At 45.0% G+C, this 72089-nt stretch overlaps 1 protein-coding gene across 2 annotated transcripts; it reads left to right on the top strand.

Annotated features, from left to right (window-relative positions):
* The first annotated feature begins 26113 nt into the window (after nucleotides 1–26113).
* On the top strand, nucleotides 26114–53446 carry CD8A (CD8 subunit alpha). Of its 2 annotated transcripts, none has more exons than XM_075579048.1 (6): nucleotides 26114–26279; nucleotides 27432–27785; nucleotides 30315–30404; nucleotides 32281–32400; nucleotides 43524–43557; nucleotides 52540–53446. In XM_075579048.1, exons 1-6 carry the CDS (start codon nucleotides 26222–26224, stop codon nucleotides 52589–52591), a joined length of 708 nt encoding a protein of 235 aa, XP_075435163.1. In that variant the 5' UTR covers nucleotides 26114–26221; the 3' UTR covers nucleotides 52592–53446. The 2 variants fall into 2 exon arrangements, with proteins under 2 accessions (XP_075435163.1, XP_075435154.1); XM_075579039.1 differs by having other exon boundaries at nucleotides 30309–30404.
* The last annotated feature ends 18643 nt before the right edge of the window (nucleotides 53447–72089 follow it).

Below are 72089 nucleotides of genomic sequence, written 5' to 3'. Positions count from 1 at the left end.
GATAACCTTTCTACATTTATTTGTATATTGGTTCATCATGTGTGTGTGTATATATATATATATCTCTCTCTGTATATATATATATATATATATATATATATATATATATATATATATATATATATATATATTTGCATGATGAAGCCACTGTACAAATTCATGGGTGAAGGGTGGGTATCGGGCCAGTGTGGCTTAATCCCTTAATTACCTTTGCGGTTATTATCCGATAAGGTGTTTAAGGGGTTAATTGATATCTGAATGTAATTGCAATGTATTGGCTTTGTTTTGGCTATGTATTTTGTGGGCAAGACAAGGATGTTGCTGTCGACGGAGACTTCTTATTGATGAGGTCAGTAGTACTTTATTTATTTGAACATGCTAGTTAATGTTTTTAATAATGGGCAAATAATCTATTATCCCTATCTGGATAATAGTTATTTTGCACATTATTGTACTGTAGGTGTTGGGGGGGGGGGGTGTATGTATTGAATGTATAGGCCAGGTTTATTTGTTTTACATTCAGGGTTTGTTCCGTGGTTCCGCGTGAGACCCCTGGAGACCACCTGCGGGTCTCCTCGGGTATCTCACGGGTATCAGGCTGGTGGTTCCACGGGTGACACATGCGGGGATGAAGCGGTGGCCTCACATCTGTGGGGGCACCGCGGACCCGTAGTCTGCAGGGATGAAGCGGTGGCCTCACATCTGTGGGGGCACCGCCGACCCATAGGTGCGGGGATAAAGCGGTGGTCCCACATCCGTGGGGGCACCGCAGACCCATAGTGAGCACTCGTGAATTCCCCAGACCCCCGTGGGAACCAGCCGAGTCCCCGCAGACACCTGTGGGTCTGACCTGGGGCTCCCAGACATCCTTGGGCCTACCGTGGGGACCCAATTGTGGCCCACGGTGACCCATGGCGACCACCTGGGGGCCATGGCGCTTGTCGGGACCCACCAACAGGCCTCCAGAACCTGTTTGAAACGAGCTGCTGGTATCCTGTATGTCTGTCAGGTGCCCCGCCAGCCCACCGGGGACTCGCATGGGGCTGTGTTATGAACCCTGTTTGTAAAAGGATAAATCTTGTATTTATGGCGGGGCACAGGAGGTGGGTAATGTATTTAATAAATAGAATGATGCCTATTGTGGGGCTGTATATGGTTTTTATTGTGGGTACTGGGTGTGGGGTCGGGGGGTTCCCCAACGGTATGTGGGTAGGCCTCCCTTGTGGGTAGTGGGTGAGGGTGGTTAGGTCTCACGGGGTGGGGGGGTTAGTGGGGGAGGGTATGTAGGCATCCCGAGTGGTAGGTGAGGGTGGGTTAACCCCTTAATGACTGTAGCGGTTAATAACCGCTATGGTGATTAAGGGGTTAGGGGACCTTACTTTGGATGTTTTCATTCTTGTGTCTGTTTTGCAGCAGCGGAGGGGGCATGGGCAGGATGAAGAGGAGGATGGCATTCATCGTGGCAGCCAGAAATGGGTGGTGAGTTCTATATGTATTTAATGTATTTATTGCTAATTATGTATTTTAAATGGGCACATTCACTATTATCCATTTGTGGATAATAGTAATTGTGGCCATTACTATACTGTATGTGTTAAGGGGGGGGGGTTCTTTATAAGTATGTATGTGTTTAGTCATTAATTTGGGGGGGGCACATAATTGGTACTGCAGGCCTGCGGGTAACACCCGAGGGCCCCCGCCGGCCTATAGTATCATTGATGTGCATATATGTGTATGTTAGGGGTTATAGGGGTTGTTGTTTTATTTATATATATATATATTACACCACAGTGGCTCAGTATTTCTACATTTATATTTGTATACTAAATCATTTTCACATTTACATTATTCATATGGGTACCATTGACTTTGCTTGCGTGACCACCATTGGTCTAGTATCCTTCATTATCTAGACATTATCTCATTATATTTTTTTTATTTTTTTTCTCCATTTGTACTTTTATTTTTATGTTTATTTTTATTTTCATTTTTATTTTTAGTTCTATTTGTATTTGTATTTTTTTATTTATTTATTTTTTTTTTGATTTTTTAATTTCAATTTTATGTACTTTTTTTTTTTTTTTTTTTTTTCTTTTACCTACATTATATATATATATGTATACCCCTTTTTTTTTAGATGTTCTGTTAGCCTTTTGGTCTCATGTTTCCTTACCCGGGTCCCTCTGGGTCTCTTTAGCACCTATGTTGTCTCCTCCTATATTTAGTGGTTATATAGCTATCTCTCTATACTTAGGGTATTGTTCACCACATATTGACATCTGTTTACTGAATTATACGTATTATATATATGTTACTATGCAAGTCAACTACCAATGACATTTTACTTAACTCTTCAGGTTAACCTTTTTTGGCTGACTTGTATGTTTAATTTCTGGTCTATAATTGTGATATATATTTTATGCATTGGTTGAAGCGTCTAATACTATATGCTATAACATACTTGGTCTTTAGGATTAAAATTGTGAATCCTTATCTATGTGTGCTCTGGCATATATAGGGGTTAATCCAACCCTAATACTCATCATGTGTATCTCATTACTAATCCTCTGCCTCCTATGATCTTATTGGTCATGTGTACTATATAACTGTATGTAATGCCTATGCTACCATCTCCTGATGAAGTCTCGCTTGAGACGAAACGCGTAGAGATTGCTGTGGAGCCTACTGTCCAGGTTATATATTTTATTTGCACTCATCTACATTATTGCACTCCTGCTGCTTTGCTAGCATTTTGCTACCAGCCATTCAGACATTCAAGTTCCTGTTTACACTGTGAACTCTCCCCGGCTGAAACCTCGCTGACATCATCCAGTTCACGTGAGACTCTATTCAGTGTATGCTCTGTGTAGCACCGGAGAGAGGGGAAGGCGGCGTCCCTCGTGGCTCTCGGTCCCTGCCAGGACCTAGAGGGGCTATTGTGGCAAGACACACCGCGGACATCACACCGAAGTCCTCCTCCTTGGGTTCCTGCATCTGAACGGGCTGAGTTGTACTCAAAAACGCATTTTTTCAGCTTTGTTTGTGAGTGTGTATTTTTATCCCTTACTCCATAAATTTATTGTTATACAATTTTACGCTATGAGTGCGCCTGTTTTTTCTGTGTTTTTGTATATATATATATATATATATATATATATTCATTTATTTATTTTGATTTATTTATTTATTGTGGGGCTGCTGTGTGTGATTTTTTTTTTATTGTGGGTAGCGGGTGTGGGTGAAGGCGGTATTAGCCCCAACGGTGGTTGTTTAGGGCTTGCGGGGTGGTAGCGGGAGGGGTTAACCCCTTCATGACCGTAGCGGTATTAACTGCTACGGTCATGAAGGGGTTAAGTGCACCCGCAACCCCCCCGGAAGTCCTAAACAAACAACAAGGGCCAAATACCCCCTTCACCCACCCCCGCTACCCACAATAAAGCTGGCACGGTGGGTTAACCCCATCATTGCCTTAGCGGTTATCCGCTAAGGTAATGACGTGGGCTGTACATGCATTTTTCCTGCCTCGGATGCATGCCGGGGGGCTCCGGTGCGGGTATCAGCTCCGGAGACCCCCGGCATCAGTCACAGGCTGGAAAAAGGCCTAATTTTTTCTAAGTGTCGCCCGTGCTGATGCTTCTCCTCCACCAACTTGCCAACTTTAGTTGGCGGGAGGAATTCCCGTAAAACTCGCCATTCTGGAGTGCCGATCAGCACCGAACAGCTGATCAGGGCTACCTGAATTCAGCCGGGTTCAAAAAGTGCCGATAAGTGGCTTATCGGCAGCCGGCTGCTGATAAGTTTTTATCTGGAACAAAACTTGCCGATAATTCTCACTTATCAGCGCTTACTGAATCGGGAGGGAAAAAATGGCGAAAAACGGCTTATCGGCGCTTACTGCATAGAGCCCTTAGTTCCTTAAGAGCTCTTGGATGTATGCCATCGGGCTAGATGCCTTATTTACTTTAATTTTATCAAGCATTTCTTCCTCAGTTAGCCACTTGTTTATTAATGTAGGATCTAGAGGTCGTGGCTTCCTCCTGTGGCACTGTTTTTCCAATTGATTTCTCCCTGGTAAATACAGATGCAAATAATGTGTTTAATACCTCTGCTTTTTCCTTATCTCCAATAGTTTGCTTGCCCATCTAACACTGAAAGGGTCCTATATTATATTTTCTAATCTTTTTATTAAGGTGCTTGATGAACTTTTTAGGATTGATCTTACCTTCTAATGCAATCCTTTTTTCATTTTCAATTTTTGCTAATCTGATTGCCCTTTTGCAACTTTTGTTACATTCATTATAATTTTGATATGATGCCTCCGTCCCTTCTGACTTTAAGAGGCACATTTCAGTAGCTTCGATAAAATCACTGTCAAATCGAACGGTTTTGCATGACCCTACCCCGCGGTATGACGTGTGTTATCACGGTATTCATAAGGGCATTCATGGGGTATTCATAAGGGTATTCATGGGGTTTGATGGTGATTTTATCACAGACGTGAGGGGTCTATATCACTCTCCCATGGCCAAGATCATAAATGCGGGACTTCGGTGTAATTCTAGTCAGATCTCAAGAAACACCAGGCAGGGGTGTCCCCTCTCGCTGCTCCTGTTTGCATTATCTATTGAGCCCCTGGCCACTGCCATCAGGACAAACCCTGACATCATGGGTCTGAGAGTAGGCAACATAGCCTATAAGATCTCCCTTTTTGCAGACAATGGTTTTTTGATGATCACCTGCCTATTAACCTCTCTCCCAAACCTATTCCAGGTGCTTGTGGCATAAGGCACCGAATCAGGATTCAAAATTAACCATTCCAAATCCAAGCCCTAGATTTAAACCTACGCAGGGCAATGTCCAAGCTTATAATACTAAACTTTTACTTCTCCTTTCAATCCAACTCCCTCCCTTATAAAAGAGTGTATATGCCAAAAAACTACGCTTCCCTTTACAGCGCAAATTATCCAAAACTGATCAAAGTTCCAAAAAAAGATCTAGAGGCGTGGAGTAAATATAACATCTCATGGATTGGCAAAATGATCTCTGTGAAAATGAACCTCCTGCCTCAGCTCATGTATTTATTCAGAACCCTTCCCATCCAAGTTCCCTTTAAAAACCTGAGAGATCTTCAGACCCACATTTATCAATTTATTTGGAACGGGAAGTGGCCAAGAGTCAAAACGCCATATTATATAGGGTCACAGATGGCAGTGGACTAGCCCTCACGTTGTGCCCAGGACACACTTGAAAACGAGAGGGAACTCTCAATGTATTCATTCCTGTTAAAACATTATATTTATAAATAAATAAATAAAATGTGACATTGAGCCACTGATAATGTGTCCCCTGCCTGTACCCAACCCTGCTTAATTTTTTGTACCCATGTCCTGTTTCCACCTTCTCCCCTCTTATTTTATGTACCCTATACTAAAAAAAAGCATAATAAAATACAAAGATTAAAAAATATCTGCGTTTCGAAAAATGTAACTCTTTGTTGAACCCATATAATATGTTTTTGATCATTTATTTCAAATGAGACCATGTTATGATCACTGTTACCCAAGTGTTCCCAGACTTTAATATTGGTTATTACTTCTACATTGTTTGATATTACCAAATCCAGTATTGCCCTTCTCCTGGTTGGTTACTCAATAATTTGGGTCATGTATTTGTCTTTTAGCACTGCCAAAAACCTGTCACTTTTAGTGTTAATGCCAATCTCATTTCTCCAGTCTATCTCTGGATAATTAAAGTCACCCATTATGAAAACATGACCTACAGTCGTTTTGATGCCTTCTCCATTTGCAAATGTATTTTGGCTTCCACTATCTCATACAGTAGATATTTTCTGGTTTATAGCATATCCCTACAAACATTTTCTTTGTACTCTTACCTCCGCTGCTAATTTCTATCCACAAGGTCTCTACATTTTCATCATTGCCTTTGTATACATCTTCTCTTATAATAGGGTTTAAATCTATCGCCCCAGATTCCCCAAGGGGTGCTACGATGTACTGTAGCATGTCCATGTGATTGGGAGTTAAGGCATGCTAAAGATTAGCACCATTCGGTGAATCTGGGCCTATGAAGTAATTTACTGTAGCTTCTTCACAGCAGATGAGGGCGCCTTGGGGTCCAATTTTTGTCTCCCGAGTGCAATTTGTAGGGGAAAAAAACTTCCCCCAACTTATCAAAGTTAGAAAACCACAGGCTTTAATGGGGGTTACTTTTCTTTAATAAATCTGGTCCTATGTTTTTCTCCAATTTTGCACACGTTTTGCAACCTGGAGACTTTGATGAAAAGATCCCCTATTTCCAGCAAACAAAAGCTCTAGGAAAGCATCCCTGTTTAAAATGGATCAGAAGCTAAAAAGTGACACAAGGTTTGCTTATTTGCAGAAACTTAACAACATTAACAAAGGCAAGAGTAGGGAAAGAGTTCTACAAAGCAGCACACCCCCAGACTGCAAGTTAACTCAGACAAGTTGAATACAACTTGGGGTCTGAGTGCGTGCTTTGTAGAAGTCTTTCCCTCCTCTTGCCTTTGTTACACCTAAACACACAGATACCCAACAAGCTCTGAGAAACCCCAACCATTACCACATAATATATATATATATATATGTATATAAGTGTCACAAGGAGTGCTAGTGGGCGTGGCTAAATGTTTGCAGGTCAGTTTCATTTTGCCAGGTTACGACAGATCCAATGCAGATCATTCTTCCTGTAATTATACAGGTTAATAAGAATTTTAACCCAGGGAGTGTTAGGACCTGCTACAGTTATGCCTTGATGTGGCTCGCAGGCTTACAATGCTTTGGCCAAAGGGTTAAACTAAATGACCCCTTTTCAAGAGAATATATAGGTATTGCACTGTGTATTTTTGTCACATTGGAAGTAGCTTTGGGCATTTTTGTTTGTTTTTGTACTTTGTTACACCTAGTTACCCTGGCCACTATGATTAGTTGTGTCACTATCTTAGCGCTTTAGCAGAAGTACACACTCAGTCTCTCCATCATTTGCATACATTGACCCAGAATAATTTAAGGAAACCAATTACACCTGCAAAATGTTTTTCCGTCTGAGCGTGACTGTAAGTGTGACTGTCACTTTAAATAACCCTGTCACGTATCCTCCCATTGATCTTAATGAGGCTGCACATGTGTTTTACAGGAAAAAGTCAGTCTTAAAATAGGACCCTCAGTGCAACGGAAAAAGCTGCAGATACTCATAAACCCACAAATGTGTTATTTCTCTTATAAACAGATATCAACATCAGGTAGAACGTGTTACATTTTTTAGATACAATTTCACCATTATAATATTTTTTAATAGCTTTTGTAACTGAATTATGCTACATGCAGTACTGCTTTAAAATAGAAATCATTTTTGTTGGCAATAAATAGTGTATTTAACATCCGTGGAGTCCTGTTCTTTACACCTTTCGTTGAATATTGGGTTATAACAGAGAATCCTGAACCAGGAGCACCGGTGTTTGTATCTTACTGTATATTATTTCATATATTTGATGTGCAGCAGTTTCTCTATATTAACCCTTCCAAACAAACCATACTTGTTCAGTCTTTTTCTAATTGTACTGTCATGAACTTTAACATGTAACATGCTAACTGAGGCCCGTAGAATCTGAGATGTAACTCTTGGGTTTTTTGCAATTTCTCTGAGCATTGCACAGTCTGACTTTGGGGTGAATTTGCTGGGACGTCCACTCCTGGGAAGATTGGCAACGGTCTTGAATGTTTTCCACTTTTGAATAATCTTTCTCATTGTAGAATGATGGACTTTAAATTGTTTGGAAATGGCCTTATAACCCTTCCCAGATTGATGGGCAGCAACAATTGCTTCTCTAAGATCATCGCTGATGTCTTTCCTCCTTGGCCTTGTGTTAACACACACCTGAATGCTCCAGACCAGCAAACTGCTAAAACTTCGGCTTTTATAGAGGTGGTCACACTTGCTGATGATCACTTAATCAAGGGCATTTGATTAGCAGCACCTGTCTGCTACTTAGCATCTTAATTCCTATGAAAGCAGTAAGGGTGTACAGGCATACCCCGCATTAACGTACGCAATGGGACCGGAGCATGTATGTAAAGCGAAAATGTGCTTAAAGTGAAGCATTACAATTTTCCACTTATCGATGCATGTACTGTACTGCAATCGTCATATACGTGCATAACTGATGTAAAGAACGCATTTGTAACAGGCTCTATAGTCTCCCCGCTTGCGCACAGCTTCGGTACAGGTAGGGAGTCGGTCTTGCTGTTCAGGACGTGCTGACAGGCGCATGCGCGAGCTGCCGTTTGCCTATTGGACGATATGACCTTACTCGCGAGTGTACTTAAAGTGAGTGTCCTTAAACCGGTGTATGCCTGTACTTAGTTTTTCACACATAGCTTCTCCATTTTGGCTTTCTTTTTGTTAAATAAATCATGACACTGTGTAATATGTCATGTGTTGTTGTTCATCTAAGGTTGTATTTACCTAATTTTAAGACCTGCTAAGGAACAGATTATTGTTATAATGTCCTGATATGTAAAACCATAGAATTCAAAGAGGGTGTACTTTCTTTTTCACACAACTGTAGGTTATGGGAGTTGAGAAAGTGAAGAAAACATAGAGAAGTAATTTTTCCAGAAGTTTAGAAGCAAAAGGCAAGAGGGAGACTGGGCGATAAATAGAAGGGGTGATAGGGTCTAGGGAAAGGGAGTACAACTCCAGTCCTCAAGTGCCACCAACAGGTAAGGTTTTAAGGCTATCCCTGCTTCAGCAGAAGTGGCTCAATCAGTGGCTCAGTCATTTTGATTGAACCCCCTGTCCTTAATAAGTGATATCCTTAAAACCTAGTCAGGTGGTGGCACTTGAGAACTGGAGTTGCCACCCCTGGTCTAGGGTGTTATTTTTAAGGATAGCTTGTTTAAAAAGAGGTGGGAAAGCACCAGAACACAGAGAGGAGTTAAAGATGTGAGTTGGGATGGGGGCCATGGTACACGCTACAGGTTTCAGGAGATGGCAGGGAATGGTGTTGAGGCTGCATGTGCTGGAGGTTGAGGTTTCCCGCAGGGGAGATACTTCTTCCTCTGTAACTGGAGAGGAGTCAAAGGTAGATTGGCACAAATAAGGAATGAGTGGGGTGGAAAGGACTGATGGGATTTCTTTGGGGATAGCTTCCAACTTGCACTTGAAATAATCGGCAAAGTGTTGGAGTATAATGGAAGGAGTGAGCATGGTGTGGCAGGAGGTAGAACAAGGGTGACAAAGACAAAGAAGAGGTGGTGTGGGTTGGATTTGTGCCTGTTTATAAGAGAGGAGCAGCAGTCCTGTTTGTCAAGAAACAGAGCAGAAAAGGTGTCTGTGTATTTAGCCAGGGTTTAAGGTCAGAATACCGTGAGTGTCAGCATACAGGAGGAGCATATTGGTCAAGTGAGGAGACAAGGACAGTGTTGTTAGTTGTGACAAGACTTTTTGGGTCCGTGGTGGGTGGTAGAAAAGAAAACTTAGATTTTAGGCAGGATTCCAATGACTGAAGGACAATGGAGCGCAGGTTGCGAGTATAGCAAGGGGAGGTTAGGTGGGAGGTGTGTGACAGAGACCAAATTAGATGAGCTGACGGTCTGAGAGCGGGAAAAGACGTGCATATAAATATGATAAAGAAAGCTGCTAATAAAGTCGTGAATAATAATCATTGTGGGAGTTATTTACAGAAGTCTTCCAACTGCAAAACTGGAGAGTAACAACAGCAGGAAATGTACCAAAGAAAATAAATCCCATACAATGCAATGGGATCATTTTCCTTTGATAGGTCTTGTGCAATGTTTTGTACTGCTTTTGCAGCTGGAAGACGTAAGTAAATAAGCCCCTAGATCCTGAAAAAAATATTTAAAAAATACAGATAGCTCCTGCTAATTTAATGTAACATCAAAATTCTTTAAATTGTCCAATTTGTCCAGTTTATCAATTGACTTCCCTGTCCCAGTGAGATCATTATATGTCCTATAATTGCACTGTATTTAGTTGTAGATGTAGAATCTACTCTTTAGACACATTCTAGTGAGATACCATCTCTAGTCTCTTCAATACTTGAGATAATATCCTCTACCTCTTATATGTCTGCCATACCTGATGAAGAACCTCAGAGAGGTTTGCAATCTTGTAACATATATTAACTAGGTTGGTCCACCACCCACTCCTTCGCCTATCTTTATTATTTTACTAAATGGATGAAAGGACCAACACAGCTACGCATGCTTTTTTTTGTCTTCCTCCCTCATGACTAACCAGCTTCTTATATTGGATGTTACCACAAGGGGAAAATATAAAAACTAAAGTTTAATGGGCATATGAATGCACTTTGCAGAAGCTCAGTACATTGCCCCTCAAACATAATTCTATGCAACGCTAGATGCTGTCTTTGCTGTCTACAAAAGAAGTTCCCAGCTGTACTGTGCCTGCACTCTGACTGCTTATAATACACAATGTTTTGGAGGGTGGAAGTTAAGTGTGGTTAAGTTCGGAGCTCAACATATGCACAAACACCAAGCAATTGGACCACAGGACCTAGCTGGTGGGTTTTTAAAGACCCTCAAACACTGTACCCTACATCCTCTGCAGGGAGGTGGTAAAAACATGTCTGCAGCTGACTATATACAGCTGCCTTCCACATGCAGAAGGGAAACATCTACTTTACTTAGAACAACATTGTTGTTCTTCACCAATTGTTACCTATATTCAGACAGCAGGGTACTATGGATGTCTACAAGAAAACTAAGCAAACTAATATCGAGCGTACTGAAACATGACTTAATAGACCTATGATTGGCCTGTAGGTTTTGCCGAAATATGTTTACCTTATGAAACACACACACAAACTCAATTTCAATTGTGCTTATGTGCGCATACAGCATGTGCTAACCTCTAATTTCTCCAGCTGCCAAAAAATCTATTAAAAGTGCATCAAAATAGTCTGCCAAGTTGAACTTGAGGGAAACCCTAAAAAGACTCTTAATAGTGTTATCGCGGAATTAAGTTCCTATGAATCAACCCAGAAATATAGTTGATGTCGCATGGATGTTTCATTATATACTGTAGTATTACTTTCACAGTATGGCTATTATTAAAAATATTACACTAATAATTGATATTTACAAATTACGTTTAAAAATATACCTTATTCTGTTTTCACTTAAATTGTATCAATAAGTATTTAACGTGAGACAATGCATCAAAATTTATTTAAAAACAACTAATTATGCATCACATGTATGAAGCCTCCATCACAGGTTTTATGAAGGTTTGTATTACTTTTTAGCACAAACATTTTGCACAAAACGTAAGATTTAAGATTCAATTTTCAATTATTTGTGCATCAAAATATTTGTGCTAAAAAGTAATACAAACCTTCATGAAACGTGTGTAGCCCTGGCTTTTTTGGGGCTATTATTCTGATCCTCCTCCTGGCAGCAATCCCTGGTAAGAGCAGGTTCGCCAGGAGTAATCATGGGTTTTCCCCACACATTGCAGCTCAGTGAGTCGAAGAAGGTAGGCGATCAGGCCTGCTGTCCAATCAGGGACAGGGGGCTGGTTTTTACTGGAACTGACTTAAGAAGCTGCACACCTCAATTTAGGGCGTTGCCTCTACCGTGAGAGAGGCTGGTCTACCCAAGTGCAGTGTGTAGGGCTCTGCACACTGTGTGCCCTCCCTTAGGGGATCGGTGGGATACTGTACCTCTTACTCTACCAGAGAGTAAGTGAAGAGCTGGGACTGCTCCTTGTGCCCTTTGGCTGGGAGTGAGGTCAGGGACATCCTGAGGGTTTAAGCCCTACAAGTGCTGAATACGGAAAGAATAAAGAGATCTGTGTTTTACTATATTCTGGACTGAGAGTGAAGTCTATTGGGAAGAAGGTAAAGAGATTCTCCTGCAGAGACTTCTCCCCATACACCTGGGGGCTGCAAGAGATAGAGGCGCTGCACCCGTGAGTACGAATCGGGCAAGAACCCAGAAGCATATCCTGTCATTCCCCTATAACACCAAGCAGGAGACTCAGGGCCCCCTGTTACCAGCAGATTTGCACCACACTCAAAAAAGTAACCAGAGCAAGTTTTCCCAAGATTGGCCCTATATGAGATTGGGTGGGGAAACAGGGTTACATTTGGAGGCGCTACTGAGATAAATCAGGACAGGCTTTCAGCGAAGCAGAACTGGAAATTTAGGATGTATGCTTCCAGAGCAAGTGCTGAGGAAGGAGGGAGTCTAGGTGTAGTCAGGAGGCCAGTGAACCTCGCAAAGCACTATTAATATGGAACCTCTGCAAGATTTCCTATGGTTTTTAGCCACAAATCTACTCCGCACGTGATCCGGCTCGAGCACGCGCTGCGTGATGACGTAGTGTCTTTGCTTGATGACGTAGTCCTGGTGCGTTTCGTTGCACACGAGAGACTTTCTCAAAGGCAATGTATTGGGGTCCATCAGCTTCCTATTTAAGTCCACTGGTTTACCAAGCAACCACATTATGCCTCTATCATAGGTTGGGCAATTAATTCAACAGCCTATAGATTCACTCGATTAATAAAACTAATATTAAGTATTATAAACAATGGTTGAACTTAATAACAATAAACTTAATAAACGAAACCAAAAATTCATAATAATAAAAGAAAACAAACATTTAACCAAAAAAAAATAATATATATAATTTCGCAAATGTAGTTATTACAGACTCAGACTCAGATTCAAACATTACAACTAAAACTCACTTCAAATCTATTTCTGTAAATAACTACGTACATGCATCCAGCAACCATCATGAACAGTGTCTCAAGAATATCCCGCTAGGGCAGTTCCATCGTCTCAAAAGGAACTGCACTAGTGAGAGGGATTTTCTTTGTCAATCCAAAACCTTGAGTGATAAATTCATAGTCAAGGGCTATTATAGTACACTCATCTCAGACTCCTTCGATAAAGTGAGGGCCATAGATAGGTCCCTTTTGTTAACCAAGTCCAAATCGAATAGGAAGTCACACTATAGTTATGGCACGCCAAGAGATACTGTGGATACCAGTTCTAGTACTGTGAGATTTATAACTACTTACAATCAATCATCTAGGTACATTCGCAACATTTTGAATAATCATTGGAGTGTTCTAAAGTGTGACCCTCATCTGGGACCTATCCTTCCAGGAAAGCTTCCATCATTTACAGAAAGGCCAAAAATATTAAGAGCATCATAACTCCCATCATAACTCCCAGTAAACTCAGGTCAGATGATCCACTGGCCACTTCCGCCCCTGTGAAACAATTTGGTAATCACAGGTGCGGCAGAGGTCGCTACACCACCTGTAAACATTTTGATGATTCGGTCACAATTTGAATCTTTTTACAAAGGTCAAGAGCAGTATTAATTGTCTAAGTTCTTACTTGGTTTATTTGTTACAATGCGGTTGCGGCCAACAATATGTTGGTCGCACCACATGCTCTTTGAGCACTTACTCCCTAGAGCATAGGAGAAACGTAATTAATGGCATTAACACTCATAGTGTCCCTAGACATTTCAAATTGGTACACAACCAGGACTCTAAATCCTTATGGATTATGGGCCTTGAGTACGTTTCTCCTTCTGCTCTAGGAGGTGATCGCTATAAAACCCTTTGTCGTCAAGAAACATTCTGGATCCACCAGTTGGGTGCTCTTACCCCTGGTGGGTTAAACGAGTGTTTAGATGTGAGTACTTTGGTTTAGTATTCTCCTTGGTCCTTTGGAGGCTCCCCTAGCAGAGTGTATATATGCGTTCTCCCTCTGTATCCTATAATGTTTAGCTCTAAATGCACAATGGTTCTTTGAACTGTGCATATTCTCTCTCTCTCTTTTCCTTTGCTTGCCATGATTCTATTAGGTCTATATGGTTGGTCTAATAAATAATAAAAAAAATAATATGGTCATCCTTATACATTTCAAATTTACTTATAGAATATTATAGATTATACTATTGGTTTGGGTTTACACATGTATATGCGTGTTATTCTTTGTGTGCATGTATTTGTCTATTACCCGAGATAGACTGCCAGCTCCCCTCATTCACATTCTGTGCGAGGAGGTTCGAGATCCCCGCAATAAACACTAACAGGTCATAAATATTCCCCCAGTATATACTTTACACTTTTTATATATTTTTATATATTTTTTACACATTTCTTACAAGTGTTTTTTTAGTCGTTATATTAAAATATTATTGAAGTATTGTTTTAGAATTTACGCTTATATGGTTTTAATAACGACATTTGCGAAATTATATATATTATTTTTATTTGGTTAAATGTTTTTTTTGTTTTATTATTATGCATTTTTGGTTTCGTTTATTTAGTTTATTGTTATTGTTGTTCAACCATTGTTTATAATACTTAATATTAGTTTTATTAATCGAGTGAATCTATAGGCTGTTGAATTAATTGCCCAACCTATGAAAGAGGCATAATGTGGTTGCTTGGTAACCCAGTGGACTTAAATAGGAAGCTGATGGACCCAAATACATTGCCTTTGAGAAAGTCTCTCGTGTGCAACGAAACGCATCAGGACTACGTCATCACGCAAAGACACTACGTCATCACACAGCGCGTGCTCGAGCCGGTCACGCGCGGAGCAGATTTGTGGCTACAGACCATAGGAAATCTTGCGGAGGTTCCATACGGATCGGTTTGAGGACTTCCAGCAGTAATCTTTGGCCTTCTGGTTATCGTCGTTCTCCGTTACTGTTAAGTGACATTTGGGCTGCGGATCACAGACGTGGAGACCCCAGCTTGGCGGTGATATATTACAATCACAAATGCCTATATTTTATATACCCTTTTGAGTGATATTCTTCCCCTTCCCTCCCCTTCCCATCATTAAATATACTTTTTTGCGCTATGGGGCGTGCGCTCTCTCTTCTCTTTTTCTCTTTAGGTTTCTAATTGGATTTGGTTAATCCTCCTGAGAGCTGCCGGAGACCCCCTTACCGGATTTAATTATCCAATACCTGATGGACTTTTCTTAAGGACTGGTTCTTATAATTTTTTCTGTTTCTATGTATTTTTATCACTGTTTCTTTGTTATAATCAGTTTGTCATTATTATCTTAGTATTATACTTAATTACACTATTGCACTGAATTAATATTTTTTCACTTCTCCACTATATTACATTTACACATTTTATTTTATTAGTGTGGCGCTACTTTACATGTGTGTATATATATATATATATATATATATATATATATATATATATATATATATATATATATATATATATATATATATATATATAACAAAAGACAGGGGTGCCCAATGCTACATCCAATTGACAAAACATATAAAGTAATACGTATAAAGTTTCAATACTTCAATAATAATAATATTTACTTGGTTATTTAGTTAACCCTTTGGCCAAAGCGTCATAAGCCTGCATACCACGTCAAGGAATAACCAAAATTAATGCAGGTCCTACACTACACTGTTAACTCTTCCCTTTACCTCTGTATGAGGGGAAGCACATATAGTAGATCATGTTCTTTGCAGCAATGTGAAAAGACCTCCCAAGTTAAAAAGGTGAGGAGGAGTTAGCTCTGGGGGGAGGTGCCACCTACCTCCATACAACTGTTACCAGTCAGACATTGATTAACACACACATTCCCAGCTAGCTCAAACTCCCACACTCCCACACCCAAATATATATATATATATATATATATATATATATATATATATATATATATATGTGTGTGTGTGTGTGTATATGTTGGTTTAGTATCAGTTACCATGCCCCTTTTTGCACACTATTCGGGTCTCATTCTATCTGATCCAGCATTTTCTTTGTGAATTTACCTTATCAGTCACCTTGAAAAACGTTTTGCTTACGGCTTTATTTATGGACTTTTAGTACCTGACCATAGGGGTATGTCCAGGACCCTTTTGATTCACGCCCCTTCCAGCTGAGCATTCCACTTGTACTGCTTTCTTGTTACATTTTCCCTGCTGTTGGGGTACTTCTGTTACATGAAGTGCTTCACTCACAGTGCTTCATTTAGTCATTCAGATCGGCCGGCACGACAATCACTGGGAACTTTTGCTCCCATTGTCTGTCACGGTATTCTAACTCATTTTTGTCCATTCACTTTGCTGTTACTTTGTGCTGTTTAGCACTTTACTTAGGGCTCAGCCCCATTCCATAGTAAGGCATGGATTACTATTTTGGGGTAGGCATATAATTATCCAAGTCTACCATAAAGAGAAGACTTCACGAGAGCAAATAAAATGGGTTCACCACAAGGTGCAAACCATTCATAAGCCTCAAGAATAGAAAGGCCAGATTAGACTTTGCCAAACAATATCTAAAAAAGCCAGCCCAGTTCTGGAACAGCATTCTTTCGACAGATGAAACTAAGATCAACCTGTACCAGAATGATGGGAAGAAGAAAGTATGGAGAAGGCTTGGAACGGCTCATGATCCAAAGCATACCACATCATCTGTAAAACACGGTGGAGGCAGTGTGATGGCATGGGCATGCATGGCTTCCAATGGCACTGGGTCAATAGTGTTTATTAATGATGTGACAGTAGACAGAAGCAGTCGGATGAATTCTGAAGTGTATAGGGATATTTTGTCTGCTCAGATTCAGCCAAAGTTGCTGCTCAGATTCAGCGAAGTTGATTGGACGGTGCTTCACTTTACAGATGGACAATGACCCAAAACATACTGCGAAAGCAACCCAGGAGTTTTTTAAGGCAAAGAAGTGGAATATTCTGCAATGGCCGAGTCAATCACCTGATCCCAACCCGATTGAGCATGCATTTCACTTGCTGAAGACAAAACATAAGGCAGAAAGACTCACGAACAAACAACAACTGAAGACAGCTGCAGTAAAGGCCTGGCAAAGCATCACAAAGGAGGAAACCCAGCGTTTGGTGATGTCCATGCGTTCCAGAGTTCAAGCAGTCATTGCCTGCAAAGGATTCTCAACAAAGTATTAAAAATGAACATTTTATTTATGATTGTGTTAATTTGTCCAATTACATTTGAGCCCCTGAAATAAGGGGACTGTGTATGAAACGTTTCATACGATATTTTGGTTCAACCCCTTGAATTAAAGCTGAAAGTCTACACTTCTATTGCATCTCGGTTGTTTCATTTCAAATCCCTTGTGGTGGCGTAAAGACCCAAAATTATGAAAATTGTGTCAGTGTCCAATTATTTCCGGACCTAACTGTATATATATACAATAAGCTCGCACAACTAAAAGCATTTAGTTAACCACAGAACGGTATTGTGTATTAATTTTTTATTTTATTTATAGAGAGAGAGAGACTTACTTAGGGCCTGCACTCTCCTCCATCCGCAGGTTGCCACTCTCCAGCTGCTGTCTCTCACCCTCATTTGCTGCAAGGGCGGCGGCTTGCGCTGCTTGGGCCTCATGTCGCCTCCGGATATTTCCCCCAGCTGCTTCCCTGCCTCTTGCACTTTCCCACGCCGGGCCGCTCTGTGACGTCAGCACAGCGGAAGTTGCGGTGTGCACTTCCAGTGCGCGCCGGCATCAGAGAGGCCTGGCGTGGGACAGGCGAACCGCTCAAGTGACCTGCCCGTCGCGCCGAGAAATCAGTTGCAACTGATTCCTCACACACCGCGTGCCCCCTCCTGCTGTTGCACATGCGCGCCTGCCCGGTCTATGGGCATGATCAATGCTTTATGGAAATGTGATCGCGTGTAGGGGCTGAAAGAGCCGCGCTCTCTGTGCAGACAGCAGGCAGATCGCACGGGCAGAACTTAGAAAAAGACAGAGATAAGGACACTGCTATCCCGAGCGGTATGACATTTTCCTATTGAACGGAATCTGACATGCGATAATTCATCCTGAATACCGCGATAACACAAACGTCAGACCGTGAGATAGGACATGCCAAAACGTTCGATATGGCGGTGATTTTATCGCAGCTGCCTGAAGAGGCCCCACAGACTGGTGGAGAGTGTAATAAGATGTCCAAACTTGATCATCATCTTTTGTCTCTTTTTTTCCTGAGCGAAAATTTCTTGCTGGGTTAAAAGATGGTGTCAAATCTGGAAGGGTTAAATGTCTGCCCCAGATAAACGTGGACTTTTCGCTTGCAGTGTAATGCAGCGTACAGAAGAATATGGTGCAAGGCATCAAACAGATATTTCTGTGCTGATAGGGTTTACCTTGATGTGGTCGCAGGCTTGAAATGTTTTGGCCAAAGAACTGAACTAAATGACCTGTATTTAGGAGAAGAAAGAAATATAGAGAAACACATAGTAATGTTCTGAATAATGTGTCATGTTGGATGTGTACTGGGGCTTTGACCATATTTAGAAATATTTCGCTGTTGATGCCCTCATTCCTTTCTCTCGGCCTCGGATACTGAGATTATCAGGGCGACGGTATTTATCAGAGTTTCCTGGCTGCAAAATAGGAGCAGAAAATGCATCACGTTTGTCAAATAAAAATAAAATGCATTACTTTCAGGGGGACTTTTTCTTATTTCTCTGACTATGCTACACAGATCCCAAAATGGAGAATCTTATCACAGAGACCAAGCACAACTTAAACCAAAATAAGGTAAAATACAATTAAATATATTCACATTAGTATACTTCTATTGCTGATTTTTCTAGGTTACTTCCATTCCAACCCGGTAATATATTTATTTTCCACTAACCATTTTTTGGACATGCAAATATGTGTGTGTGTGTGTGTGTGTGTGTGTGTGTGTGTGTGTGTGTGTGTGTGTGTGTGTGTGTGTGTGTGTGTGTGTGTGTGTGTGTGTGTGTGTGTGTGTGTGTGTGTGTGTGTATAACATAAATTGTAACATCGCCGGAAAAAGAGATAAGTGTATCTCCAAAGCTTGCACAAATAAAAGCATTTTGTTAGCCACAGAATGGTATTGTCTATTCATTATTTATATATATATATATATATATATATATATATATATATATAAATGTAAATACAACTGTAAGCTCATCTGCATGTCTTAGGCAGGTCTGCAACCCCGCCTTTCACCATTATCACCCAGCACACAGCACTTCCACTGCAGCAAGGGATTCTGGGAAATGACATGCAAATGAGCACACAGTGCCACTTTTTGCTTCAAAAACCATTTTTATCATGGTTCCCTATAGGCTTAAGCTTGCTGCATGGTCACAGCTTTGAGCACAGCCAGGGTTAAGGTGTATGCTCAAAGCTGTGACCATGCAGCAAGCTTAAGCCTATAGGGAACCATGTTAAAAATGGTTTTTGAAGCAAAAAGTGGCACTGTGTGCTCATTTGCATGTCATTTCCCAGAATGCCTTGCTGCAGTGGAAGTGCTGTATGCTGGGTGATAATGGGGAAAGGCAGGGTTGCAGACCTGCCTAAGACATGCAGATGAGCATACAGTTGTATTTACATTTGCATATTTGCTTTGCTGTGGAGGTTTTTGTCACTTTTTTTTACTCACCATAACTTAACTCAGTATATATATATATACACATAGACACACACACACACACACACACACACACACACACACACACACACACACACACACACACACACACACACACACACACACACACACACACACACACACACACACACACACACACACACACACACACACACACACACACACACACACACACACACACACACACACACACACACACACACACACACTGGACACCACCACAAAACGCGTAGGAGTGGTGCTGTGTCATTCTTTGAGAGACCCGATCTGTCCAGAAGCAGTCTTTCCAGTCCTCCCAACCAAGGATTACTCCAGGTTACGACGTCACTTCCGCTGCCGTTAGTTCTCTATGCTTTTAATGTAATTCCTTATGGAAGGGCACACCTGTTTTTTATTTCTTGAGTAAAACTTTTTATACATTCTTCACTATGGCAGTTTGTGCTTCTCCTTTGTAAAAAAATATATATATATATATATATATATATGTAGCCCCGAGGTATATTTTCACTTTCTGGCCCCCCTCCGCGAGTGCCGTGCGGTAGCGGGTGCCGCCGGAGGCTGCGACGGACCCGCCGGCACTTCGCGAGGGTGGGGGCCAGAGCAGGGAGCAGCGCGGGGCATAGCGGTGCAGGCCGGTTGCCGGGGACGCGATCGGGCCGTCGCTAGGGCCGCGATCGCGTTGCCACCGGTCCGGCTTGCAAAGGAGAGGGCGCCGCCATTGCGCATAAGCTCGCGCATGCGCAGGAGGCGGAAAGCGCGCGATAGGGTCCTCAGAGGAGGGAGAGATCGCGGAAGAGTAGGGAAGGTAATAGAGAGAGTGAGGCGGCCATTAGGGGTTCGCGCATGCGCAAGGGAAGCGCGCTCACGCGGCCCCAATGCTTTAGGCAGCCCCTGGGAACTACAATTCCCAGGAGGCTTAGGAAGGCAGAGGTCAGGTGCTCCCTAGTGGCCAATAGGGCTGGAGGAAGCTCAGCCCGGGAATATAGATACATTTCCCGGGCTTGGCTGCGTGAGTCAGGAAGAGGCAGAGGAAGGAGTAGGAAGGGTGCAGGGAGCGTGTGGCTCCGGCACCAGGTAAGGGTTCTCCCTAGATCCCCAGGCAGGCCCCAATTCCCGGTAAGGGCATTGGGTTGTTACTGAAGAGGGACGGCCATAGCTAGGGAGGAACCCTTAGGTGTGGAAGGTGCCGGTTTGGCAGTGCCACAGCGGAGAGGGCTGTGGGCACTGGCAAATAGGCACAGTGTGCTAGTAGTGGATTGCTACGGGATCCAGGTGGCTGTGTGTGATTGCAGCTGTCTGTGTGTGTGTCGCTGCATGTGCTGGGCGCAGTGCGTGCAGTGTGTGTGAAGTGTGTGTGGATCCCTGCAGGCTGACAGGGTGAGCTGAGTGTTGGCTGCAGGTGCGTTAGGCTGTTAGGATTAGCCAGATACAGATAGGACTGGGTAGCTAGGGGAAGGGGGGCAGGTTATTGTCCACAGGCCCTAGGAGTTTTCCCCCAAGCCATCCCTGGTTGCGGTTCCTTAGGGACAGGCCCTAGGTTAGGGTTCCTGTCCTGTTAGGGTTGCTGTCACTCTAGAAGTAGTCAGTGATAGAAAGCGAATAGCTGCGTTTGCTGTTCCCATGTGGTTGGTGTTGCCGTGATCCGGTTGCAGTTCCCGTGGAGCGGTGGGACCCTCGTTGGGGTCCACCGGCAGAGTACCTGGAAAGGATCAGACGGACGTCTGACCCTTTGAGAAGTGTGTTGCGGTCCCGAGCATCGGAGTGCTCGGAAGGTACTTCATTATTAAGTGCACCAACAGGCCTATTCACATAGTGACTGCGCAGTCACCCACGACCTTTCGTAGGAGTACGAGACATTGGGTGTGGGGGATCACAGGAAACTGGGTGGGAATACCAGACATTGGGCTGAGGTGATGCGGGTAGAGCATCTGGTTATGTTATGTAATGTGTTATGGTATGTGATATGTGTTCTCAAGTAAAGTGTTAGTATTGTTTCAGCTATGAGAGTTATTGTATTTCTTACTCAGGGCTATCTTTCCTAACGGGGGATCCTGGGTAAGTGGAGGCGCTGCACCAGGTAATGTTAAGGGTTTCCCCAGGCTCCCAGCTAGCGGAGGCTCAGATCTCCTGGAGCCACAGGTGTTATACAGTCACCAGTAGCCCTTTAGAGCAGGTGTGTTGCGGGGAAAGGAACCGGTTAGACCACGAGGGGCCAATGTGAGATTGGGTGGGTGGGCCGGTTCATAAAAAGGGTTACATTTGGAGGCGCTGCTGAGATATATCAGACCTGGGGTGCCCTGTACATGTTTTTCTAAATTTGTGTCCTATTTTTGTTTCGCCATGGGGAAGCCCTCAAGGCGGAGGAAGCCACGTGCTAAGCTCCCGGCCGCGCGGGAAAATGTTGCAACCAGTTATCCAGGACTGGCGGGAAAACCCGAGCCCCGCCCCCACACTGTGAGTGACTCAGTACCGAGTTTGCAACATTCCCCAAAAGACTGTGCTGCCCCTCCTCTAGAGTCCACCAGGGGGAGGGAGTGTCTTGAGCAGAAATGAGAAATTTCTGTTCCCCCTAAGGAAAGCCAGGGATGCCGAGAAAACCACCCTTGGCTGTATAGAATCGTACGGGCCCCCCATTTAGTCTTGCCAATGGTGGTGTGCCCATGTGCGTTGAAAGAATGGAAAGCGATGAGTGGCTGGCTGGACGGAGCATCTGAGTCACCAGTTGCTCTCACGATGACCGTGGTAGACGGGGAAGAATGTCTGCACGGCCGTCTGCATGACTGTGAGTGTGCCGTTGGTGAGCTGACCCAAGGGCCTAAGTGTCCTGACTGTGCGGCGCAGTTCCTGCAACCCAAACCGCCAGCGGAAAAGGACTCTGTTACAGAAATGGAGTGTTCCCTCCCCGAGGATGAGAGAGACTGCCAGGGGTTACACCCTGATGTGTATGAGCCCTGGAATTTGCCAGGAATGGAGGTCACGACGCTAATGTGCCCCTGTCTGAGTGAAGCCCTTAAAGATGGAGTCGGACCATCTCAGTTACAGTTAGGTTTCAGGTCAACTGAGGTGGATGGAGAAACGTTTACCCAGTGTTGGAGCCGCAAATGTGGCTGTAACCGGAGGGAAGCACTGGCGTGGGAGCCCCAATGTGAGTGTTGCGGGGCCTGGTTCCTAAAGCCTATCCTGCCCCAGGCGGCGGAACTAGCCGAGAAAGAAGAGGAGGAGCCGGACATCCCTCCTACAGTAAAGGATACTTGTCCTCAGTTTGTTTTGATTACAGAGGCCTCCGGGGACCCGTGTGTCCAGACCACTGTTGCAGACCCTCTCAAGGGGGACGTGCAAATGGAGGAGCAGGAACCTTTGATGGCGGAACCTGCGGAGGACGAGGCGCCTGATGGTGCTACCGAGGTGGGTGAAGCCGCTCCTGAATTGCCCACTTCAGCGATGGGGGTGGTGGAGGGCCCGTGTGCCCAAATGGACTTTCCAGACGCTGAGGCGGAGCCGCTGAAGGCGGAGCTCCAGATGTCGGAACCCCAGATGTCGGTTCCAGACCCGGTCCCCGAGCAGGAACCCCCGAGGCAAGAACCACAGATTCCGGAAGGCCAGGGTAAGGTGTTTGTACCCCCGCCCATGTGTGGTGATTTCGGCGACCAACCGAGCGTGGTGATGCGCCTGTCGGCGGACCACTCCAGTGAGGTCACCGAGGCAACCACCTCAACTGATGCAGACCATGATGTGGGCCCGTGTGCCCTGCAACGGCCAGTCCGGCCTACCACCGAGGTACCAGCGGTCCCAGGCTTGGGATCAGTACCTGCCGACAACGATAGGGGTAAGTTGACTGCCCCAGGGGTGTCGGGTGTGAGCTCCCCGGTGATCGTGGAGCCTGGTGACTCCAGAGGTAGGGTCACCCGGGCGATGGGCTCACCCCGTCATCGCGTCCTGGTGGAGGTGTCTCCCCCAGAAGATCTCTGCGGATTATGGAACGAATCCGACCTCATCAAGGTATCCGGTGTAGCGGACCGGAGTGACACCTACCCCTGCTCGAGGAGTCTCCAAGCTTGGCCTTCTCAAGACCCGGGCCTACCCGAAGAAGTTGTACAGTCCACAGAAGGTGTCACCGTTAAAGGGATGGTTGGAGCGGACAAAGACTCTGTTGAGAACGCTCTGGTAGTTGTGGCCTCTCCCAGATGCGCGATGGAGCGCTATGTTCGCCATGTGGTGGATCGAGGAAAGAGACTGAGCCTTCCTGTCTCCCGTGAGACGAGACCGGAGGATCCGGCAAGGGTCAACACCCAGGACCCCTTACTATTTTTTCTGCGAGGGGGAGAAGGTGGGTTTTTGCAAGGGGCAGGTCTAGAGTTCCAAAAGACTCACAGGAGTCAAGGAGGGATACCCTCACCCAATCTGTTAGGGGCACTCCACTCTGAGACTCAGCTGGCCTCGGGTATCCATATGAGTATTGATGATGAAATGCATGCTACATGTGATGTGAATTATGCCATGTATTTTTCATTATATAAATCTCTGTGTGGTTGCTACCCAAGCGAGTGCGTTGGGATTCTGCGAAGGGGAGAATGTAGCCCCGAGGTATATTTTCACTTTCTGGCCCCCCTCCGCGAGTGCCGTGCGGTAGCGGGTGCCGCCGGAGGCTGCGACGGACCCGCCGGCACTTCGCGAGGGTGGGGGCCAGAGCAGGGAGCAGCGCGGGGCATAGCGGTGCAGGCCGGTTGCCGGGGACGCGATCGGGCCGTCGCTAGGGCCGCGATCGCGTTGCCACCGGTCCGGCTTGCAAAGGAGAGGGCGCCGCCATTGCGCATAAGCTCGCGCATGCGCAGGAGGCGGAAAGCGCGCGATAGGGTCCTCAGAGGAGGGAGAGATCGCGCGAGAGTAGGGAAGGTAGTAGAGAGAGTGAGGCGGCCATTAGGGGTTCGCGCATGCGCAAGGGAAGCGCGCACGCGGCCCCAATGCTTTAGGCAGCCCCTGGGAACTACAATTCCCAGGAGGCTTAGGGAGGCAGAGGTCAGGTGCTCCCTAGTGGCCAATAGGGCTGGAGGAAGCTCAGCCCGGGAATATAGATACATTTCCCGGGCTTGGCTGCGTGAGTCAGGAAGAGGCAGAGGAAGGAGTAGGAAGGGTGCAGGGAGCGTGTGGCTCCGGCACCAGGTAAGGGTTCTCCCTAGATCCCCAGGCAGGCCCCAATTCCCGGTAAGGGCAGGGGGTAACTGAAGAGGGACGGCCATAGCTAGGGAGGTGACCCTTAGGTGTGGAAGGTGCCGGTTTGGCAGTGCCACAGCGGAGAGGGCTGTGGGCACTGGCAAATAGGCACAGTGTGCTAGTAGTGGATTGCTACGGGATCCAGGTGGCTGTGTGTGATTGCAGCTGTCTGTGTGTGTGTCGCTGCATGTGCTGGGCACAGTGTGTGCAGTGTGTGTGAAGTGTGTGTGGATCCCTGCAGGCTGACAGGGTGAGCTGAGTGTTGGCTGCAGGTGCGTTAGGCTGTTAGGATTAGCCAGATACAGATTGGACTGGGTAGCTAGGGGAAGGGGGGCAGGTTATTGTCCACAGGCCCTAGGAGTTTTCCCCCAAGCCATCCCAGGTTGCGGTTCCTTAGGGACAGGCCCTAGGTTAGGGTTCCTGTCCTGTTAGGGTTGCTGTCACTCTAGAAGTAGTCAGTGATAGAAAGCGAATAGCTGCGTTTGCTGTTCCCATGTGGTTGGTGTTGCCGTGATCCGGTTGCAGTTCCCGTGGAGCGGTGGGACCCTCGTTGGGGTCCACCGGCAGAGTACCTGGAAAGGATCAGATGGACGTCTGACCCTTTGAGAAGTGTGTTGCGGTCCCGAGCATCGGAGTGCTCGGAAGGTACTTCATTATTAAGTGCACCAACAGGCCTATTCACATAGTGACTGCGCAGTCACCCACGACCTTTCGTAGGAGTACGAGACATTGGGTGTGGGGGATCACAGGACACTGGGTGGGAATACCAGACATTGGGCTGAGGTGATGCGGGTAGAGCATCTGGTTATGTTATGTAATGTGTTATGGTATGTGATATGTGTTCTCAAGTAAAGTGTTAGTATTGTTTCAGCTATGAGAGTTATTGTATTTCTTACTCAGGGCTATCTTTCCTAACGGGGGATCCTGGGTAAGTGGAGGCGCTGCACCAGGTAATGTTAAGGGTTTCCCCAGGCTCCCAGCTAGCGGAGGCTCAGATCTCCTGGAGCCACAGGTGTTATACAGTCACCAGTAGCCCTTTAGAGCAGGTGTGTTGCGGGGAAAGGAACCGGTTAGACCACGAGGGGCCAATGTGAGATTGGGTGGGTGGGCCGGTTCACAAAAAGGGTTACATATATATACTGTATATGTATGTGTGTGTGTGTACCTATATATGTTTATATGTACAATATATGTATATATATTTATATGTGTGGGTGTGTATATATATATATATATATATATATATAAAAATAGAATTTACCAGATTGGAGTCCGGAAAAAACGAGACAGCACACAGTCTTAGTGATTCCAATGCAGATGTAATCAAAGTAACATGGCACCACCTCCATATATATAATGTGGGGAGTTTGATATGATTTTCTTTCATTAGAGCTGTGTGAATCTGACATCACATCCTCTCCAAAAACTAAAGACCCTGTAGCCACCCAGAAGCTGCCAGCTCCCTCTACACCTACATTAATCCGTGACTATAACAAGATCACTGATGTGTCACACCATGGCAGGACTCTTTTATGCTCTACTTTTCTTGGACTGGATTTTATGTAAGTAATGTATTATTCTTACACACGTACAAGTAGAGGCAGGTGGAGAGCTATATATTATAAATTGGTGTGCTCTTATTTATGAATGAAGCTATGTATTTAAAATAAATTCTTGCACTTAATATATACATGTCAATATAATGTACATTCTGAGGAGGATCTGCTGATAACTGAATATGAAATACTTAAAAGTACCACTTCAAATGATACTATTATGCAATAATACCATTGGAAATAATACCATTGGAAGTGGTAAGCACACATAATGGGAAGAGTCTGATGATATCTGAAGCTCAATCTATATTATGCTGAGGATGGGTGGTAAATATAGCTGAAATCATGAAATATGTATTAATAGTTACATATGAGAGGCCAAGCCTTGAATGACTTAATCTCTAACCCTTTGATTTGGCCAGTGTGCAACATGGGAAGAATCAGGTGGCACGTGAATATTTAATAACAGTGGAAGCTCACACCCATCCTTTTATTTAGGATACATTTAGTATCCAGTTATTGGGTAACCCTTTATAGTTAGGATGGTGTTACATACATTGGAGCTGAGGATTATTACTACCAGTTATTATAGGGATATGTGACAAAGGTGAAAAGGAAGTGTGCAACTATTAAACAATACCACACACGTGAAGTGATAATACAGTGATAATAAAGATATGTTACGTGACCTATTAATCAGATTGGAGCGTCTGCAGCTGTGGTACCGGGGATGGCTCAGAGCACCCCCTAGAATGTCAGACAAATACACAAAAAACACAGCGCACAACGCTCATAGTGCATTAAAAGTATATTAAAGGACTCCCTACTTACCCATTCGAAATCTGGGACTCACGCACCAGCTCCAGTCCCAGTAGATGACAACTGATCCGGTCCACAGTGTTGGTGCATGGTCCCTGCTGATGACATCTGATCCGGGTCACAGTGTTGGTGGATGGGTAACTTACCCCAAAATGCTTATTTTAATTTTATTGATGTACGCACAATAATTACCTTATTGATTTACTGTCTTAATATACTTTTAATGCACTATGAGCGTTGTGCGCTGTGTTTTTTGTGTATTATAGGGATATGATTGCAGCAAATTACCACTGTATGTTACTTCTGATCTATAATCCATGTTCTGTGGCTCCCTTGCAGGCTCATACCAGCTGAAGCTACTTAGTACCCCTATTACCCTGCAGAGGGGCAGCCCGGGACCTGTGAAGCTGGACTGCCAGCCTGAGGGCAAGGACTCAATGGACCATGGAGTGTTTTGGTTTCGCCAGAGGGAAGGCGGGAGATCTCCAGAGTCTATCCTCTTTGTCACCAACATGGGCAAGCCAATCTTAAGTAATGAAAACGTCTTCAAACATTTTTCAGCTAAGAAATCATATTCTTACAGCCTAGAGATCAATCCCTTTGAGGAGAAGGACCAAGCCATCTATTACTGTATGATTAACCAGAACTCGGTTCTGCACATCAGTCCTGGGAGATCACTCTACTATCCTGCAGGTACAGGGCGAGCACGGGACAGCACTCATACTGTATCAGTGCCACATGTACAGCATTCATATACTGTGACACATGGACAGCATTCATATACTGTGACACATGGACAGCATTCATATACTGTGACACATGGACAGCATTCATATACTGTGACACATGGACAGCATTCATATACTGTGACACATGGACAGCATTCATATACTGTGACACATGGACAGCATTCATATACTGTGACACATGGACAGCATTCATATACTGTGACACATGGACAGCATTCATATATACTGTGACACATGGACAGCATTCATATACTGTGACACATGGACAGCACTCATACTGTATCAGTGACACATGGACAGCATTCATATACTGTGACACATGGACAGCATTCATATACTGTGACACATGGACAACATTCATATCAATGACACATGGACAGCATTCATATCAATGACACATGGACAGCATTCATATCAATGACACATGGACAGCATTCATATCTGTAACACATGCACTGCTTTCATATAAGTGACACATGCACTGCATTCATATCAGTGACACATGCACTGCATTCATATCTGTAACACATGCACTGCTTTCATATAAGTGACACATGCACTGCATTCATATCAGTGACACATGGACAGCATTCATATCTGTAACACATGCACTGCTTTCATATAAGTGACACATGCACTGCTTTCATATAAGTGACACATGCACTGCATTCATATCAGTGTGACACATGGACAGCATTCATATCAATGACACATGGACAGCATTCATATCAATGACACATGGACAGCATTCATATCAATGACACATGGACAGAATTCATATCAACGACACATGGACAGCATTCATATCTGTAACACATGCACTGCATTCATATCAGTGTGACACATGGACAACATTCATATCTGTAACACATGCACTGCATTCATATAAGTGACACATGGACAGCATTCAATATCAGTGACACATGGACAGCATTCATATAAGTGACACGTGAACAGCATTCAACATTATTTGGAAATAGCCAATACTTTGTATCCTGCTCAAGATATTATACATTTATATTATTCTATATTTATTGAATATCTTTTATTGCTACATTTTGGACCTACTGTATCTTCTTACAGACAAGAAGCAGCGTTAACACAAAATGTATAATGTTGACTAACCCATTATAATGTATATATTCCCTGTTTCAACTTAAACCCCCATATCAGACATTTTCCCAATAAGACAGTTTTGATATTATCAACTTTTATATATGTAAAAATATACAAGGTTATACCTTGACGTTTGGTATGCAAGCTTATAACGCTTTGGCCAAAGGGTTTAACTAAACAACCAAGTAATTATTATTATTATTGAAGTATTTGAACTTTGTACTTATTACCATATATGTTTTGTCAATTGGATGTAGCATTGGGCACGCCTGCCTTTTGTTTGATATATATATATATATATATATATATATATATATATATATATATATATATATATATATATATATGTATATGTATATATATATATATATATATATATATATATATATGTATATGTAAAGGCAGAACATTTATAATAAGCTTAGTTAAGACAAAACTAAAGACATCCCATGTACTAAGATTTAATCACAATAAAAAAAATGTAAACGTTAAACCCCAGATTAACCGGACAATAACTCAATCAAAATAATCATCCGCGGTAAAGAAACATCTGTTTTAGAGGCGCATGGGATTTCAGTATTCAAGATTTGATTGAAAATAGCGGGCTGAATTGCCTGAACAATATCAGCCTTCCACCACAAATAATAACATTTCTTATGTTAGAAAAACAAGTGAGAGGGTTTAATACTTCATAATATACAGTATACCACTGGTGTTAAATGCGTACTTCTTTATAACTTTGTTGAAGGCATCTAGCTAATCTGGAAAGGTTTATCAGAACCTGTAATATAATATTATCAAACATATCCAACCAAAGTATTGTGTGTGAGTGTGTGTGAGTGTGTGTGTATATATATACACTAGTTTCTACTAATCATTACAATAGAGGATATATGTTATATTCCCTCTAACTATCAATAAATATGTATAAACGAATAAACGATCTAATATATATATATATATATATATATATATATATATATATATATATATATATATATATATTATACATACAGTAATACTCTCAACAATAAGAAACTAATGATAAAAACAATATAATAATAACATGGAGGAAAAGAACAGATGTACCTGGATCTTTGTTATTAACATCACTTTATATTATCACAGAGACCTTTATTTGCCCAATAGAATGAGTTTATTCCTTTGTGAGAGGGGTCTTATATTTAATTTGGTGGCTCCGCTCTTAGCATATTGAAGGGTTATGCAGCAAACACTGATGCCTGTGACTGTGGCTCTTTCCATACTGAATAACACCGTGGATGGGTACAAGCTGGAGATGGGGGAGATAAGATGTCATATTAAGTGTATGTCATCTGCCTTTCTCTGCAAGTTACAGCTCCACAGCCAACTACCAGCAAAACAGCATCTCCCAGAATCCAGCATCCAACCCCAGGGGGCTCGTGTGACTGTGAGGCAACCCAACCAGGTATCCTAAACAATATTATACTATTATGTTATTATGCTATACTGCAAAGGGACAAACAGAGGGATCTACTGCAGTGTCAGGACTGCAAAACAGCACCATGTTTATCAGAGAAAAGGAATCCCATTGGAAGCAAGAGGGGGTAGTTCCTCCTTTTGGATTGGGTTTTGCCCCACACAGTTTTGCACCTGGAAGTCTTTAATAAATAATCCCTTCATTCTGTATTTTGCTTTGGTTAAACCCTGGCTTTATCCCATCTTTTGTGATCAGATTATTACATGTTATCTGTTGGTAACACAAGCAGAAGTGTCCCAATCTTATAAAGAGATTGTTGATTTAAGATACATTTATCTGTGGACATCAAGGCCTGTTTATGAAATTCTCCCAAATGCAAAGCCGGAGAAAAAACAGTTTCACGTTTAATAACGGTGGTTTATTTTCTTCAATAAATCTGGTGCTGTTTTTTTGCTTTCATTTTGCAGGTCCTAGACTTAGTAAACATGGCCAATTGCAACATGTCATACTTGTTCCACCTAAGTACTGTAGCTCTAATAATAGTGCAATGAATATATAATACAGTATGCATGGGTACATTATGTAAAGTGTATGTAAAGTATGGGAGCTATTTATCAAAGTCTATCAGCTGCAAACATAGTGCAAGAAAAAGGCACCCAATTTCTTCAATTACAAAATCCTATATCTTGCAATGTGATTTTCCTTGTTTTTTTTGTTTGGTACATTTGGTGCAAATAATAACACCACTTAATTCCTCAATTCCGCAGCTGGGAGACGTATACATAACATGAGGGGGGAAAGTGCTGCTTTGTGTAATACTGAAGTTAGACGTAATCTAGAAAAGTGATTGCATTATTGTATAAATGCCCACAGTACATGTGATAGATATGAATATGCAGATTTTTATTACATAGTGTAATGCTTTATTGCAATAATGCTGGTGACTGTGCAAATATACACCATATATATATATATATATATATATATATATATATATATATATATATAGTATTGTTATGAAAATAAAAGCAAACAACACAGATTGTGGGGTCTCTGTGGTGATGTATCAAGGCAAATATGTAGCAAAAATGTACACAAATTGCATAATTTGCTTTTTGCATCTTTTTGTGTCATTGTACCAAGGCCTTTGCTCCATGTGCATCCCCTTGTAATTTGGGGAGTGACCGTGGGAGGAATTACATGAAGCACAGATTATATCATGAGATGCAGCAAACTCTGCGTCTCCGTGCTTCCCTTTCGTATCTTATATTTTCGTCCAAAAAATCAGTTTGGCGCAAGAAGAAAATGGTGTAATGTGTCAAAACAAACTTTTATGTGCACTTTCTTTACGTTGATACATCCCCCCTAATGTATCAAGGAAAAAGTGGTGCAATTCTGGGCAAAACAATGTCCCCATATGTATCAAATAAGCAAAAACTATTGATTTCAATGAGATTTCTTTCTTTGATATATCAGATGCAGTTTGGGTGCCCCAGAATTGTATCACATCTATATATATATATATATATATATATATATATATATATATATATATACACACACACACACACACACACACACACGTCCACCTCTTAACCCTGTCAGTGCTGGGAGGGCCAACAATATATTACAGAGCTCTACAATGGATCAAAATACAGGCATATGTATATATTTATATATATATACACATACATACATAAGCCTGTCGTTTGAATCCTTGTACAGCTCTGTAATATATTGTTGGCCCTCCCAGCACTGACAGGGTTAAGGTGGACGTTTATATTAAATCGTGCCATTTCTGAAGTCTCTCAATGTGGTTTATTAAGTAGTTGGCACTTACCCCTGAGTTTATTTCTTCCGCAAGGACTCAAGCCATCGGGACCTGTGGCGTTTTCCTGTTCCTTCTATATTTTGGCGCCCCTGGCAGGGTTCTGCCTCCTCCTGCTGATTAGTTTGCTGGTAACTTCCATACTGCTCAGCAAAAGTAAGAAACTATCCTACTAAATTCCTTTGAATGTCAAGAGGTATTACTACCGTACGTGGATACAAGTAAATAGGATTATCAGTGTATTTAAAGGGTTATTTATCCAAGTCTAATAACATTTTAAAAATACATTGATTTTAATGAGATTTATTTTTCTCTGCTTAATCTGGTGCTCTGTTTGTACCTGTTTGGTAGCCCAGAGATATATCAAGGAAGAGGATTACCATTGTGACCCATGGAATTTTTGAAGTGAAACTTCTTTGCTGGCACCTGCAGAGTTTTGATAGGAAAAATCCCTTGTGTTGTAGCAAAATTCCATGACGGAAGTAACGTCACTGGTGGCAGAAGAGGCCACCAGTGACCTCGGCGGAGGGAGAGGAAAGACACTGACTGACACTCACACACACACTGACTGACTGACAGACACACATAGACTGACACACACACACACACACTGACAGACTCACAGACTTGACACACACACTGACTGACACACACACACACATACACACACACACACACAGAGACTGGCACACACACTGACTGACTGACACTCACACACACTGACTGACACTCACACACACACACACTGACTGACTGACACACACACACACTGACTGACTGACACTCACACACACTGACTGAGTAACACACACGCTGACTGACACACACACACACACACACACGTGCTGATACACACACACAGACTTACACACACTGACTGACTGACACACACACTGACACACACACACACACTGACTGACTGACACACACACACTGACTGACTGACACACACACACCATGACTGACTGACACACACACACTCTCTCTGACTGACACACTGACACACACACACTGACTGACACACTGACACACACACTAACACACACAAGTAATTCACAGTTACTATAAATATAGAAGTGCAAATAGCTGTAACACATGTTTTACTTCAAACTTCTTTGTGTTTTGGCACTGAAATTGTGTTTTGATTTTTAATTCAAAACATCAGCATCACAAATAGAATTTCTGTGACAAAAGACAAAGAAGTTTCACTTAAAATGCGTGTGCTCGGCACACACTTTTTTTTTACTTCTGTGTTTATTATTTATTTTTATTATTATTATTATTATTTCACTGAATAACTTTATTTTAAAAAATTGTATTTTAAAGTGCTTTTTTTTATTCTGTTTATTTTGTTCAGAAATTTTTTTGGTTGATGCTTGAAAGGGGCCAATTCCTCCTAGTACAAAGTGACCTAAGGACAGCGGCATTTTTAATATGTTAAATGTAGCAGATTTTAAATAAATAGGACAAAAATTATTTGAAATATATTTTTTTATAATATAACATTTCTATGGCACTCAAAACATGCATTATTTTTACAAACTTTGTTTCGTGTTTTTTTGTCAATCTGCAGTCAGAGGATTACTTGTTGTTTTTGTTTTGTCCACTGTTTTCATTATGAAGTTATCATTAGTCAAGCAGGTAAACATAATTAGCCGGCGTGCTTTAAATTCAACAGACCCAGAGGAAAAGAAAGCAAATGCAGTTTTCCCAGGATGCAAAAAAAGTAAAACAGTTACATTAGAAGAAAAAGTGCCCGCTCCTTGTGCAAAACCAGTGAGGTCATTTTAATTTACTGGACTGGATACAAATTTGAACTCACAAACATCCGTGTAAATAAAGCGTTGTATGAGTAAGGCTGCGCTTATAGTAAGCGCGACGCGACGGAGCAACGGGAGCGAAGTGGCGACGCGAAATTTGGAAGCCGGTCAAATTTTATTTTTTCAGAGGCTCTCGCCACATGTGACAGCCTCTGAACCAATCAATGGCAGGTCGCTTGCGACGTCGCTGCAAAGTGAAATACAACTTTCGCGGGTGGCGACAGCGTGGCGACAGGTATAGTGCCGGCACGCGCACTATAAATGCGGCCTATACTCATGCTCCATTCAATGCTCCAGGATGGTGCTCCACCGGTACAGACGTCAGGCGTTACCTACGGGACAAGAGCTGCATGCAGAACCGTTTCCAATGTAGGACCTCCGCTGGCTGTGCCTCTTCACGGGAATAGGACCTTTTTATGTTTTATGTTTCTTATGTTTTATATTGGCCTAGCAGTTGATTTCATTGTAGATTTGTGCTAGCTACCCTGTAGTCCCTTGTACTGTGGCCAGAACTGGCCATGCTTATATCTTCAGTTTTTTATTGATCTCACTCAGCATCATTAGTTGCATTTATTTTATTATTGGTTAAGTATAACCACAGGAGTGACTCAAGTCAGAGTAATTAGACCTACTACTCTTGTTTTAGTTTGTCCGAGGCACGGTCCGTTATCTATCCAAATGTATACAATTTTTTTTTTCGTTTTTCTGTTTTTTAGGGCTGTCCCTCTAAAGCTCCTATTTGTAACATTTCTGTGTTTGTATGTATATCTTTATTTATATAGTGCTACATAGTGACCTAATAATATACCACATAATGGGAATAAGCGCTCCAGACATAAAAGTAACATTAGGAAAATGAGTCCCTGCCCCGAAGAGCTTACAATCTAAGTAAGTTGTAAGTAGGGAGAATGGACAGGGACCGTAGGAGGGTGTTCTGGCGAGTGCGTCTGAAAGGGGCCACGGTCAGTGCACGAAATGATTAGGTGGACTTTTACGTGTGACCTAAATAAGCCCACCTGGCACTATGGGAAAATGTGAGCACTGCATCTGTGGTCCTCTATTTAAGATAAAGTTGCTGAACATGAACATAGAAATGTTTCATTGCTATGTAAAAAGAGATGTAATATGCATCCTCCCATGTGATATGCAGCAATAACATATACACACGGTACTTTACAAAAGTATTATGTATTGTTGACTTTGTGATATTTGTTATTGTCCTTTTCACAGTAAGGGTCCTAAATTATTAAATCTTTTGACAATGTTTTCTGTTATGAAACACGCTGCTAAAACAGGTTAAACGGCAGCTTTTGCTTCTTCTTTTTTTTTAATTGGCAGGCAAGATGGGTGACTTACTACAGGAAGTTGGCCAAACAAAAATATACGGTCCGAGAATTAAACTATTCCCCTTCTGTTTGATAAAAAAAATAAATATAAAAAAATTAAAAAACAGGTCAAGGACGGGATGATTATCATCTTTTGACAGTCCTGTACAAATAAGAGGAGCCCAAGGATCGATAAATGATGGAAGATATAAAATCTGAAGGTTTTGTACAAAGAAACCTCCACTATGGAGCCTGTTAAGGATCCAAACATACGGCTCCTTTCCTAAAGCGGTTGAACGGTCACCAGTGATTGGATGTACAGTAAACAGGAAGTCGCGCTAGATGTTAAAGGTGAGACAGCTGCCTGCATCCTACACCCTACTGTGAGATATACCTTCACTTTATACTCTTGAGTCTAATTATTAGAAACCTTTGTCATACTTTCCTGGCTTGTCTGTGGTAGCCAACATGTGTTATCCGACGTAAGAAACCCCAACCCTCTCTAATAGCGCGTCTGAGATCAGATGCATTGTAAGGAACCCCAACCCTCTCTAATAGCGCGTCTGAGATCAGATACATTGTAAGGAACCCCAGCCCTCTCTAATAGCGCACCTGAGATCAGATGCATTGTAAGGAACCCCAACCCTCTCTAATAGCTCGTCTGAGATCAGATGCATTGTAAGGAACCCCAACCCTCTCTAATAGCGCGTCTAAGATCAGATGCATTGTAAGTAACCCCAACCGTCTCTAATAGGCAGTTGACACATCATTGTGACGTCATCGAAAAACCAAAAAGGAATCCCATTGAAAGCAATTTGTATTCCTTTTTTCCCCTTTGATAAAGCTGGGACACTTCTTTTGTATCAAGTAGACTTTAATAAATAGCCCCCTTATGTTATATACACATATCTTACCAAGATTGATATATGAGATGTATATCTAATTTTTAAATATATCCCGATGTTCACATCATCATTGTCACTTTACGGAGCAAATTTTTTTTAGAGGCAGTTATTTTTCCACAGTCAGTTTTCTCGGGGACTAAACAGGACCACGAGTGACAAATGGTGTGATCATATGTGGCTTCTCTCCATCATGTGGGGGTCATTTATCTAAGTCTGGTGGCTGCCAAACGGAGGAAAGAAAAACTGCCCAAAAGTTTTGTCCACCAAAGCCAATGGGATGTTGTTCTATGATAAATATAGTGCAGTATTTTCCAAAAGTTTAGCAGCCAGGAGATTGGCTAAATAACCTCCATAGAGGTCAACATCTCCTGGCTGCGCTACTGGGCCAAAACCTGAGAAAAATTGCATCACATTTACCAAAGAAAAGGGTCCAGTGGGATACAGTAGGAATTCTTTATTTGATTAATATTGGTGCCCTTTTCTTTGCTCCAGTTTTGCAGCTGGGTGACTTGGCTACATAAGCTTCATAATCTTCTGGCTGCTAAAGTGAAAAGGGTGAAAACTGAAAAAAAGGCAAAATGTCCCAACGCTATTAATGGAATCATTTTTTGCAGCAGCGTTTCCATGTTTTGCAGGAGATCTTTCGGTCTAGAAAAGATCGTTTTACTAATGACATATTTAAACATTCGCGCCCATTGCTGTCCTTTTTATTGTTTTTCATGCTCATTAATAACTAAACTCTAATTGGTGCATGTGCAGTACTAAAATCTCCCAGAAATTCCCAATTGGGAGCAGTGAGGGTGTCTATGTATGAAGACAATTTTGTCGCCAAACTGGGGAATTTGTATTCTGCACCTACCGTAGGCATCAAAGTACTTTGCCCCGTCCGCTCACCTTGCACCTTGGGAGAGTTAGTATGAGGAGTTGTCGAGGCGTTATATGGTGCGCATATTATAATGAGACGGATTATATTGTGCGTCTCTGTGCACCATTCTTTTTCCCTTTTATTTGCCTAACAAGATCTGCCATACCGCACCTGAAGTGGTGTCCGCCTAACATTCTTACGTACGCTGCAACTCTGCCCCAAACCACAGTGCAGTGTGTCGGGACACACATTTATTTTCATGGATACATAGCCCCCCCTGGGGGTGTTTTCTTTGATAAATCTAGAGCTTTGCCTCGCGTTTGAAGACGGATACTTTGGAGGCTATTTACTGAGAGAGGGTTTGGCCTTAGCAGCTAGATGGCAAGGCATGTTTTGTAGTAAATAGGAAAATGCACTGTGTTTGTATCCAATTTACAAATAGACTAGTCCAGGGGGTGGGCAACTCCACTACTCAAGGGCCACCAACAGGTCAGGTTTTCAGGACATCCCTGCTTCAGCACAGGTGGCTCAGTCTTCGACTGTGAATGTTAGTAAATATATACAGATACCCGTTTAGTATTAATACCACAAATACTTAAGGAATAGTATAGTGATATTAAGGTCATTATAATATATTAAATATAAGTAGGTTATATATCTATTTAAGATATATATATATATATATATATATATATATATGTATGTATGTATGTATGTATATATATATAATATGTGTGTGTGTATATATAAATACTCTATTACTTTATTACTTGACCCAATACTATTCAACTAAAGCTGGTATAATATTTGGCAGTGCACTATAAATGAAGTTCTTCCCTATATAGTGAAGCTACACTTATGACTATTAGGCTGCGGCCCCGCTGCCTGCGCTGCACGCGCGCCTGAGAGGCTGGCGGCGCGTGCAGCCGAGTCCCCCGTTCTGCAGTGAGCTGCAGGGGGAAAGACAGGGGGTGGGGCATGACGGGGGACGGACAGGGGCGCGGTCATGACGTCACACGGTAGGTTCGCCCTCATTGGCTGAAACACCATGGGGCGTGGCCTAGCGCTCCGTCACCCGTGGCCAGCTCAATTTTAAGGTATCCCTGAAAAACTCGGCGCGCAGCGCCCCCCCTCGCAGTGGGCCTGGCCCCATTGAGGGGCGGCGCTTGTCCCTGCAGCATCCGCCACAGCGGGCGCTGCAGTAGCCAGCGGGGACCTGGCCTTAGAAAAGTGAAGCCCAGAGACCACCTCAGAGGCGTCGGACAAAAAAAGGGCCAAATAAAGGTGTGAAACTGTATGTACATCTCATTACTTGCTGCACCTGGGCAAGGTCAGGAATATCCCATAAACACACTCGTTTGTCCGTAACTAAATCACTTAAATGTTCAATGAGAGAAACCTCGGGCAACACAGGCAAACAAACTCATCAGAATAAGCTTTCTAAAAACACAAAGAAATCTAGGACATTTACTTGGTTTCCCCAGACTGGGAGAAAACTAAAGCATAACAAATGGTAGCAGATATCGGGTTTATCACTTTGATAAATATGGCACAATTATTTTACGCTGGTTTTATCCCATGTTGGCAGCTAATGGATATTGTAATAAATAAACCCCATTTAATAGCTACCTGGAAGAAAAAAAAAAGATTGAAAAGGAATTCATTTTTTATATAGTTTGCACCAAAACAAATAAAAGTTCATTGACTACATTTGCCAGGTTGAAAATCTACAGTAAGTGCTTTTGGAAATTGAGGCATCCAGTGCAGCTTAATAGCTTAATTTCATATACAGTAGTGATTTTCTCCCATTGGGACTCAAAGTGTTTCATTATTACAGTATAGCGTGCAGCACCCTGCACACAGACCCTGACTCATAGCGCTTACAACGTTAGTGCCTGAGGCACATGGAGATAAAGTGACTTGCTCAACATCACACGAAGCCAACACCAGGAATTGAACCAGATTCCAGGTGTGTCCCTCAGTGTCGTTGTTATCAGAGTCAGTGTCCTCACTCACTGAGCCACTCTGTTTCGTGGTCTTACACCTTCTTCTCATCTTGGAGTATATTTGCTGACGTGAACAAGCAATTTCAGCTTTTGTGTTTTATTCTATATACCATTTACAGGTTTGTCAATATAAAACTGCACGTCGACATGAATGACAATGATGACATCTAGATTTATCACTAACATATTTAGTACTCTAATAACCTTGGGAGGGCAATTGGTTACTAAACTCGTAAGAATGTATTTTGTACGTACTTCCTGTGGGACAATGTATATACGAGGTGGCCAGTGCAGGAAATAAACACCTGGCCTCAACAGTCTTTTCTTTAATCAAAGTATGTCATTACTGCAGTGGTTTGTAGTCTGGGACAATTCAGTCACTAAAGGCATGGTATAAAAACGACTGATTTTTTTGCATGAGAATTTGCTTCTAAAAACAATTCCTACCCCCGAAAAAAGCAGTTTAACATTTATTTATTTATAAAAATGCTTTACCAGGAAGTAATACATTGAGAGTTACCTCTTGTTTTCAAGTCTGTCCTGGGCACAGAGTTATGATGACAAATACAGGGTTACAAATACATGGGTACATTAGGTGAACAGGTTTATATATTATATATAAAGACATTGCGTTAACAGATTAACATATTTGATCTTTTAAGCGTATGAAACAGTTCCAGACCAGATTAACATGGTATCTAAATAATAAAACAAGATACATAAAGCACATGTGTATACAAAGACAAGGGGCCCTAGCAATAAGGCCATTGGAGTTATTAGAGGTAAAGCCATTGATGGCAGTAGTGTGAAAGGATCAGATGTGACACCCATTTATAATTTACTCTGTAGTCAATAAAATATATTTTCCAACAATGTTTAAAATGGGTTGAAGCTCACCCCATCCCACTTTTTAAGTAGCAGGGTTTTCCATGGTCCTGTGCAGGACAGGTCTACTGAGACCTTTCTCCCTCTACTGTAGAGGTAAATGCCAATACTCACAGGTAGTGTTAGGTCACACTGGTCCTGCCGTGACGTGGCTGCAGGCTTATAGCGCTTTGACCAAAGGGGGTTAACTAAGTTTAATCATGAGAATACTAACATTGAAGTATTTAACTATGTATTTTGTCACATTGGATGTAGCGTTGGGTATTTTTGTCTTTTGTTGCAATTATTTATAATGTCATATTTGACAACGGCAATGAAGGCTTAGAAATCAGAATTAAAAGCAAAAAATGTGAGTTATCTGTAACTGGACATCTCCAAAATGTTGTAATATGAATGAAAACTATAACATCATCTGCTTATACGTTTTAATTAATAAAACAGGAGCGGGAGATAAATTGTTCAATGTGTCTCAACAAAGTCTTATCATACTGTCCTGTGAAATAAGATATATGAGGCCATATTTACAGACTTCTGCCAGAAGACACCTTAGGGGCCCCCTCAAGTCAATGGGCGAGATGGTGTCTTCCAGGGCCAGAAGATATCTTATGACCAATGACTGCTTAGTAAATGTCGGATGACATAAGGGAAGGTATCGGAAGAGACCGTGTTTGGCGACCTTCCTGGGCGAGGCGAGATTCAAGCTGTGATAACGCCATAAACGAGATGCGATCTCGAATGCGGTGTAAGATTCTCCGTTTTTGATCCTCGGTGATTCGACATCCGTTCTTCAACGAGACCTTTCATGAGGTTAATTGCTACGTGTGAGAAGAAGCTAAGTGAGGTTTTGTGCAGTGAGATAAAATGTTCTGCGCTCTTCAAAGGAGTAAGATCCACGGCGTGATGAGATCCTAAGATAGACGCTATCTCTAAAGTGATGATATTTAAAAGTGAGCTAAGATCTTAGGTTGATCAGCACTTCTCTGAGATGATTAAGGCACGTTCTATAGTGCCGGGCGCGTGCTACGCCGTGCGCGCGCGCGGATTTTTAGTTGGCTGACGTTAGTCAGCCTTTCTATACAAGGGCCACGCGCGCGCACGGCAGGGAGAGGGGAGCCGACAGACAGCGGCAAAGATGAGGAAAATCATCTTTTCGCGCCGCTGCCTGCGCTCAAATGTGTGTGTGTGTGTGTGTGTGTGTGTGTGTGTGTGTGTGTGTGTGTGTGTGTGTGTGTGTGTGTGTGTGTGTGTGTGTGTGTACACTTAGGATTACTTACACTATCGCCTTGATAAAGCCTCTCGTGAAACGCGCGCGTCGGCGGCTCTGTTTTCCAACGTGCACGCGCAGGGGTCTGATCTTCACCGCATTCACAGTCTCAGACTGCGAAGTGATGCGGTTCCCTGCTCGTGTGGCTATACAGGTTCTCAAAGTGCCCCGATGGACACTCTGAGCCTCTCAAGTCCTCTCTAATACTGGCATCTGTTGCTCTATTTGTGGTAGAGGTACTATGTACTAATTAGGTCCCTTGCTTTACAGCGAGCTGCATTGGACACTATTACCACTCAGGGATTCCCTGATAGCAGCCCATAGGGACTCTACAGTTCACAACAGCACTCAGACTGCTTATATATGTAATTTGTTTTCAATGATCTCTGGTTTAAGGAGGTATCAGTCACTGCACATAAATATACCTGTCCTCAGGGTCACAACATTTACAGTTTATCACCTATTAAGCACTATTGCCGATTATCGCCTTTGATTTTTATTGTGTACCAGCTCATGTATTCTGATAAAACATACTGTTTCTTTGGTTGCTACCCACAGCTAAATGTGTTAGTGTGCTTTTCCCTGCATTAGTCTGCACACAGTGCACTTAACCTGTGTATACCACCACTGAGTTTATTAGAGGTCAGACCCTCACTATTACTCTACATTATAGCAGGGCACTACAGGTCAACCAGACCAAGCACCGCACCTACCTATAAGGTCACTATAATTACTGACTGGAGTCTTAACTCCTCACTTACCTTATTAGCATTGTGAGTGACTGGTAGCAACTTACCTGATAGTCCCTGAGCACACAATAACTATCTAGCCTTACCTGGTTCGCTATAGGGCCTACGGCTATTAGTACTCACCTCAGAGCCAGTGAGTATAGATTGGATAGATCCTCATAAGGATTTTAGCTTAATGTGCTATCTGGAATTCACAGAACACACTCACACTCTAGACCCTAAACCTATATGGTTCTAGTATTGAAGGTCACTATCCCTTCAGGTCGTCAGTTTTTAACACCCATTATTTTATATATGGGATACAATAAAGTTATGTTTTAAATCATTCACTTTACACACAGAGCGTGAACCTGAGTGCTGTATTTGGGTTCTATTTCTACTCCACCCTCTATTGTGCATATACCCAAAGCACCGTTCATTTATTACTTGTCTGAGGCAGTAGCAGGGGCTCCCCTATTATTTGGCAGTATCTCAGCTTCAGCACAAGTGGCTCAATCAGTCCATGCTTCAGCACAGGTGGCTCAATCAGTCCATGCTTCAGCACGGGGGGCTCATTCAGTGGCTCAGTCTTTGACTGAATCACCTGTGCTGAAGCTGGAATAGCCTTAAAATCTGACCAGTTGGGGGGTCTTGAGGCCTGGAGTGAAGCACCCACTGGGTTAATAAATGAGGCCCTTTGGTCGATAAGTACACACTAAATATACCACAAGAAATACATTTTGGGCAATGGCCTGAGTGGACAATTCTATTTACAAACCTAAACCATTTTTTCAAGGAATATAAAACCGGTTTAATAATAACCTATTGGTTTGGGTAAGAAGTGAGTATTCACGAACTTTACAGCAGATGAGGACGGTACCATGTTACCTCACAGTGGGGCAAATGTTGAAACAGTAACAAATATAGGGCAAGAATTACTGTATACCTTTTAATTACTAACTGAGCCTACAAACGCGTGCAAGATTTGAAGACCACGTAAGTCCCTTCTTCAGGGAAATGTTACCTTCAGCATCAATATAAAATATCATTTCTACCCGACTTTTGTTTTTTTTTGCAATTATTACAGCAAATGTATTAATAATATTTGAAATTATTAAGAGTGCACTTAAAAATGAGATAGATTGTGGACAAACTGTTGACATAAAACATTTATTTTCTATTTTGAATGTCTGATCCTCATTATTTAAAAATTAAGTCTCCCTTTTTACACCTTAGATATAATTTTTTAATTATTATTATTATTATTATACAAAACCTACTGAAAATAAAGTTTAAAGAACTTTGCACCCTTGTTCAAAGGATGATTGTGCTGTCTTGCTTTGAGGAACAAAGCCATTACTTTTGTAGTGTTACTTGTGTAGTTGGGGAAAGGAACGTGTGAAATGTCTTGTGTGAGACTCATGCTGCACAGTACTTCAGTACAACAGTCTGACATTCTCACTCCAATGTGTTTGTTTCAGAATCAAGGAGAAAACGCTGTCGGTGTAAACATAGGTGAGTAAATAAGTCATCAAGGCCATGTCATGGCCAGCGAACTCCAAACTAAATATGGGAGCCATGAGTGACACATTAGCTAGGGTGACCAGATTTTGAAAATGAAAAACCGGGACATTTTTTTTTTTACATAACAGTTTATTTATTGTAGTACACTTATACTTACGACCATTAGTCTTTGTTACATAGTTGTGTGTGTGTGTGTTGACCTCACTAATCGAACAAAAAAAACCCAGATGTGAATGATTCTGAACCCCTTAACCAGTGTCTGGATGCCCCCTCTTCACAATTTCTAAAGCAGCTGGGATCTTACCTGATCCGCAGTCCCTCAAGGTACTATACTGGAGGGGAGGTGTTCCCTACCTGTCTTTCGAGGTCTCCCGTGTGAAACTTGAGTCAGATCTGGAAGAAAGAAGGGTAGGTTACTTCGGTGTAGGTATACGGCAGTTAAAATAAGACAGGGAGGGTGAGAGACAGAGAGAGAGAGAGACAGAGACAGAGAGAGAGAGGGTGAGAGAGACAGAGACAGAGAGAGAGAGGGTGAGAGAGACAGAGACAGAGAGAGAGAGAGAGGGTGAGAGAGACAGAGACAGAGAGAGAGAGAGAGGGTGAGAGAGACAGAGACAGAGAGAGAGAGAGAGAGAGAGAGAGAGAGAGGGTGAGAGAGACAGAGACAGAGAGAGAGAGAGAGAGGGTGAGAGAGACAGAGACAGAGAGAGAGAGAGAGGGTGAGAGAGACAGAGACAGAGAGAGAGAGAGAGGGTGAGAGAGACAGAGACACAGAGAGAGAGAGAGGGTGAGAGAGACAGAGACAGAGAGAGAGAGAGAGGGTGAGAGAGACAGAGACAGAGAGAGAGAGAGAGAGAGAGAGAGAGGGTGAGAGAGACAGAGACAGAGAGAGAGAGAGAGGGTGAGAGAGACAGAGACAGAGAGAGAGAGAGAGGGTGAGAGAGACAGAGACAGAGAGAGAGAGAGGGTGAGAGAGACAGAGAGAGAGAGAGGGTGAGAGAGACAGAGACAGAGAGAGAGAGAGAGGGTGAGAGAGACAGAGACAGAGAGAGAGAGAGAGGGTGAGAGAGACAGAGACAGAGAGAGAGGGTGAGAGAGGCAGAGACAGAGAGAGAGAGAGGGGGTGAGAGAGACAGAGACAGAGAGAGAGAGAGAGGGTGAGAGAGACAGAGAGAGAGAGGGTGAGAGAGACAGAGAGAGAGAGGGTGAGAGAGACAGAGAGAGAGAGAGTGAGAGAGACAGAGAGAGAGAGGGTGAGAGAGACAGAGAGAGAGAGAGAGAGTGAGAGAGACAGAGAGAGGGTGAGAGAGACAGAGAGAGAGAGAGAGAGGGTGAAAGAGACAGAGAGAGAGAGGGTGAGAGAGACAGAGAGAGAGAGAGAGGGTGAGAGAGACAGAGAGAGAGAGAGAGAGAGAGAGAGAGGGTGAGAGAGACACAGAGAGAGAGAGAGGGTGAGAGAGACAGAGAGAGAGAGAGAGGGTGAGAGAGACAGAGAGAGAGAGAGGGTGAGAGAGACAGAGAGAGAGAGAGAGAGAGAGGGTGAGAGACACAGAGAGAGAGAGAGAGAGAGAGGGTGAGAGAGACAGAGAGAGAGAGAGAGAGAGAGAGAGACAGAGAGAGAGAGAGAGGGTGAGAGAGACAGAGAGAGAGAGAGGGTGAGAGAGACAGAGAGACAGCGAGAGAGAGAGGGTGAGAGAGACAGAGAGAGAGAGAGAGAGGGTGAGAGAGACAGAGAGAGAGAGAGAGAGGGTGAGAGAGACAGAGAGAGAGAGAGAGAGGGTGAGAGAGACAGAGAGAGAGAGAGAGAGGGTGAGAGAGACAGAGAGAGAGAGAGAGAGAGAGAGAGAGGGTGAGAGAGACAGAGAGAGAGAGAGAGAGGGTGAGAGAGACAGAGAGAGAGAGAGAGGGTGAGAGAGACAGAGAGATAGAGGGTGAGAGAGACAGAGAGAGAGAGGGTGAGAGAGACAGAGAGAGAGAGAGAGAGAGGGTGAGAGAGACAGAGAGAGAGAGAGAGAGAGAGAGAGGGTGAGAGAGACAGAGTGGGTGACAGAGACAGAGTGGGTGACAGAGACAGAGTGGGTGACAGAGAGAGAGTGGGTGACAGAGAGAGAGAGGGTGACAGAGAGAGAGAGGGTGACAGAGAGAGAGAGGGTGACAGAGAGAGAGAGGGTGACAGAGAGAGAGAGGGTGACAGAGACAGAGAGAGGGTGACAGAGACAGAGAGAGGGTGACAGAGACAGAGAGAGGGTGACAGAGACAGAGAGAGGGTGACAGAGACAGAGAGAGGGTGACAGAGACAGAGAGAGGGTGACAGAGACAGAGAGAGGCAGATAGAGACAGAGAGAGGCAGACAGAGAGAGAGTGAGAGAGACAGAGAGAGAGTGAGAGAGACAGAGAGAGAGTGAGAGAGACAGAGGGTGAGAGAGACAGAGGGTGACAGAGACAGAGGGTGACAGAGAGAGAGAGGGTGACAGAGAGAGAGAGAGAGGGTGACAGAGAGAGAGAGAGAGGGTGACAGAGAGAGAGAGAGAGAGGGTGACAGAGAGAGAGAGAGAGGGTGACAGAGAGAGAGAGAGAGAGGGTGACAGAGAGAGAGAGAGGGTGAGAGAGACAGAGAGAGGGTGAGAGAGACAGAGAGAGGGTGAGAGAGACAGAGAGAGGGTGAGAGAGACAGAGGGTGAGAGAGACAGAGGGTGAGAGAGACAGAGGGTGACAGAGAGAGAGAGAGAGAGAGAGAGGGTGACAGAGAGAGAGAGAGAGGGTGACAGAGAGAGAGAGAGAGGGTGACAGAGAGAGAGAGAGCGTGACAGAGAGAGAGAGAGAGCGTGACAGAGAGAGAGAGAGAGAGCGTGACAGAGAGAGAGAGCGTAACAGAGAGAGAGAGCGTGACAGAGAGAGAGAGCGTGACAGAGAGAGAGAGGGTGACACAGAGAGAGAGAGAGGGTGACACAGAGAGAGAGAGAGGGTGACACAGAGAGAGAGAGAGGGTGACACAGAGAGAGAGAGAGGGTGACACAGAGAGAGAGAGAGGGTGACACAGAGAGAGAGAGAGAGGGTGACACAGAGAGAGAGAGAGAGGGTGACACAGAGAGAGAGAGAGAGAGAGGGTGACACAGAGAGAGAGAGAGAGGGTGACACAGAGAGAGAGAGAGGGTGACACAGAGAGAGAGAGAGAGAGGGTGACACAGAGAGAGAGAGAGAGGGTGACACAGAGAGAGAGAGAGAGGGTGACACAGAGAGAGAGAGAGAGAGAGAGGGTGACACAGAGAGAGAGAGAGAGAGAGAGGGTGACACAGAGAGAGAGAGAGGGGGTGACACAGAGAGAGAGAGAGGGGGTGACACAGAGAGAGAGAGAGGGGGTGACACAGAGAGAGAGAGAGGGGGTGACACAGAGAGAGAGAGAGGGGGTGACACAGAGAGAGAGAGAGGGGGTGACACAGAGAGAGAGAGAGGGGCTGACACAGAGAGAGAGAGAGGGGGTGACACAGAGAGAGAGAGAGGGGGTGACACAGAGAGAGAGAGAGGGGGTGACACAGAGAGAGAGAGAGAGAGAGAGAGAGGGGGTGACACAGAGAGAGAGAGAGAGAGAGAGAGAGAGAGAGAGGGGGTGACAGAGAGAGAGAGAGAGAGAGAGAGAGAGAGAGAGAGAGAGAGAGAGAGAGGGGGTGACACACAGAGAGAGAGAGGGTGACACAGAGAGAGAGAGGGTGACACAGAGAGAGAGAGAGGGTGACACAGAGAGAGAGAGAGAGAGAGAGAGAGAGAGAGAGAGAGAGAGAGAGAGAGAGAGAGAGAGAGAGAGAGAGAGGGTGACACAGAGAGAGAGAGAGGGTGACACAGAGAGAGAGAGAGGGTGACACAGAGAGAGAGAGAGGATGACACAGAGAGAGAGAGAGGATGACACAGAGAGAGAGAGGGTGGCACAGAGAGAGAGAGAGGATGACACAGAGAGAGAGAGGATGACACAGAGAGAGAGAGGATGACACAGAGAGAGAGAGGATGACACAGAGATAGAGAGGGTGACAGAGAGAGAGAAGGTGACAGAGGGTGAGAGAGACAGAGGGTGAGAGAGACAGAGACAGAGAGAGAGAGAGGGACAGAGAGGGAGAGGGACAGAGAGGGAGAGGGTGAGAGGGGGAGGGAGAGCGGGAGACAGACACGGGTACACACACACTGGCACACACACACACACTGGTACACACACACACACACACACTGGTACACACACACACACACACACACACACTGGTACACACACACACACACACACTGGCACACACACACACACACACACTGGTACACACACACACACACTGGTACACACAAACACACACACACACACTGGTACACACACACACACACACACACACACTGGTACACACACACACATACACACTGGTACACACACACACTGGTACACACACACACTGGTACACACACACACTGGTACACACACACACATTGGTACACACACACACATTGGTACACACACACACATTGGTACACACACACACACACACACACTGGTACACACACTGGTACACACACACACACACTGGTACACACACACACTGGTACACACACACACACTGGTACACACACACACACTGGTACACACACACACTGGTACACACACACACACTGGTACACACACACACACACACTGGTACACACACACACTGGTACACACACACACACACACACTGGTACACACACACACACACACACACACTGGTACACACACACACACACACACACACACTGGTACACACACACTGGTACACACACACACACACACACTGGTACATACACACACACACTGGTACACACACACTGGTACACACACACACACACACACACACACACACGTACACTGGTACACACAGACACTGGTACACACACACACACACACACACACACAGACTGGAGTACAGAGGCAGCCACGAGCAGGTGGCTCTCCGCCTCCCCCTGCACCCACCCCCGCGCCCATCTCCCGCACCTAGGGGGGGGGGGGGATAGGAGCGCCGGGACACAAAGGTAAACTGCCGCCGCCCCCCCTCCCCCGGCGGGCAGCTACGGGCTCCCGGGGCAGAATGGGGGAACACCGCGCAGCCACCACTGCCCGCCCCCGCGCCCATCTCCCGAACCAAGGGGACAGGGGGGGGGGAAGGGAGCGCCAGGACAGGAGACAAAGGATAAAAAACCCACCTCCTATCCCCCCGGGCGGGCAGAGGGGGGGAGACACCGCGCAGAAGAGCCAGGAGCCGCGGGCAGAGACACACACCACGTGTGCTCTGCCGCAGGAAGCGGAAGCCCCGCCCCCAGGCACCCTTCCTTCCAGTCATTCCACATGCAGGTCCTTGGTGAAGGATGATGCCGGGGGGCGGGGCTTAATGCCGGGACGCTGGGGATTGGCCAACAAGGTAGGAAACTGCCGGGGGGGGGTTGGCATTAAAAAAAAAAAAAAAATACTTACCAGCCGGGCTGCTGCAGTCTCCTCCTCCGCGCCGCCGCAGACTCGCGCACCGCGCACCGCAGCTTACTCGCGCACAGTGCACCGCAGCTTACTCGCGCACCGCCGGGGACAAAAAAAATAAAAATGGGGACACATTGAGGAAAATCCGGGACATTTCCGGTACACACAGAAAATCGGTACAGCTCCCGAAAAACCGGGACTGTACCGGCAAAAGGGGGACGGGTGGTCACCCTAACATTAGCCTAAGCCAAGCCCCTATTTAATGTGGTACGAAGTGGGGTGACACACAGTTAGCAATGTATTCACTTCTGTTCACATGGAAATGGAGATTGTTGGTGCCAGACCATAGAAGGAACCAGAGTGGAATGGACTTTCCTGCACAGCGATCACTAATGGACAGTATCGTTCACATTTATTTATTTGATTTATTTATCAAATCTTTTATTTCTCGTTTTCAATTATGGCCTGGGCACAGAGTTATAACAATACATGGTTACATTAAATGAACAGAGGTTATGCAGTCAATTCCCAGACATTTCATGGACAGTTAGAGTAGGAAAATTGGCTACAGGGGATAATGGGGCTGGTGAGTTTCGGATTGAAATAGAGCAGCTTTAACATCACCAAACATCAGCAAATATCAGCAAACGGGTCACAGCCTTTAGCTGCCCTTTGGCTGTACGCCTTTTGGGCGATACAGATGTAGACTGAAGGGGTTCAGATTGAATGCAACTGTGGTTTCAAAAAGTCCTTTCTCCTCATTAACATTCCAGAGGGTGGGGATGACAAACACAGCAGGAAGCAAACAGATACTAACCCTTCGCACGCTTGTTATGTGCAGAGGGGAGCAGCTCTTTAGGAACACCATCAGGCATCCATCCGCCTTTGGGGCGACGCAGATGTAGCCTGAAGGGGTTCAGATTGAATGCAGTTGGATGGATGCGTCACGCCCCACAATGCTGGACTCGAAAGAGGAAATCCTCCTCATTCATTGCGATCCCGTCTACACGTCCCTTCGAGCTGTGTACCCAAACTCACCAAAACAAGGGATAACATCCACGGGAAGATGTAATGGCCACAGTGAACATCATAAGATCGCCGTATTGAATAGGTGTCAGAGATAGTGGGCAAGGGTTGTGGAGCAAATAGAAGGGTTTTCGTTGATATTTTGGGGATCGTTCATCAAAGTCCTCTGGCTGTAAAACTGGTGCACAAACACTGCACCAGATCAATCAAGATCCCATTGGTGTGAATTAGAAATTCTTGCCCCAGTTTTGCAGCCGGGGTCTTTGATAAAAATAAAATAAAAAAACCTTACTGTATAAACCTCCAAAGTACATTAGCAGTGATAACACTGGACTTAAAGAGACAGCTAGCAAGGGAGGTAAAGCTCAAGAAGTGAAGCTACAGGAACCCTTTTTTTTTTTTTTTTTACAAGGTGGAAACAAAACTAAATAAAACAAATATTAGCAAGTGGTAAACCAGTGTGATATTAGTTTCTTGGTTTTATTTTAGTTTCATTTTTAAAACACAGTTTCCGTGTTGGAGAAACTTTTCAGAAACTGTTCCCTCTACAGTGAAAGGAAAATGAACTCAATACTGAAGTCATTTACTGAAGTCTCCAGACGGCAAATCTGAAGCACGACCAGCACAGAGAAATGGCACCGGATTTATCAAAGCAAACACTGTCGCCGTTTTCATTCTGTTTCTTTGATAAATAGGGTGCTGCTGGGGGGCGGATGGGGGGGTTTGCATGGATTTGCCCCCGGTTTTGCAGTATAAAATGATGCTGTCGTCATTCTAGACAACTCTAGAGCAGTGGTACCCAACTTCCATCAACAAGGACGGCTAACAGTGCAGGATTTAAGGATAGCCTCTCATTAGCACAGGTGGCCAAATCATTTTGACTGAACCACCTGCGCTCTAGCAGGGGTGTACGTAAAACCTGACCTGTTAGTGATCCTTGAGGACTGGAGTTGGGAACTTCGGCTCTAGAGAACAATCTAAAAACTATTACTGGGAGAAGGAGAGAAGGGAGAAGGAGCGGCTCAGTGAGTAAAGACACTGACTGACACTGAGATTGAAGAAAGGTTCAATTCCCGGTGTTGGCTTCTTGTGACCTTGGGCAAGTCACTTTATCTCTCTGTGCCCCAAGCACACAAAAAAAACATCAATTATAAGCTCCACAGGGCAGTGATTGTGTCTGTAAAGTGCTATGTAAAACTAGCAGGACTATACTGTATAAGAACAAACAATTATTATTAATAATTAGTGTATATTATTCTAAAAACAAGATTATTTGTTATGTTACAAGCATAAGTACTCTAGGTTTGTTAAACATTGTCAGTTTTCATTGTAGTGGGAATTGTTCTTTTCCCCCCAACAATAACATGACCAGATTTATTAGGGCCCCCACTCAAACAAGCAATTAGGGAAAAGAGAGGTACAAAGGGGAGTATTTTACATGCAGAGAGACCAAATAAAAGGAAGGAATATGGGAACTAAGACTAAAGTAGCAACGTACACCCTAAATATCCAATCGAATATTTTAAGGATAGTCTTTGAAAAGTACTGCATGGTTTTCACTATAACTAGTTCAGTTTGGTCCTAGTCAAATAGCATCTTTTTAAAAAGCAGCAAATACTGCCACTAGAATAAGAAACACTATTTGGCCTTGGTTTTGATTTACGACTTTGATACACGGGACATCATTTTTATAACATTGGCAAATCTCTTTGTAGATACAGCTCTGATGATGGAATAGCCATTGGCATTACCATGAAAATTGCACACACCATATATTTTGCCTTACAGCAACATTGGTTTCACCCATACAGATTTACATAAAAATGTACACTAATTTGGAAAACGCCGTTAAAAGTACATCATTCATTTATGGGATTCATGGGATCATATGTACTCATATAACTTAGACACAAATTAATTAAATGGGTCATGAAGAAATATAATCTGGAAACACTGTTTAACCACCAATTCTTTCATTTTATTAAGAGAGAATGCATCTGCCTTGAAAGCAGTCCTATTCTTCCGATGTGTGTCTTGGAGGGTTTGCCAAAAGTGCGAGAATTCCAATTTTATTGTGATAGTTGAGTGTAGAGTGGCAGTCATCCTATAAAGCTTTGGCTCTTAAACTATCCTAGACCACCTGATGTCCCCAAAGACCTTAGTCGTAGTCCCAGACAACCTTCAAAGTTGACATCAAACAATTCTCTTCAAACAGCTCTCTCCTTCTATCACTACTGGAGGCTGATCCTTTTACCTAAGTCCAGTGTCTTCGAATGCTGATATTTTACAAGAATATTGTATATTATTATATATAGATCAGCAGTGTAAATATGGTGACCTTCCAACTTACTATTAACAGTGCAATGATCTGCGAAAAATAAATGTTTGAGAACCCCTGATGTAAAGTGATTTGAATGATCTTCTTCTTGGATGCTAATAATTTAGTAATTTGTCTCTTGTATGTTTTGTAGACCCACCGATGAGAAGAACAGCAAACCCAAGGCACCCGGCAGATACGTGTAATACATACAAACGACCCATCTTACTGTCTCCACTGGTTTATCGTCTTATTTTATCATTCTCTGGGGTATTTTCACTAAGCCGTAGAACAGTGAGCCCCATTTCTATCCGATCCTCTGGCATTCAATCAGTTAATGCATCGTTAGTAAGAAGTGAAAACTTGACAAGAGTCATTTTAACACTCTTAAGCTCAAACACTTCAAAAAGTTCTGAAAATCGCAGAACATTGTCTCATTTTTGCCCCCCAGTGAAATTAGTACATTTCACAAGCGCATCGGTGTTCAAATAATATCCAGATCATAAAATTGGGCTGTCTCTCTCGCATATTGCGGGCTTTGGAATTACGTTTATTTTTTACTATAAAAATGCTTGTAAAATGTTACAACGGTGTGAATTTTTCTTTGGTGAAAAAAGGTCAAAGGTCAAATGTCACATCGGTTTGCAAACTTGGGCCTAAGGTTTGTACAGTAGATCTCTAATTGTTAGGCGACGTAAACCCAGATTCACTACAATGGAAGTTAACAATTGGTAAGAATGCAACAACTATTGTGCAGATCAATCAATGCATCACAATGTCATTGTTTATTAGCACTTCCATTGGTCAAAGTACTATTTTAAAAAAATAGCAGTAGTTGGGTCTACGTATCCAATTAATTTTGTCGCAGAACTGGGACATTTTCATCATGCACCAATGAATCAAAGTATTTTGCTGTAATTTTGCCCCGTCTGTCTGAGCTTGCACCTTGGGCTACGGCCCCGCTGTCTGCGCTGCACGCGCGCCTACCAGGCTGGTGGCGCGTGCACCCGAGTTCCCCGGTCTGCAATGAGCTGCAGGGGGAAAGACAGGGGACGCGGGACTGGGAGGGGACGCGGCGCTGGGGAGTGATGGGGGGCGTGGCCAGGATGTCATCCGGCAGGTTCGCCTTCATTGGCTGAACCGCCGGGGGCGTGGTCTAGAGCTCCGTCGCTAGTAGTGAACTCAATTTTCTACTCTCCTGGAAAAACTGTCGGCGCAGCGCGGCGGCCGCCCCTCGCAGCGGGCCCGGCCCCATTGAGGGGCGGCTCTTGTCCATGGCGGACGCTGCAGTAGCCAGCAGGGACCAAGCCTGAGGGAGAGTAAGTAGGAGTTGGGGAGGAGTTGCACGGTGCATATATTCTAATGAAATGTATCATATACTGCAACTCTGTATGCCATTTATTTGCCTTTTCTTTCCCCCAAAAAATCTGCCATATCGAAGTGGCATAAGAGACTGAAAACTGAGTAGTGTGTGAAAACCCTCTGCGCTGACACAGAGGCACCAGGGTGCCTAACTGCAGGAGAACCTCATCCTGATAAGTAAGGGAGGCCAAGTTTCATGTACTGCATTAGCATAACTTGTATTGGGATGTTATATTCAAGCGATAAAAACCTGCGGATTTGTAAATAAAATACAGGGTAGTGTTGTACACCCTCACCCCATGACACTTCTGTAATTGATTATTTCTAATAACCTTGTGATATTCATCAGAACAGTAAGCTAGTGCGGTATACACAAAATGTCTAATAAGGCCAGAGACCACATTATAATACCCGCCTGTGCAAGATGCAACGACTGATCCAAGACGTAATTAATTGTTTTATCCAGAGGACCCTTTTTATGTAGCTTTTGCTACCATGCATCTCTATTAAAGCATTTTTAATTTTCACTACTCAGCCTCCAGCCCTACTTTTTTCAGCAGTGCTCTATCTTCTCTCAAAGCATATTTGATCTACACAACGGACGGATGCACGCGTATATGGAGCATAAGGGGTCTATCATGTGAGTCATTTATCTGTATTTCTTACATTGTGACTGTGACTATAGGGTATTTGCATGGCTCCAGCCTTTGGTTCAGGACACCATCCCTCTCTATAGTGAATGCACTGGGAGTCCTTCTATATAGGGGCTGTTTTGTGATTTCATTTTGAGGGTGGTTATATGCTTTCTGTCCATATCAGGCTTTATTTGGTGAGCTATATACCCTGTCACATATATACATTTTTTCATTGATTTGACTCAACCCTTGACTCCTGGGCTATATTGCCTTCATTGCACTATTCTGGGAATTAGAAGCACCATACAGAGATTCATTTCTCATTTCTCATTTCTCATCCTTTGCTGTTTTATCCAGTGATACTAGTGAGATAGGTGGAGATGTGCTCTTAAAAACTCATGTACTGCAGATGATGAAGAACGTTGATATTCTTCCAATATATTCGGAGCTGTGAAGATGGCTCCTGTGCTATTCATGGTCCACGTGAACAGCTCGCATCACCTCTGATCATGAAGATCGGGGACCAACGTATGAGGGCAATAAACATGGCATTTTCTGGCTTTCGTGTTATGGTGATGTTAAGAGATTTTGCAGCTTTTCTCCTCTTGAAGGTATGATGTTTTGCAATACTCTGCAACCAAGGTGTGGCCAACTCCAGTCCTCAAGACCCCACCTCCCCCCCCCCCCCAACAGGTCAGGTTTTCAGGATATTACTGCTTCGGCCCAGGTGGCACAATCAGTGGCACAGTCGAAGCCACTGACTGAGCCACCTGTGCTGAAGCAGGGATATCCTTAAAACATGACCTTTTTGGTAGCTCTTGAGGACCGGAGCTGGCCGCCCCTGCTGTAACCTATTCTATGTTTGTACATACAAGGAAGTCAATGGAAATTAATAGGGACTTTTTAACTTAAATGATAAATTATTATCAAAGCAAAAGTGATGCAATTCTGAGACCAAAAACTGCGCTGTATGTATCAAAGAAACAAATCCCATTGAAACTAATGGGATTGTGTCCCCAATACGCCCCAGCACTTCAGCATTTTTTGCTTTGACAAATATGCCTCGTTGCCTTTCAGAAAAATATAGAGCAAAGGATACAGTATAGTACATTAACATAACTAGACTGAACAGAACCATTACTCATTCCTTAGGACAGGAGCTTTGGCTGAAAAAGTAAGCTAGGAATCACTTTAATCAACATAATAGTTTGCGGAAAGGCTACACCAACAAAATCTGTGTTTTTGTACAATTGTTTCAGGGAATGCACTTTGAAGAGGCACCTGTAAAGTGATCAGACCCAGACTTTTTCTACTACTCGTGTATTTGAAATATATGTGTATATATAACCTTAATAAGTATATATATATATATATATATATATATATATATATATATATATATGTACGTATGTTGTTTTTATTAATAAAAAATAATGGACAATTGGTTAATTGCTTTGTTTGCTAGTTTTACAATGATACCCAACGCAGCATTGCAGGTTCGATTAGAATGTCATTCGCTTTACATTGCAGTAAAGGGAATAAGACTTATTCCTGCCACAGGGTGACTGACACACCAGCACATTAACCCTAAACACATTACCTGGGCCCCTCTTGCAGTAAGGTGATGAACATAGTGGTGAAGACCTACAAGAGAGCTCCCCTTCTTCTCTCTCCTTCTGTGGGTCACACTGAAAGTCAGAGGGATACAGGGTAGAAAAGGGATTGTTAATCTATCTCCCCTTCACCACCGGTAGTTCCCATTGACTATGCTGGTGGTCCCCAGAGCCCCGTAAAATTAATGTCAGGCAACCTCCCTTGTACCTTTCTATCATTGTCAGCAGCTCAATATTGAATGTCGTGACCCTGGCTTTTTTTTTTTTAGACCCTGGTTCATTTTATTAACTGAGCTACTAAGGAAGTGTGATGTTCCTGTGTGTGATTATTTACATTGATGTGGTCTGTGAGCAATAACCTTTGCACATTGTGACAGCAAAGGGGCTAAGGGACCACTAAAATAAAGGTTACGCCTGATCCCTGGCTCTGCCGTCCTTCGCTGGAGCTCATCTGGCCATCAGAACCCTGTGCTACCCTGTTCTTACATTCCCAGTATCTCCTTGCATTCTATGTAAAAGTGTATGCTTTATTCCTGTGTGTACCACTGTATATTGTAATAATAAAAAAAATAATTAATTACTTCATAATCATCCAGACGGTGGCCGAGTGCCCATACTGGGTTTCTTCTATTTAGTATACCATTGTACCTTACCCAGCGGAGCACTGCCACCACAGTATACATTAGCTGATGCAGGAGTACCCTATTTAGTCCACTATGTCATGGGACCCCTAGAGTGCCAGACCCTATGATGTAGTGACTACGTCTTAGGGCACCCAAAGGAGATATATATGCAACATCACCTCAGGAAATATGTTAAGCCGGCAAACAAAGAAGAACTTCACAAGGGGATCCTTAGTTACTTGAATGAGAATCTAAGTGCCCTAATTTGTAATAATTCCTTGACTTTATTGACGGCATCCCTCCAGTGTGTGCACATCTCTCTGCCTCCGAATCCAACGCTGTACAGACATCTGGGTCCCAGACCTACTTCTCACGCATGGCTCGTTCACTGATGAGTGACGTCCCTGGACGACAGCAAGCTCAGTCTGAGCTACCAGTGTCTCCCTGAAGAAGCAAGGGAGATGGTCCCTCTGCCCAGCTGCCCTCTCAGTACCTAATTCGGGACTCTGTTTACGAAAGGCAAGCCTGCGATTTAGACACCAAGAGCGGTATAGACCTTGTTGCTCCCTATGAGGTTTCATACCTCAAACCAAAGCCTCTGACTACTTTTCGTTTGTGAGTTTTATTTTTTACTGCAATACACTTTTAGTTACTACAGTATATTGCACTATTGTGTCTCTCTTTATCTCTCCACATATCTTTCCTGCTCAGCAAAGTATATACTTTTCTGTGGATCAGAAGAGCTTTTTTCCTGATTGAGCCTGGTTTCTCACTTACTTCATGTGAGTGGAATACCTACCTCTTTATTCACATATAATTTTCCATGCCCTATTACACTATTTCTTTCTTTTTCAGATGTGGAGTGTGTTTTGCACCCTGGTATTCTCTTTCGGTGAACTCTGGGGAACATGTTTCTATAACATCGGGCAGAGCTATATATACACCTTTCTATCTCCCTAACGTGACATCACTTATCACAAGACATACAAAAGAGGGGCTATCCCTGTCTGCATAGTCATCCTGCATCACATAATCTGGAGTGGAGTAACCTGAGTGATCCCACACAGTTAACCCATTAAGGCCATTAACCCCTTATACTAACTAGCAGTTCCCAAAAGGGGGAGGGGGGGGGGCTACACTAATAATGTGTCAAATTTTGGGTATTTGAATCCACACTTGAGATGATAGGTCAACACTGAGAGCTGGATTTTTTTTACACTTATTTCGTCCTGTAACCAACAGTGCCACCAAGTGGACACAGATGATACAGCAGCATAACATTTCATCAAAGTTGTATGGTGTCGGAGGGTATACCTTAAATAAAATGCTGAGACTTTAGCCACCAAAGGAACCTAACTCTGCTTTATTAACAAACTCCTCAAGCTTCTTCAGTATATTGTAGGGACACATAGAACACAATGCAGGACACAAGTGTGGCAATAGTTAACCACTTTGCTGCCAGACAGGTAGAGCAACACGTTGCAAATCAATGCATTACTATCCCCTTTGGCGTTCATAGGTGTTTAAAGGGAGCAGACAGGTTTTTTTAATTTTCTTTCATGTTTATCCAAAATTATTCTACATTAATGTAGCCCTTTTTGTGGTCTGGCCTGACCCACCCAATCTCACATTGGCCCCTTGTGGTCTAACGGTCCCTTTCCTTCCGGCACACCTCTTCTAAGGAACTACTGGTAACTGTATCACACCTGTGGCTCCAGGAGATCTGAGCCTCCGCTAGCTGGGAGCCTGGGGAAACCCTTACCATTTACCTGGTGCAGCGCCTCCACTTACCCAGGATCCCCGTTATGAAAGATAGCCCTGGGTAAGAAATACAATAACACACGTATACGATAAAACAATAACTAACACTTTACTAACACACATATCACACATTACATAACATCATAACCTTATCACCTCAGGCCCAATGTCCGGTGTTCCCACCCAGTGTCCTGTAATCCCCCACACCCAATGTCCCGTACTCCTACAAAGGTCGTGGGTGACTGCGCAGTCACTAGATTATCTGTTAGGCCTGTTGGTGCACTTATGTGGAAATACCTTCCGAGCACTCCGATGCTCGGGCCTGTAACACTCTTCTCAAAGGGTCAGACGTGCGATGCATCCGTCTGATCCTATCCAGGTACTTCTCCAGGAACCCCAACGAGGGTCCCACCGCTTCACGGGAACACAACCGTCTCACGGTAAACGCAACCGAATCACGGGAACAGCAACCGCCGCTATCCCTATCTATCCCTAGCTAACCCTAACGTGACAGGAACCCTAACCTAGGGCCTGTCCCTGGTGAACCGCAACCTGGGGTGGCTTGGGGAAATCTCCTAGGGCCTGCGGAGTAATAACCTGCCCCACTCCCTTAGCTACCCAAGTCCCTAATCCTCCCTAACATCTAGCTACTCGCTACTCCTAACAGCCTGCAGAAGACACACGGCTCTCACCGTCAGCCTGCAGACTTCACACACGCTGCACACACTGCGCCCAGCACATGCAACGACACACACACAGCTGGCAATCATACACAGCCACCTGGATACCCGCGGCAATAATCCACTGCTCGCACTATGTGCCTATTTGCCAGTGCGCACAGCACTACCCGCTGTGGCACTGCCAAACCTGCACCTCTCACACCTAAGGGTGACCTCCCTATCTAGGGCCGTCCCTCTTCAGTTACCCCCTGCCCTTACCGGGAATTGGGGCCTGCCTGGGGACCTAAGGAGAACCCTTACCTGGTGCAGGAGCCACTCGCTCCCTAAGCATTGGGGCCGCGTGCGCACTTGCCCTGCGCACTTGCCCTGCGCATGCGCGAACACCTAATGGCCGCCACAACCTCTCTTTACACTTCCCTACTCTCGCGCGATCTCTCCCTAGCTCTGGGGTCCTACCTGGCGCTTGCCGCCTACTGCGCATGCGCGAACTAACGCACAATGGCGGCGCCCTCTCCTTCAGCCGCCGGGCCGGTGGCAACGCGATCGCGGCCTTAGCGATGGCCCGATCGCGTCCCCGGCAACCGGCCTGCGCCTCAAAGCAACGCTCTGCTCCCTGCACTGGCCCCCACCCTCGCGAAATGCCGGCGGGTCCGTCGCAGCCTCCGGCGGCACCCGCTACCGCACGGCACTCGCAGAGGGGGGCCAGAAAGCTTAAATTTACCTCAGGGCTACATTCTCCCCCTCGCAGAATCCCAACGACCTCGCTTGGGTAGCAACCATACAGAGGGTTATACAGTGGAAAATACATGGCATAAATCATTTCACATGTAGCATGCATTTTGTCATCAATACTCATATGGATACCCGAGGCCAGCTGAGTCTCAGAGTGGAGTGCCCCTAACTGATTGGGTGAGGGTATCCCACCGGGACTCCTGTGAGTCTTTTGGAACTCGATATCAGTCCCTTGCAAAAACCCACCGCCTCCCCCTCGCGGAAAAATTAGTACGGGGTCCTGGGTATTGACCCTTGACGGATCCTCTGGTCTCGTCTCACGGGAGACAGGAAGGCTCAGTCTCTTGCCTCGGTCCACCAGATGGCGGACATAACGCTCCATCGCGCACCTGGGAGAGGCCACAACTACCAGAGCGGTCTCAACACAGTCTTTGTCCGCTCCAACCATCCCTTTAACGGTGACTTCTTCAGCGGACAGCACAACTTCTTCGGGTAGACCCGGGTCTCGGGAAGGCCAAGCTTGGAGACTCCTCGTGCAGGAGTATGTGTCGCTCCGGTCCGCTACACCGGATCCCTGTATGAGGTCGGATTCGTTCCATGATCTGCAGAGATCTTCTGGGGGAGACACCTCCACCAGGACGCGATGACGGGGTGAGCCCATCGCCCGGGTGACCCTACCTTTGGAGTCACCAGGCTCCACGATCACCGGGGAGCTCACAACCGACACCCCTGGGGCAGTCAACTTACCCCTATCGCTGTTGGCAGGTACTGATCCCAAGCCTGGGACCGCTGGTACCTCGGTGGTAGGCTGGACTGGCCGTTGCAGGGCACACGGGCCCACATCATGGTCTGCATCAGTTGAGGTGGTTGGCTCGGTGACCTCACTGGAGTGGTCCGCCGGCAGGCGCATCACCACGCTCGGTTGGTCGCTGGAATCACCACACATGGGCGGGGGTACAAACACCTTACCCTGGGCCTCCGGAATCTGTGGTTCTGGCATCAGTGGTTCCTGCTCGGGAACCGGGTCTGGAACCGACATCTGGGGTTCCGACATCTGGAGCTCCGCCTTCAGCGGCTCCGACTCAGCGTCTAGAAAGTCCACTTGGGCACACGGCCCCTCCACCACCTCCATCGCTGAAGTGGAAGAATCAGTAGCGGCTTCACCCACCTTGGTAGCACCATCAGGCGCATCTTTCTCCGTAGGTTCCGCCATCAGAGGTTCCTGCTCTACCATTTGAATGTCCCCTTTGAGAGGGTCTGCAACAGGGGTCTGGACACACGGGTCCCCGGAGGCCTCTGGAATCAGGACAAACTGATGACAAGTATAACTTACTTTAGGAGAGAGGTCCGGCTCCTCTTCTTCTTTCTCTGCTGGTGCCGCCGCCTGGGGTAGGATAGGCTTTAGGAACCAGGCCCCGCAACACTCACATTGGGGCTCCCACGCCAGTGCACCTCTAGGACAGTCACAAATGGTGCTAAAACACTGGGTAAACGTCTCTCCATCCACCTGGGCTGACTTGAAGCCTATCGGTAAATAGGACAGTGCGACTCCCGCTTTGTAGTCTCCACTCAGGCAAGGACACATTAGCACCGTGACCTCTATTCCTGGCAATTGCCAGGGCTCATACACATCAGGGTGTAACCCCTGGTAGTCTCTCTCGTCCTCGGGGAGGGAACACTCCATTTCTGCAACAGTGTCCTCTGCCGCTGGCGGTTTGGGTTGCAGGAACTGCACCGCACAGTCAGGACACTTAGGCCCTTGGGTCAGCTCCCCAACGGCACACTCACATTCATTCAGACGGCCGTGCAGGCATTCTTCCCCGTCTACTACGGTCATCGTGAGGGCAACTGGTGACTCAGATGCTCCGTCCATCCAGCCACCCGTCACCTTCCAGTCTTTTAACGCACACGGGCATACCACCATTGGCAAGACTAAATGGGGGGCCCGAATGATTCTATACAGCCAAGAGTGTTTTTCTCGGCATCCCTTGCTTTCCTTAGGGGGAACAGAAATTGCTGATTTCTGCTCAAGACACTCCCTCCCCCTGGTGGACTCTAGAGGAGGGGCAGCACAGTCTTTTGGGGAATGTTGCGAACTCGGTACTGAGTCACTCACAGTGTGGGGGCGGGGCTCGGGTTTTCCCCGCCAGTCCTGGAAAACTGTTTGCAACATTTTCCTGTGCATGCTGGCAGTCAGCCGCACACGTGCCAGGGTGATTTGGCGGGAGCCGCCATTTTAGGTGGGGCTCACTGTCAATGTCAATAGGACTCTCGGTGCAGGCAGATACTGCCAAGTCAGGGTAGATAATGGGGCACCCATCGGTCGGACCCCCGGGCAGATTTAAGAATTTAGGGCCATCTTCCTCGCTTAGGGTCTGGCCTACATATATCAGGACAGTACTCCATTGGTAGGTGTCATCATACCTTCGCCCTCTGACCCATGTACCCGCCAGTCCAGGGAGCTTCCGAACCTGCGCCTGGACATCTAACAAGGGCACGCCCGCCGGGACTGCCCCCACGGCAACCACGCGGTTAGGAGTCACGTTCACTTTCAAGGCCCATGCGTAGACCTCCTGCTTTGAGAGCACCCACATGGTGGAACAAAAATAGGGCAATTTAGAACAAAAAACATACAGGGCACCCCAGGTCTGAGATCTCAGCAGCGCCTCCAAATGTAGCCCTTTTTGTGGTCTGGCCTGACCCACCCAATCTCACATTGGCCCCTTGTGGTCTAACCGGTCCCTTTCCTTCCGGCACACCTCTTCTAAGGAACTACTGGTAACTGTATCACACCTGTGGCTCCAGGAGATCTGAGCCTCCGCTAGCTGGGAGCCTGGGGAAACCCTTACCATTTACCTGGTGCAGCGCCTCCACTTACCCAGGATCCCCGTTATGAAAGATAGCCCTGGGTAAGAAATACAAATACACACGTATACGATAAAACAATAACTAACACTTTACTAACACACATATCACACATTACATAACATCATAACCTTATCACCTCAGGCCCAATGTCCGGTGTTCCCACCCAGTGTCCTGTAATCCCCCACACCCAATGTCCCGTACTCCTACAAAGGTCGTGGGTGACTGCGCAGTCACTAGATTATCTGTTAGGCCTGTTGGTGCACTTATGTGGAAATACCTTCTGAGCACTCCGATGCTCGGGCCTGCAACACTCTTCTCAAAGGGTCAGACGTGCGATGCATCCGTCTGATCCTATCCAGGTACTTCTCCAGGAACCCCAACGAGGGTCCTACCTCTTCACGGGAACACAACCGTCTCACGGTAACAGCAACCGAATCACGGGAACAGCAACCGCCGCTATCCCTATCTATCCCTAGCTAACCCTAACGTGACAGGAACCCTAACCTAGGGCCTGTCCCTGGTGAACCGCAACCTGGGGTGGCTTGGGGAAATCTCCTAGGGCCTGCGGAGTAATAACCTGCCCCACTCCCTTAGCTACCCAAGTCCCTAATCCTCCCTAACATCTAGCTACTCGCTACTCCTAACAGCCTGCAGCAGACACACAGCTCTCACCGTCAGCCTGCAGACTTCACACACGCTGCACACACTGCGCCCAGCACATGCAACGACACACACACAGCTGGCAATCATACACAGCCACCTGGATACCCGCAGCAATAATCCACTGCTCGCACTCTGTGCCTATTTGCCAGTGCGCACAGCACTACCCGCTGTGGCACTGCCAAACCTGCACCTCTCACACCTAAGGGTGACCTCCCTATCTAGGGCCGTCCCTATTCAGTTACCCCCTGCCCTTACCAGGAATTGGGGCCTGCCTGGGGACCTAAGGAGAACCCTTACCTGGTGCAGGAGCCACTCGCTCCCTACACCCTTCCTACTCCTTCCTCTGCCTCTGCCTGACTGACTCATGCAAAGCCCGGGAAATGTATCTCTTTTCCCAGGCTGAGCTTCCTCCAGCCCTATTGGCCACTATCAGGCACCTGGTGCCTGTCTCCCTATGCCTCCTGGGAATTGTAGTTCCCAGGGGGCTGCCTAAGCATTGGGGCCGCGTGCGCACTTGCCCTGCGCATGCGCGAACACCTAATGGCCGCCACAACCTCTCTCTACACTTCCCTACTCTCGCGCGATCTCTCCCTAGCTCTGGGGTCCTACCTGGCGCTTGCCGCCTACTGCGCATGCGCGAACTAACGCGCAATGGCGGCGCCCTCTCCTTCAGCCGCCGGGCCGGTGGCAATGCGATCGCGGCCTTAGCGACGGCCCGATCGCGTCCCCGGCAACCGGCCTGCGCCTCAAAGCAACGCTCTGCTCCCTGCACTGGCCCCCACCCTCGCGAAATGCCGGCGTGTCCGTCGCAGCCTCCGGCGGCACCCGCTACCGCACGGCACTCGCGGAGGGGGGCCAGAAAGCTTAAATTTACCTCGGGGCTACATTAAGATCATTTAAACCCTTTCACTGCCTGGGACCCAGCATATTGCGTTGCTGGCCCCTTTGGCAGTGAAAGAGTTCAAATGTGTGATAGCGTTGATCCGGCACTACCGCAGGTATAAAGTCCCATTCTGTGCCGTAGCATTGGATCTGCGCTAACGCACATTATAGGATAATGCTCAATGTCTCCTTTGTCATCTTAATATTTGTTTCCATTTTTGTGCAATTAGAGCTTTTATCCCTTTGCTTTGTACTGTTTTGTTTAAACACTTATTTCACAGTAAACTCTAGAGCTGCCTGACTTCTTTGCCTTTGACGACACAGGGTCTGGAGCTTCACAGCTTCCAGAAAAGGACATGAAGATCAGATTGAAATAAATGTAGGGGACAAAAGTGCATTGACTTATTTTTTTAACATATATTTCTTTCCTTTAAGGCACAAACGTGTGAGTTCTGTTCTTACAGTGATCTTTTATATATGTATAATATTGAGTAAATGAGTATTTCAGTATTAGGCGATAGCTTTTTTAATTTAGACTAACAATAGATATTATAAGACAAGCTTTCGAGAGTTCTCTCTCTTTCTCAGGTCAGCAATACTGATTTACAAAGATCCCATGTGGGCAGCATGTTATGTGTTAAACCCAGTAATGTATAGGCAAACCTTTATGGTATTTATGCTGTATGGGATGTATAGTGTAACTGAGCATTTCTTTGTTCCCCGGGCATGCTAGGCTGGTAATGCACTTACCCAGCCTACACGCCCAGGGATCTGGGTGTTGCTGGTTCCTTGAGGGTGTTAAGGACAAAGGAGACTGGGGATAGGCTGGCCTATCTGGGAGCCATTGTTTTCCCAGACAGAGGGGTACATATCTCAGCAAGAGATAGCAAACTGGTACTGAGAACAGGGGGAGGTAGGAGCTGTTCTCATTGGCCGGTTCGTAATTTGCGCCCTCCCTGTCTCAGCCTCCCCATCACAATCCCAGCCTGGATTAGCCTACACAGATGAGTCCTCACGCTGCGATTGGCTCAACACACAGCATCCCTGCTGTGATTGGTCGCTGCCCCATTTTCCATATTTCTCTATGCAGTTGGGGAAACTACAAAAGTAGCGGCCAATCGGAGTTCCAGAGATCTCTCCTGGACTGGCGTGCAGGTGGACTAAGTGGTGGGCTCTGAGGTCCTGTTAGAAGCACACAAAGTCAAGGCTTCCTGCTACACCGTGCGGGAAATTCAAAGTTGATCTGGCACAACTTTTATCCAGCACTGCCTGGCGACTAGGGGCCCCAACAGAAGTGGAAGCTGTTGACTGATCCCGTTAAAGAGTCCTAGGCTTTTCTGGTGGTAACGGTGGGATGCCAGGTTCAGGGCTGAACTTCTCTAAGGTAGTTCAGAATGGGCAGGTCTCGGCTCTCGAGACCGCAGAGCAGGGAGTCACAGACGCTGTGGTCACCCGCAGAGCTTGTCCAGTGCCTAGGCAACCATCGCAGATGAACCGATCCAGATGATGGTATCCAGTTTCAAGTCATGGAGCAAAGAACTGATCCTTCTCTGCTGCGAAGGGTATGGACTACCGATGGAGGGCCAAAACAAAAAGGACCTGGTAGCAAACCTGGTCAGGCACAAAGTCCTGCCACAACCGGATGTACCTGATCTCAGCCCTGACTTGTACAAAGTCTTGCCTCTTGCCCTGTCTTCGGAGGACATGGAGGACTCCGGTGCCAGGGAGAATCCTCAACACCCGATGGCTTCCCCATTCTGGCCACTGAGATTGGGGAATCTTAGCAGCGTTTGGAACGGACACTACCCCAGAGATGTAGATGGTTGTCCTCGAGGTGCTGCAAACCAGATACGCTGCCCCAGCACCACCCCAGTCATCTACCAGTAACTGTAGCTCTCAGAGCAGCTTGCATCTCAGCCTCATTTACCAAACATTCTCCCGCTTCAATGAAGGCAAGGACACCATCAATGGATTCCTGTGAGTGGAAGGCCGAGGACTAACATCGGGACATGGATCAAAACGATGCCATGGATTATCCAGTCATGAAGGAGGTCCTGCTGATTAAGTATGAAAGTACCCCTGAGACATACAGGCTCCAGTTTAAGGAGTCAGACAAAGGATTCCAGGACTCTCAATTGAATTTTGTAGCCCGGATCGCCCAACATGCCAAGAGATGGGTGACCGTCCGAGAAGTGAGCACTTTTAAGTCGCTCTTGGGCCTATTTGTGAAGGAGCAATTCTTGCTTAAATGTGTAGAGAGGTCCGCGTAACCGATTGGAAGCCCACCACAGCTCGTTACCAGTGGTGTATGCCGAGTGAGTACGATCTGGGTGGACAACCAGGATCCTTGTCAAAAGTACCTCTACCCAGTGCTGATTGGGAACAAGACGGCCAGAGGCTTTCTGGATACTGGAGCCACGATCACCCTTGTCTGACCAGATATGATCAAGCCCGATCACCTTGTACCGGGAAAAGTGATCCAGGTCCAAGTAGCCGATGGTTCCCCCTAAGATAGCTGCGAGTCATCCATGTTCACCTTGATTGGGGAGCGGGTCAAGAGATTCATGAGCTGGGGGTACTGCCAGTGTACATCCCAGCATGGATGCTGACATTTTACTGGGCTATGTTCTGGGCAACTTTGTCTGCAACTTTGCAGTCCCCCTTGCTCCCAGAACCTTCGAGCTCAAGCCGGCAAGAGTCTGCCCAGGTGGTTAGCTCCCTGACTGCCTTAACACCTCCCTGGCTCCCTTCAGTCCCACTGGAGTCCCCCACCGGCACAACTGGCCCCTCCAGCATACAGGACAGGATCGCCAAGGGGACCTAATATGCCCAGCATGGGTGCCAGATGGTAGTGCAGGCTGTTTGGACCATTCAACCCCACATACCCGGGTACCTACTGGCCCCGAGCATCCCCAACCATGTACCGTTTACATTGGGGGGGAGGATAACCTGGATCTGGCCCCAGCTCAAGAGACAAAGTTGACCTCGATCTTGGGGCACAAGATCTGTGGGTGGGGGGGCAATTGTATTTAGGAGGGTGGTAATTGTATTTGGGGGATTGGTGGTGGTAATTGTCTTTCGGGGGGTAGTGATAATTGTATCGGGGGGTAGTCTTTATTGTATCTGGGGAGGTATAGTTGTGGTAATTGTATCTGGGGGGTAGTAGTAGTGTTTGTATCTGGTGGGGGTGTTTACATCTGGAGGGTGGGTAGTGTGTCTGTATCTGGGTGGTGTTGTGGTTGGTGTCTGTATCTGGGTGGGGTATTGTGTGTGTATAGGGTGGGTTGTGTGGGCAGTGTGGAAGGGGGAATTGTATGTGTATTGGGAGGAATTATGTGTGTGGCCAGGGGAGGAGGGGGAAACGAGTGTGACGAAAGGGGTAATTGAGTGATAGCAGAGGGGGAAAGAGAGAAGAGAGAGGGGGTGCAAGAGAGGTACAGTAGAATGAGTAAGGAAGAGGGGGGGAAGTGTGAGAGACTGGGGGTGACATGACACCAACATGGTGGGTGTGGAAAATCTCTAGTCTTGGGCCCCAGGAAATCTGTTGGCATCCCTGCATGTAAGTAGTAGGAGTATCACAGAGATATCCTGACGAACTTACAAATATTAACCCAAGCTGTGTCAGTTTTCAAAATATTTTCTTTCAAATTTTCTTGCCCAGGACTTATTTTTTGTATGAAGAATAACTTCAAGGTCAACCAGCATGATAATTTTCGATTCTAAATCATCATTCGAGAAATCTGTGGATGTCGTTAGACAATCTTTTACATGCTTAAAGAGACATGCTAAATTATACATCTTTATGTTTGGAAAGGCTACTCCTCCTAAATGTTTTGGTTACATACTTTTTTGGAAAACTTACTCTGTGTTTTAGTAATGCTAGACTGGTATGGATTTTTTGGGATGCAAGACAAATAGCAGCATTTTGTCTCTACATAAAGCTAATGTTAGTTCAATTTAACAGTGGAGGTTGCTCCGAGGCACTCGTGCGAGATCAAGATAGTCCGCAAGCCATGGAAAAAATGGGGTACCCAAAATTGTGGGAAAATAATGAAGGCTTTATTTAGAACATAGACAAGTGGTGAAAAAACTAGTTTTCCCACGCGTTTCATGCAGAATATGCGCTTTGTCAAGGACTCCATTTACCTGTTTTTATTCTCCCGTAATCCTTCGGTATTCTCAATTTGTTGACAAGTGGCTCTAACGCAATAGCAAACAGCAAGGGCGATAATGGACATCCTTACCTTGTTCTTTTTTTTTATTTCCGAAAGCTTTTGACATATATCCATTAGAAAATGTAAATATTTTTGCGTTTTGATATAGGCTTTGAAACACTTCTTTAAAGTTGCTTCTTGGATTTCTAGGAGGTAGAAATCCAAGATGGCATCAACGACTAGGAGCTCCCGCTCGGTCTAACAATAATCTGCCAACATCGCTGTTTAAAAGCGTAAAAAGTGGAAATTTAAAGGTATCGCTAGGGAGTTTACCTCCTGCCTGCTCTACTTAAACAGCTATTGAACAGTTTTGTAATTTCCTCGGAAGTCCGGTATTAAAAGACAATATTGGGCCTAAAGTACCTCATGACACCATAGAAGCCAGCCTCTGCTGCAGAGCTGCAGGCCTATTTGTTCCTGGTGTTTGTCTTCAGGGACAGCTGCTGAGTGTAGTTTTTACCTTCTCTGGAATGCCCTGATTAAAGAGCCTTTGCTGTTGACAAAATGAGTGACAGACTGACCTTTTGGACAGAGCAAAGCGGACTTGTGGGAACCCCTTCCCCAGGAGCTTGTACTTGATAAAGCATTAGTATATCTCCTATGACGAGGGATGATCCCTGTGACCCCAGAGAACCCTGCCATGATGTCTGACCAGTCAGTGAGAGCAGGGGGTCCTCGGACACAGACTGGGCTTGTGCACTGGGGGCAGGATGCAGCTGCTGCCACCTTTGTGCAATAAGAGAACATTTAATTGAAATGATCACAGATTATCAATCAAAGGCTCCTCTCCTTTAATGAAGAGATGTCTGAGATACTCGGCTCTCTTTCGCTGCAGCACAATATGCCCTCAAAATGAAATCAAAAGCAGCCATTGCATGAAGAACAGCTCGCCTCTGAGCAATGTGAGAAGGGGCTGCAGCAAAGGCCAAACATTATATTACAGACTGAAGGTGAGACCTATGACATTGGGCCTAATAATCTCAGCACATCTGCTGTATTCAATCCGCTCCTTACATTTCCTGCTTCTCTTCCATATTTGCACTGCAAACTGACCTCCGCACATGCAAACTCAGGCTATAGGTCCCATTCCGAAAAAGTGTCCCAGCGCAAGATACGTTCTGACATAATCTCCCCAGTCTCCTTACGCCGACATGCAGGGATGCCAGCTGCAATAACCCACAAGAGGAAGACTGCTCTCTTCAATCTGTATCATAACCTTTTGCTTTTTCAGAAACACTACAGTATTTTGTGGCCACAGAGACAGAGCCCAACCCACATTCACTCTCCAGGCTAATCTCACAATATAAGTAACAGTGGCTTTCAACATCTGCTGTACTCATTTATATCTCTGCACCACCAACTATATGATAGTGATGGACAAGAGGTCCCTTTTGTTATCCTAACAGCATTGGTTATATCTGAAAGGAATCTCCTTCCTATGATGGTTTTGACTGTTATATTTGTTCCCATGTTCTATGTGTAACCCTGCTTCTCCCCCAATCTCATGTAGGGTATACTAGGGGAAATACTACACTGGTTAAAGGCTAAAGTGTGGTGCAAACCTGCAGGCAACAGGGGGCCCTGAGTCTCCCGCGTTGGTATAGGGGATATTAGGACAGACTTCTGAGGTGAACATGAGTGGTAGTTACAACAGCGCCTCCATCTCCAACAGATCCCCAGGACTGTGGGGAAGAACTTCTGAAGGAGAATCTCTCTCAACTTCTTCCTGATAGCGTCCAGTCTCAGGCAAGAAGTCGTTTGAATCACAGGAATACTTTATTGGACCAATGCATGGCAGACTGCCCACCTCACAGCAATGTGCTTAGCAGCACATCAGGTCTACACCTGTAGGATGGCCCTGAACATACACTCCCAGCCAACGTGCACTGAAAGCAGGTCCAGCTCTTCCCTTATTCTCTATCAGAATAAGAGGTATGATCTCCCTCTTCTCCCCAGAGGGGAACCTCAGACTGGCAGAGCCATGCACAGTCCTTATTGGGTAGACCAGTCTCTGTCAACGGTAGAAACACTGCTAAATTCAGGAAGTGCAATTCATTAAGTACAGATCCAGTAGACCCACCCCTGTGCCTCTGATTGACACAAAGCCTGAGGACTACCTTCTCTGACTCACTGAACTGTAGTGTGTGGGGAAAACCCATGATTACTCCTGGCAAACCTGCCCTTACCAGGTATTACTGCACATGAGGAGAAAGAATCATAGCCCAAACTTACCCAGGGCTACATATGTTATGTTTTTTTGCATGTTATAATGGTTGTTGCTGTTTTCTCATTGCCTGGCTGCCCATATCCTACTGACAGACATAGAAGTACATGGGAATCACCCTCTTTTTATTGCTTCAGAAAAAGGAGATGTCATGTAGTAACTCAGCTAACAGCTCCTGATAGTATATATTAAAGCAGCAGTTCAAGCTGCCGTTTTTTTATTGTCATTTTTTTCCCCCTTTAATATGTGCATCAATACAATCTGCACAATGATAAGAGATTAGCTACGTTACCGATCGATCGGCGAAGATTCGGCTCGGGGGTTTACTAAATGGCTGTCAGTGCAGCAGAAGAGGACCAAAGATGCAAAGTTCTGTGGGCAAGATCATGTAACCAGGCAGTCACTAGATACAACTGGTGCACTGCTAGAGAGAGGGTAGGGCTCAAAAAGGCGTGTGCAAGAGCCTGTTTCAGAAGAGGAAAAGGATGTGACTTTGTAAATGGTTGCTATAGAAACAAAAAATCCTTGTTACATTATAATACATTAAAATTTTAATTTAGCGTTGTTTTAAAAAAAATGCTACAAGTATTCTCTCATAGTACAGAATTGGTTTATTTTAAAAAAACACACACATATATAGAATATTGCTTGGTCTGCAGCTTTAAGAGGAGCCTACATAGGGTGACCAGATTTTGAAAATGAAAAACCGGGACACAATTTTTTATTTTTACATTAACAGTTTATTTATTGTATTACACTTATATTTTACTACCATTAGTCCTAGTTACGTGTGTGTGTGTGTGTGTGTGTGTGTGTGTGTGTGTGTGTGTGTGTGTGTGTGTGTGTGTGTGTGTGTGTGTGTGTGTGTGTGTCGGATGGCCTCACTAATCGAACAAAAAAAAAGCCAGATGTGAATGACTTCTGTACCCCTTAACCATTGTCAGGACGCCCCCTCTTCACAATTTCTAAAGCAGCAATCCCGCCTGGGATCTTACCTGATCTGCAGTCCCTCAAGGTACTATACTGGAGGGGAGGTGTTCCCTACCAGTCTTCCGATGTCTCCCGCGTGAAACTTGAGTCAGATCTGGAAGAAAGCAGGGTAGGTTACTTCGATGTAGGTATACGGCAGTTAAGATAAGACAAAGGGTGAGGGAGGCAGGGAGGGAGAGGGAGACAGGGAGGGAGAGGGAGACAGGGAGGGAGAGGGAGACAGGGAGAGAGAGGGAGACAGGGAGGGAGAGGGAGACAGGGAGGGAGAGGGAGACAGGGAGGGAGAGGGAGACAGAGTGGGTGTGAGGGTGGTTGACTGACACGTGGGTGGGCCTCGACTCACGGGGCCCGGGACGCCAACCCCGAGAGACCCCCGTTGCCAGCCCTGTCCCCCATTGTCTCTCTACTTCTACCCCCCCCATTCTCTCTCTCCTTTCACACACCCCATTCTCTCTCT

The sequence above is a fragment of the Ascaphus truei genome, chromosome 1, assembly GCF_040206685.1.
Source record: "Ascaphus truei isolate aAscTru1 chromosome 1, aAscTru1.hap1, whole genome shotgun sequence".
Classification (NCBI taxonomy): Eukaryota; Metazoa; Chordata; class Amphibia; order Anura; family Ascaphidae; genus Ascaphus; species Ascaphus truei.
Note: the sequence above shows the minus strand (reverse complement) of the source record. Positions and strands in the feature narration are given on the sequence as shown.

Bases quoted from the DNA above. Each gene is read 5' to 3' on its own strand.
- CD8A (XM_075579039.1), top strand. From the start codon at position 26,222: ATGTGTCACACCATGGCAGGACTCTTTTATGCTCTACTTTTCTTGGAC. The intron at 26,280-27,431 runs GTAAGTAATGTA...GCTCCCTTGCAG, and splicing joins TTTCTTGGACTGGATTTTAT to GCTCATACCAGCTGAAGCTA. The intron at 30,405-32,280 runs GTATCCTAAACA...TTCTTCCGCAAG, and splicing joins CTGTGAGGCAACCCAACCAG to GACTCAAGCCATCGGGACCT.